The sequence below is a fragment of the Microcaecilia unicolor genome, chromosome 12 (assembly GCF_901765095.1).
Source record: "Microcaecilia unicolor chromosome 12, aMicUni1.1, whole genome shotgun sequence".
In the NCBI taxonomy this organism is placed as follows: Eukaryota; Metazoa; Chordata; class Amphibia; order Gymnophiona; family Siphonopidae; genus Microcaecilia; species Microcaecilia unicolor.
The window spans coordinates 18,520,559-18,591,856 of NC_044042.1; the positions used below are offsets into that span (position 1 = coordinate 18,520,559).

At 48.1% G+C, this 71,298-nt stretch overlaps 1 protein-coding gene and 1 long non-coding RNA gene across 5 annotated transcripts in view; both read right to left on the reverse strand.

Annotated features, from left to right (window-relative positions):
• Positions 1–15,458: 15,458 nt before the first annotated feature.
• Positions 15,459–44,992, reverse strand: ETV7 (ETS variant transcription factor 7). 4 transcript variants are annotated; one of them, XM_030221171.1, is made up of 9 exons: positions 44,909–44,992; positions 40,364–40,463; positions 33,368–33,532; positions 29,753–29,875; positions 25,245–25,391; positions 23,696–23,920; positions 22,243–22,385; positions 17,876–17,976; positions 15,459–16,137 (listed from the first exon to the last, which is right to left on the reverse strand). In XM_030221171.1, exons 2-9 carry the CDS (start codon positions 40,401–40,403, stop codon positions 16,020–16,022), a joined length of 1,062 nt encoding a protein of 353 aa, XP_030077031.1. In that variant the 5' UTR covers positions 40,404–40,463; positions 44,909–44,992; the 3' UTR covers positions 15,459–16,019. The 4 variants fall into 4 exon arrangements, with proteins under 4 accessions (XP_030077031.1, XP_030077028.1, XP_030077030.1 ...); XM_030221168.1 differs by lacking the exon at positions 44,909–44,992 and adding an exon at positions 44,784–44,847; XM_030221170.1 differs by lacking the exon at positions 40,364–40,463.
• Positions 44,993–67,265: 22,273 nt separating this feature from the next.
• LOC115481813 overlaps positions 67,266–71,298 on the reverse strand; it is an 11,009-nt gene continuing 6,976 nt past the window's right edge. Inside the window, exon 3 of the long non-coding RNA XR_003944008.1 lies at positions 67,266–69,272. This is a non-coding gene — a long non-coding RNA (uncharacterized LOC115481813). The remainder of the gene's footprint in view (positions 69,273–71,298) is intronic.

Here is a 71,298-nt window from a genome sequence, read left to right on the forward strand (position 1 = left end):
AAAGAGCTTACAATCTAATAGACAAAAAATAAATAAAGTAAGCAAATCAAATCAATTAATGTGAACGGGAAGGAGGAGAGGAGGGTAGGTGGAGGCGAGTGGTTACGAGTCAAAAGCAATGTTAAAGAGGTGGGCTTTCAGTCTAGATTTAAAGGTGGCCAAGGATGGGGCAAGACGTAGGGGCTCAGGAAGTTTATTCCAGGCGTAGGGTGCAGCGAGACAGAAGGCGCGAAGTCTGGAGTTGGCAGTAGTGGAGAAGGGAACAGATAAGAAGGATTTATCCATGGAGCGGAGTGCACGGGAAGGGGTGTAGGGAAGGACGAGTGTGGAGAGATACTGGGGAGCAGCAGAGTGAGTACATTTATAGGTTAGTAGAAGAAGTTTGAACAGGATGCGAAAACGGATAGGGAGCCAGTGAAGGATCTTGAGGAGAGGGGTAGTATGAGTAAAGCGACCCTGGCGGAAGACGAGACGGGCAGCAGAGTTTTGAACTCATTGCTGAACTGGTTCTTTCCAAAGTCTCTCTCCTCTGCCATCTGTTACTGATGTCAGAAGTGTCTTATAAGCAACTTAGTGCTGCTAATAAACTCAGGTTGGATTATACAAAGCTACAGAGCAGGCTGTGATCACAGAAAAACCCACGGGGGAGGGGAGGAGGCAATTAGTAAAGAGTAGCAGGCTCTGTTTAACAAGGAGTTAAAAATATGGATGATTTTTTGTTATAACAGGTTCATGGCAGTGAGCAAGCACCTTATGTCTACAGGGCAGCATGAGTCAGGATCATTATTTATGTAGGTCATTCACTTGTTTTGCACCTGATGGGCTCGAAGTCAGATCTCGCAAACATCTGTGTCATGCTCAGCGCTCAGTCCATGGTCCAGCCCTGGCATCTTTTGTTGTGTTCAGAAGTATCTGCTCTTCAGTTCCATATCCAATGGCCTAGTGGTTAGGGTGGCAGACTTTGGTCCTGGGGAACTGAGGAACTGAGTTCGATTCCCACTTCAGGCAGCTCCTTGTGACTCTGGGCAAGTCACTTAACCCTCCATTGCCCCATGTAAGCTGCATTCAGCCTGCCATGAGTGGGAAAGTGCGGGGTACAAATGTAACAAAAATAAAATAGATACTATTGGAGATTCTACATGGAATGTTGCTACTATTGGAGATTCTGCATGGAATGTTGCTACTATTGGAGATTCTACATGGAATGTTGCTATTCTGCTGCGCAGGACGTCAGACTCACAGAAGCAGAAGCCTGCGCGGCCACATTGGTGATCTGCAAGGGCCGACTTCTACATGGAATGTTGCTAGTGGAATAGCAACATTCCATGTAGAATCTCAAATAGTAGCAACAGTGGAGGAGTGGCCTAGTGGTTAGGGTGGTGGACTTTGGTCCTGAGGAACTGAGTTTGATTCCCACTTCAGGCACAGGCAGCTCCTTGTGACTCTGGGCAAGTCACTTAACCCTCCATTGCCCCATGTAAGCCGCATTGAGCCTGCCATGAGTGGGAAAGCGCAGGGTACAAATATAAAAATAAATCCACCGTTCAAGCGTGCTGAGACTCGTTCAGGGACTGCTCCTCATTGTGGATTTGATAGTTCAGGAGTTTGATGGTGCAAAGCATCGATCGGAACACCACGCAGTGTGCCAGTGTGTGAGCTGGCATCCATACCTGACATACCTTTGCCTGTGATCAGATTTAAAAGCTGATTGAACTGAGACACCTTAGCAAGAGAGAATGATCTCATAGTCTTGCAATGTGATTACCAAACTCTGCCAAGAAAATCTGGAGTAAATAACAATGCAGACATGGAGGTGACCTCTTGTAGGTTTCAGCACCTCAGAAATTTGCAAGCAGTTGTGATCGTGGTCATATATACACAAGGAACGCACCAGGGATAGTTTTATTTGCAGGAGTCAGAAATGGAACCCATACATCCTGCAGGACACTAACCAATGACTCAAAACCACAGGCCATGAGGACCCATAAATAGTTTGTTTTCTTGAGTAATACACATCAGATGTTGCAAGTATACCCTGCCTACCTGGCATGCACTGTAGAAATGAAAAGCAGTGGCAGTAACAGTAAAAGTAGGCCACGGATAGTTATTGTAGATACCCTGAAACCTGCTGAGGGTCTCAGGAACCAGAATAATGAACCACTGATATGGGGCATGCTATGATGTCATTCATTCGACCCAGGCCTGACCTAGCAAGACGACTGTACCAAGAAGAAGCAGCCTAATGGTTAGCACCAATGGCGTAGCCAAGGGTGGGCCCAGGCCCACCCACTTTGGGCTCAGGCCCACCCAGTAGCAGCACACCTATGATGTGGCTGGCAGGGATCCCCAAGGTCCACCAGCCAAGAACTCCCAACAACTGTCCCTCCTGCATACCTTGTAAATAGCAGCACCTGCAGCAAGCAGCGACTGATACGTACTGTTCACACCGGCCCCACAGCCTTCCCTCTGATGTATTTCTGCCTATGCGGAAACAGGAAGTTGCATCAGAGGGAAGGCTGTGGGGCCAACATGAGCAGTGTGTATTAGTTGCTGCTCGCTGCCGGTGAAAATCTGCTACTTAAAAGGTATGCGGGGGAGGGGGGATGTTTGAGAGACCATATGGCATGCAGGCGAGAGAGGGAGAGACAAAATCATTTGTGAGACAGGGTGGAGTTCTGCCCACTCATGGGCCCAGGCCCATCCAAAATTGGGTGTCTGGCTACGCCCCTGGTTAGCACAATGGGCTGAGAACCGGGGAACCCAGGTTCTATTGCCACTGTGGCTCCTTCTGACCCTGGGCAAGTCGCTTAACCCTCCATTGCCCCCAGGTATAATGACATAGATTTTGAGCCCACCAAGGACAAAGCACTTACCTATATGTCATATGTAAGGCACTCAAGGCCTCTTCCATTTCTAGTGCACCATCACTGCTCTTTGGAGATCCGGAAATAGGTAACACAAAGTCTCCGACTTTCCCCAGGACAACCCATAATTATTTTGCAACCTTTTCTTCTTGACATCAACCAGTTTAGGGGAAGCTGCAGCCTATATATGTTGAAACTCTGAAGCAGTGGCGTAGCCAAGGGTGGGCCCGGGTCAGGCCCACCCACTTTGGGCTCAGGCCCACCTAGTAGCAACACACCTATGATAAGGCTGGCAGGGATTCCCAAGCCCCACCAGCCGAAAACGCTCAACAACTGTCCCTCCTGCATACCTTGTAAATAGCAGATCTTCGCCTGCAGCGAGCAGCAATCGATACATACTGTTCACACTGGCCCCACAGCCTTCCCTTTGACGTATTCCTGCCTATGCGGAAACAGGAAGTTGCATCAGTGGGAAGGCTGTAGGCCCAACATGAGCAGTGTGTATTAGTTGCTGCTCGCTGCCGGTGAAAATCTGCTATTTAAAAGTTACACAGGAGATGGGGGATGTTTGAGAGACCAAATCATCTGTGGGATGGGGCGGGGTTCTTCTGCCCACTCATCTTGGGTACAGGCCCACCCAAAATTGGGCATCTGGCTACGCCCTGATAAGATATCTACTATGACTGCCCCTGGTTCAGGTCAGGGTAAGATCCCAGTGGGCGCTCAAACTGGTCTCAGCCCTGGGGTTCAAGTTGGAGATACTAACCTCCAGACCACCCAAGAACCTGAAGGGAGCTCTGTTTGTGTTTTTTTTTCAGTCATGATGCTTTTCAGGCTCTCGTTCTAACTCTGCTTATGACAAGACTTGATTATTGAAATATCATTTATTCTGTCATTCAACAGGCTTCTGTTCGACGGCTCCAAACTTTGCCGAACTCGGCCATTCGTCTTCTTTGCCATTCGCATAGGTTTGGCCATGTTACCCCCCTACTTAAAAGTCATCACTGGTTACCAGTTGCTCAGCCTGTTCAGTTTAAAATTGTGCTGTTTTCATTCCGTGTTTTTAGAATGGGAGTCCCATCATAGTTGGCCTCCATTACTATACCATACTCTCTAGCACGTGTCCATAGATCTCTTAACGATCACAGGAAGGTCCTGCCAGGGCCAAGGGCTGTGCGATTTGAATCAACGCGTCATAGTGCTTTCTACTTCACTGCCCCAGCACTCTGGAATTCGCGTCCCTTGGATATCCACGGCGAATTAACTTTGAAAACTTTTAAATCTAAGATTTAAAGCTTGGCTTTTTTTTTCACAAGCCTTTGGGCCTTGAGTTAAGCTGGGTTCAGAGGGTCTTTGGTGCACCACTTGAGACTAGCTGTTTGTTAATTGTTTATCTTTTTGTCCTTTGTCTTTTGTCTAACATAGTAAACATAGTAGATGACGGCAGAAAAAGACCTGCATGGTCCATCCAGTCTGCCCAAGAAGATAAATTCATATGTGCTACTTTTTTATTTGTACTGTCCTCTTCAGTGCACAGACTGTATAAGTCTGGCCAGCCCTATCTCCGCCCCCCAACCACCAACCCCGCCTCCCAACCACCAGCTCTGGCACAGACCCTATAAGTCTGTCCAGCACTATCCCCGCCTCCCAACCACCAGTCCCGCCTCCCACCACCAGCTCTGGCACAGACCGTATAAGTCTGCCCAGCACTATCCCCGCCTCCCAACTACCAGTCCCGCCTCCCACCACCAGCTCTGGCACAGAACCTATAAGTCTGCCCAGCACTAGCCCCGCCTCCCAACCACCAGCTCTGCCACCCATTCTAGGCCTTTCCTATGATGAATGAAGTTCTTTTCATTATATGTTTTTACTCTGTAAACTGCTTAGTTCTACTCGTTAGTTTAAGCAGTATGGCAAGTTTTGAATAAATAAATAAAACAGCAGAGAAAAAGACTGCTCACAGCTATGCACCTACTAACATAGTAAATGACAGCAGATAAAGACCTGTATGGTCCATCCCAGTGGCGTTCCTGGCCTGGATGGCACCCGGAGCGGAGCGCCAATGTGCCCCCCCCGGGTGCAGCGCTTCCCCCCCCCCCCCCCCCCCCCGCTAAATGACACCTCCCCCCCTCCGGCAAAATGACACCCCCCCCGGGTGCACGCCACTGGGGGGGAGTGCCGCGGTGCGCGCCTGCTCCGAGTTCGCTAAACTTCGCTTCGCTGCAGCTCCCTCTGCCCCGGAAGTAACCTGTTCCGGGGCAGAGGGAGCTGCAGCAAACGAGCTACAAAGTTTAGCGAACTCAGAGCAGGCGCGTGCCGCGGCACTTCCCAGCGGCGTGCACCCGGGGCGGACCACCCCACCCCCCCCCCCTTGGTACGCCACTGGTCCATCCAGTCTAGGCATCAGGGATTGGCTGGGGCTCAATAAAAAGGTGTTGTGCAGGAATTAGGAAACTGTTCCCGTTCACAGCAGCCTGAAGGTTGACCGACTCGCTTGCTACCAAGCCATCTGCACACAGCAGCTCTGGTTTGCTAGTGTATAGACACCAGTATTCAAAATGATTGCCAATCACAAAACAAATTCAGAGCCGCCAAGTTACCCAGTTCCAGGAGAGAGAGAGAATTTGGCCAGACCTGGTTTTAAAAACTTACATACCAAAGCAGTGTGGGGTTTGTAGTCCCTGATTCCACCCATTAAAACCAGCACTGCAGGTCCCATAATGCACCAGGATGAGGTTGGCAGAAATCCAGAACTGGCCTAAAATATCCCTCCTGACGCTGGGTAACTTGGAAGCTCTGCAAATTACCCAGCGATGCCAGTTCCAGGAGATTCTGTGCTGTCCTGGATTTCCATCTTGATGCATTATGGGATTTCCAGCACTGATTTCAATGGGCAGGATCAGGCACTACAAATCCCACACTGCTTTGGGATGTAAGTTCAAAAGCAGGACCAGCTAAAAAGGACCCAGCGTGGAACTGGGTAACTTGGCAGCTCTCAATTACCCCTCCCTGGACACAGTGAAGGAGCTTGCTCAGATATTGTTCAGTACTCATTCCCTATGTGGCAATAGCTCTTCTGGACACCAGTTTTAGCTTTGCAGGTTAAGTAACATAGTAACATAGTAAATGATGGCAGATAAAGACCTGTACCGTCCATCCAGTCTGCCCAACAAGAGAAACTCATTTTACATGGTATGCGATACTTTTTCTAATCCTTGTTCTAGCCTTGTGATTTGCCTGTTGACTTCAAATCCAGGCCTGTAGCCCTGCTCAGACTTTAGTTCCACTCCAGCTCTTTCTACCTGGAGGAAGTTCCAAATGCAAGTGCATTTTCCAGCCCACATCAGCTCAAGGTCCAGTGGCCAGGGCTTGGTCCATTCCAAATCCCATAGGTATCTCAAGAGCGGTAACTTGACAGATCAATTCAGGAAGAGAAAGAGAAACCAAAGCATCACGAGGCTGGAAGATCAAGAAACACGTGCAGTTCTGGCCAAACCTATCCCCAGAGGACATATGCAAAAGTTCAGCAGTGGTTACTCACGTTTACTTCTCTCCCAGTAACTTCCTTTACTTCAGTCAACACACCAGATACAAAGGGAGAACCCAAAACCAGACTCAAATCATCCCAGCTCACCGATTCACTGCTGTAGCTTTCTTCAGTGGGTGTGGTTGCCAACCTAGGTCACCCAGTCATGGGCTTTTGACCCAGTATCACCTGCACGTTATTCTCAACCCTCTGGGGCTCTGACTAACTTAAACAAGATAGCTGTTAGCATTCCAACATCCACAACGTTACAATCGTGTTCAGTCCTATATTTGACTTATACAAACATCTTAACTGCCTTTCCATTGAAAGCTTAGTGGGTTACAACAGCAGTGCTACACAGGGGCGTAGCCATAAAGCAGATTTTGGGTGGGCCTAGTCAAGAAGTAGGTGGGCACCAAGTGTTCTCCTCCCCCCCCCCCCCCCCAAATGTGATGCGGTCAATATCAACAGCTTAGGAAGCTTAGACTGCTGAAGTGGAAAGCAGTGTTTTCAGCACCATCAGGGGGAGGTCTTTAGCTGGCAAACTTGGGATTCCCACTAGCTAATATGTGCTGCTGTTGGGTGGGCCTGAGTCCTAAGTGGATGGGCCCTGGCCCACCCAGGCCCACCAGTGGCTACGCCACTGGTGCAAAACAACATTTAAACAACTGATACTACAATAGACACCCATAGAACAGATGGGATGGACAGCATTTGCCACCCCCACCCCCCACCAGTCAGGGCTGCCAAGAGGGGGGGGCAGGGGGGGACAAAATTCCCCGGGCCCGGGCCTCCAAGGGGGGGCCCGGCGCCGCAGTCCCACCCGCTCTCAGTCGTCGACCGTCCGCCGCCGGACCGGGCCCCCTGCATTGAAATCACAGCGCCTCTCACCTCAGTGTGAAAGCGCTGCAGGCAGCAGCAAATCGCCTCCCTTCAGGCCTCCTTCCCTCCCTGCCTCCCGCCCTTCTCCGATGTAACTTCCACGAGGGCAGGACACAGGGAGGGAAGGAGGCCCGAAGGGAGGCGATTTGCGGCTGCCTGCAGCGCTTTCACACGGAGGTGAGAGGAGCTGTGATTTCAATGCAGGGGGCCCGGCCCGGTGGCAGACGGAGGGGGCGGGTGGAGGGGGGAGCAGCGGCAACCTCGGGGGGGGGGGGGGCGGCAGCAACCTTGGGAGGGGCACCTTCCCTCCAAGCACTCATGTTCCTCAGAAGTGGTTCCAGCTGCTATCTCAGGCACACGGTGCCTCTTGCCAGCAGAGTGGACGTGCACCTAACACATGCACACACATTCCACCTGAAAGCAACAGACAGATGCCATGTCCAGTCTTCCAAGTGCATTATAATTATTTCCAACCCAAGAGAAGTTGGAGAAAAACGATACAAAAGGGGTTGTCTGGGGACAAAATAACTGTTTGAAAATTAAACAGAATTGGATGAAACTTGCCTTGGGGGAAAACCAGTGAGTTTGAAAATGGAGCAGATCAGACTGGGCGTTTCAGCATAATATCTTCCCCCCCCCCCCCCCAAAGAAAAAAATGGTCCAGTGCACTATGGGAGAAACAGTTCCAAATTCTGCAGCACACAAACTTGCACAGAGCAAAACACGGCAGTTAGGGAGTTCCTTCTCTCAAACTGCCCCAACCCCAAAAAAGCTTGACCCCTGCAACTGTCCCACCACCCCACAAACCACTGTACCCCTCAAAATTACTTCCACAAAACAGCTCCCACCCTTCAGCTAGCCCCCCCCCCCCCCCCCCCCCCCCCCCCCACACACACACACACACACTCACCCTCACCCAGGAGTACAAACAGTTCCGCTTCGTGCTGCATTTGTAATCATTCAGACACATATTCCATTTTCTTTTTGACAGTGAAATGTTCTGACTGAATTGTACTGCTTTCTTATCGGCTCCTATGAGTACTGCTAACTAGTGGCCTAGTGGTTAGGGTGGTGGACTCTGGTCCTGGGGAACTGAGTTCGATTCCCACTTCAGGCACAGGCAGCTCCTTGTGACTCTGGACAAGGGGTACAAATGTAATAAAAATACTTAACCCTCCATTGCCCCATGTAAGCCGCATTGAGCCTGCCATGAGTGGGAAAGCGCAGGGTACAAATGTAACAAAAATAAAATAGATACTATTGGAGATTCTACATGGAATGTTGCTATTCCACTAGCAACATTCCATGTAGAAGGCTGCGCAGGCTTCTGTTTCTGTGAGTCTGACGTCCTGCACGTACGTGCAGGACGTCAGACCCATAGAAGCAGAAGCCTGCGCGGTCACATTGGTGATCTGCAAGGGCCGACTTCTACATGGAATGTTGCTAGTGGAGGAGTGGCCTAGTGGTTAGGGTGGTGGACTCTGGTCCTGGGGAACTGAGTTCAATTCCCACTTCAGGCACAGGTAGCTCCTTGTGACTCTGGGCAAGTCACTTAACCCTCCATTGCCCCAGGTACAAATAAGTACCTGTATACAATATGTAAGCTGCATCGAGCCTGCCATAAGTGGGAAAGCATGGGGTACAAATGTAACAAAAATAAAAAAAATGGCAGATGACTTTTAATGTGAGCAAGTGCAAAGTGATGCATGTGGGAAAGAGGAACCTGAATTATAGCTACGTCATGCAAGGTTCCACGTTAGGAGTTACGGACCAAGAATGGGATCTAGGTGTCGTCGTTGATGATACGTTGAAACCTTCTGCTCAGTGTGCTGCTGCGGCTAGGAAAGCAAATAGAATGTTAGGTATTATTAGGAAAGGAATGGAAAACTCTTTAAAAATGAGGATGTTATAATGCCTTTGTATCACTCCATCGTGCGACCGCACCTCGAATCTTGTGTTCAATTCTGGTCGCTGTATCTAAAAAAAGATATAGTGGAATTAGAAAAGGTGCAGAGAAGGGCGACAAAAATTATAAAGGGGATGGGACAACTTCCCTATGAGGAAAGGCTAAAGCGGCTAGGGCTCTTCAGCTTGGAAAAAAGGCAGCTGAGGGGAGATATGATAGAGGTCTATAAAATAATGAGTGGAGTTGAACGGGTAGATGTGAAGCGTCTGTTCACGCTTTCCAAAAATACCAGGACTAGGGGGCATGCGATGAAGCTACAATGTAGTAAATTTAAAACGAATCGGAGAAATGTTTTTTCACTCAACGTGTAATTAAACTCTAGAATTCATTGCCAGAGAATGTGGTAAAGGTGGTTAGCTTAGCGGAGTTTAAAAAAGGTTTGGACGGCTTCCTAAAGGAAAAATCCATAGACCGTTATTAAATGGACTTGGGGAAAATCCACTATTTCTGGGATAAGCAGTATAAAATGTTTTGTACTTTTTGGGATCTTGCCAGGTATTTGTGATCTGGATTGGCCACTGTTGGAAACAGGATGCTGGGCTCGATGGACCTTTGGTCTTTCTCAGTATGGCAATACTTATGTACTTATGTACACAAAGATATCCTCCTTACAACTTTTATTGCTGTGGTGCAATGTCTACAGGTTTGGCTGCAAGTCTGCAATGAAAACGTGGCGTAAATCCCTGCTCGTATGTTTATGCGCACTGGGCCATATTCTATACACGTGTAAATTTTGGAACACCCACAAAATGCCCATCTCCCCACCTACAGCCACGCCCTTTTTGAACTGTGCACCTTAGAATTTAGGTGCAGTTCATTACAGAATACGCTTAGCGAGTTGTGCTCGTAAATTCTAATTATTACCACTTAGTGTGCTTTTTATTGCTTGTTTGGTGCTGTTATCAATGCTGATTTGCTTGTTAAGCCAATTAAGTTTCGCGCGTTGTTATAGAACATGTCTGGATTTGGGCGCAAATTTCTAGGCGCGCTATATAGAATCTGGGGATATGTGTCCTTAAGAAAATAGCACCTAGGTGCCCTGCTAGCACTTTCGCAGATAAGCGTACACTCACACGTAACGTTCTGTAATTTTGCACGCACAAGAGATACGTAAATGCGAGTGCTCAGTTATAGAATTACCCTTCTTCTGTCTCGGTAAATTACAGGCCGATTGAATTTCGGTTTCAGTCTCAGATTCGGCACCCCCTGAAGCCCACTCATTCCCATCCCTTGCCACTGTTCCAACGCAATGGCTGCCGAGACTTCCCATGGCAGCCTCAGGGTAGCAACGCGGGGCTCGTTCATGCCTCCGAAGAGGCCACTAGACCACCAGTAGCCTACAGGATAGGGCGTGGCAGGTTAGGGAGTGGCAGAGAGTGACAGTGGGGGGAGGGGCAAAGATGAGGCGAATGGTTGCCAGGGGAGGGATCAGGAGGGGGGCTTTTTTGGTCGGGTGTGGGGGAGGAAGTGGTGGGGGCACTTTCAGTTTCTGCTGAACCCAAACAGCCAATTTCGGTTGCAGATTCAGCTTCAGAACTCGATCAGGACCGGCCCGTAATAGAGTCCTGCACCCCAAACCGTCATTCATTACTACCTGGGGAATTTTCTCTCTTTTTATACATCCCTCACAGCTCAGCCCAGCCATCAGTGACACTCCTTGACCAGGGGCTACAAACTCCCTCTCCTAAATCTGGCTAATGTAAGGCCTGAGGCCGGACACCACACACTGCTCTTGATGGTGGCTAAACCTCCCCGTGTGTCTTCATTGCAGCATCCCCAACCCCTGCCAGCCTGGGGACTAGGTTGTCTTTCTCTGGTTATCTGATCCCAATGTATACGCTGACGAGGTATTGTTTTGATCTTGTGGTATAAAAAATACCCACAATGAAAAAACAAAATAGGATCTGGCCTGAGAATCACTTGCCAAGACACAGGGTCAGTCTTCCACTCAGTTGTTAAAAAAGCATGAAATGAAAAGCCTGGGCATTGTTCACTTCATGCACTTCTCACAAAACCCTGCTTACTGTCATTTCAGGAAGACCAGACTGCATGCAGACAGGAAGTAATTGAAGATTATTTCTTCAGCAAAAATAACTGCCATTGCTTTCTACATTTAGGAAAATAGAACATCTTTTATTAGTAAGTATATCTCCTGATGAAGTTGTAGTGGCTTATGAAGACACCAAACATCCGCGGTAGAACCAGCGTTCCCCCTCCCCTAAGATGACCCAGTCACTATCTCCCCCCCCCCCCCCCCCCCCCCCCCCCCCCCCCCCCCCCGCACAACCTTTTCCTTCTTTCCAGGGCTGCTGAGAGACATAGCCAGACCCGGGGTAGAATCGGTCCACCACAAGCTGACCCCCCAACTCATGCCAGCCCCCTCCCCCACACTCGCATCGCCACTCCCGCCTGCCCACCCCTTACCCTTCTGTGTTTGCCTCCAAGGGACGCCGGTGAGCCGCTTCCTGTGTGTCTGCTCCCACGGTCTGTCCTCTCCTGCTACTGTCCGTCAGGGCTGCCGAGAGGGGGGGCAGGGAGGACAAAATTCCCCGGGCCAGGCCCCCCTGAATTCAAATCATAGCACTTCACCTCGACCTCGCTCCGTGTGAAAGAAGCACAGATCGTCTCCCTTCGGGCCTTCCCTCCCTGTGTCCCGCCCTCGTCTGACGTAACATGCGCGAGGACGGGACATAGGGAGGGAAGACCCGAAGTGAGGCGATGTGCAGACTGTTGCTGCTGCGCTTCTTTCACCACAGAGCGAGGTGAGGCGCTATGATTTGAATTCAGGGGGGCCTAGCCCGGTGGTGGATGGAGGGGGGTGGCAACGACAACCTCGGGGGGGGGGGCGGCAGCGGGGCGGGGCCCGGCCCAGTCTCTCAGTGGCCCTGCTCTCCATGCCGGGAGTCAGGACTCGGATGGTTGCATTAACGCAATATCACGATCATCCAGGTCCTTGGCAGTGCACAGGAGCAGGGGAGGACAGACCCAGAAGCAGGCAGCAAGAAGTTTGCCCCCCCCCCCTCGGTGGCCCTGCTTCTTCCTCCTAAGGTAATATCTCTTTCTTCTGTCCCTACAAGCCATTCTGTCTCCCCCCCCCCCCCCCCCCATTAAATCAATCTGTCTCTTCTTCTCTTCCTTCTCCCCAAGGCATTAACTCTTTCCTGCCAACCCTTCCACCTCCCCACTTTACCGTTTCCTCTTTCTAGAGTTGCTTCCTCAGAAGACATTACCTAGCTCCTGCTCTCTTGTGTTCAAGACATTGGTTGATGATTTTTACCCCTGATACCGATGTGCTACCGAAACACCACCTTGCTCAGTTATTTTTAATATGGTTGTTATCCTTATTAAATAAAAATAATTCAAACAAGAACTTTCCTGTCCTTAATACAGAAATCATTGGCAAAATTAATAAAAGCAAGGACTATTTATTGTAGTCAATGATTTCTGAATTAAGGACAGAAGAAATCATCTTATCAAAAATGTAAGTCAAGACTAAAAAACTATGATTTAAAAAAAAACAACACATTTGATGTCACGTCTGTGGCCGTGACCCCTCTCAGACTCACTGTGGTCAGCTTCTGAGCTGGCTTCTGTCTGTTCTTTGTGAGTTAGTTCAGTCTCTGTCTCTGTGTGCTGGCTGCATTAGATTGTCTGTGTGCTGTCACCCGTTCCAGATTTCAGCCCAGTCCGGTCCGGATCTTCCAGACCTGCTTGTTTTGTTTGAACCTGCACAGCACCCTTAGTGGCCTGGTAATTGCTGCAGTGAGTCTCAGCTGCTGCTGGGCTTATTAGCCATTTTGGAACCTTTCTGCTTTGCCTTTGCATCGCCTAAGGCCCTGGTATGTTGGTGTTTGCTGCACTTCTGCCCAGTCCAGTTTATAGTTTGTATTCTTGCCTGATTCTAGCTTAGTCTTTGTGTAGCTTTGTGTCCTGTACTGCTTGTTTTCTGTATTGCTTTTTTCCTGGGTTGTCTGTGTTTTTTCTCCTGTTTCAGTGGCTGCTTGCAGCTTTCAGTTCTGTCTCTTGTCTACCAGTGTTTGTTCCCTGTTTCAGTGGCTGCTTGCAGCTTTCAGATCTGTCCCTTGTCTGTCTGAGAGTCCTAGTCTAGTTTTCTGCCTAGCCTCCCTGTGTGCTCTAGTCCCTGTGTGTATCCTGCTGGTATCCAGTCCTGCCTTGCCCAGTAAGTCCTGCCGGCCACCTGCAGCCAGGAGCTCAACTGCTGGTGAAAAGTGGCCAAGTGCAGGTGAAGTTTAAGGGTACCTGCTCTGCTTAAGTCCTGCTTGTTTGCCTCTGCTGCAACTCCAGTCTGGGGTTCCAGTCCTGTTCTGCCTAGTCTCTGGTGTGGGGCTCACAAACCTAGTTCCAGCTTGGAAAACGTGACATTTGAGACATAATTCTGATTCATAGTTTAATTTATCGCAGTGAATGCCAGATGGATTCCTTGAGATACACTGTAAACTGATGGTCTGTCCTCTGTTCTCAGACTATCTTTTTAAATTGTAATTTGCTTTCTCAGGTTTAATATTTTTATGCTACGATGGTATCTATCGATTGGCAGTATCTGAAGAAATGAAGAACGGGCTTACCATGCAGCAACCTGGAACTACCACTGGCCCAATACGGGTGCTGGCGGTAGTTCCACCCTCTGCGTGTGCCATTAACGGCGCTAGTGTAAATATTACCGCTGGGTTTGCGTGGTAGCCCTTACCGCCATCTCAACGGGTGGTGGTAAGTGCTCCTCCTCTCTAAAACGGCCGCAAGGCACTGGCGAACTTACCACGTGGCCATTTCATTTTTGACTATTTTCACTCGCCCGTGGTAAAAGGGGCCCTGGCGAGTGGTCAAAACAGCCACCGCCACTAGCGCAGGGCCCCTTGGAAAGTTGTTTGAATTACTTTTTTTATTTTTATTTTTTTATGTTTTACACTGAATATTTTTACCCCTGATGCAGGCGTTCTGCCGAAACACAGCCATGTCGGGTTATTCTTAATAATGATTTTTTTTTTTTTTTAATAATTGTGTGTATATTTAAATATTTTTATTGTCTTTGTTCTTCAACTTTTTTGCTCTGTAGTTTTGCAGAACCTTTGCCGCTCCGTTTTTCTTGTCTGGTTAAACGAGGGTTCAAACTTAAAAGAGGACTCATATTCCACCCTGTATAGGGAAAACATTCTCCTGTCTGACTCCTTCTTAGCAATAAGACATTTTCATAAAAGGAAAAAGAAATTATGGTAGAAAGGCAAGGCGAACATATGACTTTCTCTTACTTGCCATGATAGTTCACAGAATTTAATTCAGATTCTGTAAAACAAGAGCACACCAAGGGCTGCAGTTCAGAAAGAAAACCTCTGGCACTAGTCAGTAAGGTGGAAGTGAACAGTAGCAGTTTTTCACTCACGGAAATATCTCCAGTTGGGTTAGTTTTGCTCATGGCAGTCCAACGAAGTAGGGAAGGGACGTAGGTCAACCAAAAACAAAGTAGGACTCCATAAAAAGTCTTTATTGCCAAAAAACAAGTAGGAAGGACTCGACATTGTACTGTGTTTCGGCAACAGTATACCTGCTTCAGGAGTCTAAGTATCTGTAGTAGTGTCTCGAAATCTTTCCACACAAAGGATATAATACAAAATCACTGCAACAGTTAATCCTTATCGTTGGACTGTACTTTCCTCCGTAGGGGATCCTTCCTTGTTCTTCAGGCGTTACTTTTGCACTGAGCATCACTCCTAAGCCACATTTGGATTCAGGCATAGGCAACTGCCTTCACTGCCAAATCTGGATGAGCACCAGAGTCTGTCTTCCTCTGCTCTCCTATTAAGTTACCTGGTCCACAGACAGCAGCAGCAACACTGGTAACAAAAATCAGCATGGAACCTGCAAGCCAGGGGCGTAGCCAGACTTCGGCGGGAGGGGGGTCCAGAGCCCGAGGTGAGGGGGCACATTTTAGCGCCGCCAACCCCCCCTCCCCCAGCGCCGCTGACCCCCCTTCCCCCTGCCACCAACCCTCCCCCGCCGCTGTTAGGTACCTTTGCTGGTGGGGGTCCCCAACCCCCGCCAGCCGAAGTCCTCTTCAGTGCCGGTCTCCAGGCCGGCGCGTTGCTGCAGCTGATCTGGAAGGATTCTGTTCTGAGTGAGTCATCCTGACGTCCTGCACGCGTGCGGGGGAGGGTTGGCGGCAGGGGAAGGGGGGGTTGAAAGGGGCGGTGGCGGGGGGGCCAGGGCCAAATCTGGGGGGGCCATGGCCCCACATAGCTACGCCCCTGCTGCAAGCCCTAGCATGTTGGCCGGCCCTGCAAAGCCCCTTACCTGGTCTGGGTTCCCAACTAGATCCAGATTCGCCTGACAGGGTTGATCCAGTCCTGGGCTTACCCCAGTGCATGCAGGGTGAATCTGGATCCAGTTGGCAAACCTAGTTCTCATAGTAACAAGAGACATGCAAGAGGAAAGAACAGGTACCACAGAACCGGCCAACACAGATGACCTTAGGGACCCAGCACTGAAGTTTAGCAGCATTACTGCTGCTGAGAAGTGGGGAGGGGGGCAGATGGGATCACTTAACAGCGAGATGATTAGGAGGGAGAGTTGAGCAGATGAGGGGAGAAGGCATGGTTTGGGAAGGGGGGAAGAGTGGAGCACCTCCTGCTCCATTTCTCCCCCAACCACCCACCCACCCCCGTCTCAGTTGCCCATGGTCTTCCACAGTTGAAATCAGGTCTTGTTCATAGTCTAGGCTGTCTTATTGTCCTTAAAAAAAAAGAGATTCGGGGCCTCCCATTACCACTTACGGAGACACCTCTAACATGTCTTCGTTATAGTCTGGGACATCTTGTTCCTGATCTTCCAAAAGCTCCAGCTTGGTTGATTTAGCATGGTTGACCTCATCTGGAGTTTTCATGAACCTGTAGTTTAAAAAATAAAACTGCTTGAAATTAAAAGCACCCAACTGCTGGCGCGTGCTTTACATGCATGCCAAGGCCCCCTTTTACTGCACCTCGTAAAAGGGAAGGTCTCGCTTTCCTGCAGGAAATGGCTGGGCAGCAAGTAAAGCACTTGCTGCGTGGCATTTGGGGGGGGGCGCAGCCCTTACCACCACCCATGGAGGTGGCGGTAAGGGCTCCCGTGCTAACCCGGCAGTAACCAGGCAGTGCGCGGCACTGCCTGATTACCGCCGGGTACAGTCTGGCGCTACAAAAATAAATACATTTATTTAGGGATGGGCAGTACCGCTGGGCTGCTGAGTAGCCTTGCGGTACTTCCATTATAGCGAGCAGTAAGCCCAAGATGGGCTTACCGCCGCTTAGGAAAAGGAGCCCATGTATAACATAATAGACCTCCTCTATTTCACAGAGCTGGGAGATAATGGAGGGGACAGAGACCCTCGCTGTAATAAAGGATCAATGCCCTGCTTTTACATCAGGGCAGAGCTGTTGCCAGACACCCAATTTTGGTTGGGCATAAGAGTCCCATCCCTGCATCTCTCCCCCCCCTCCCCCAGGCAACTGGTTGTCTCTCAACTCTCCCCTCCCCCACACCTCTATACCTTTTAAAGCCTTTATTTCTTTGACAGCAGTAAGCAGAGACTCATACCCACTGCACACTCTCTGACGCAACATCTTGGTCCCGCCTATGTGGAAACAGGAAGTTGCATCAGAGGGTAGGTTCATATTGAATTATGATGTGGGATTTTTTTTTAGCTCTGTTGGTTTTGAAAGGAAATGATGTAATCAGAATGTATTTAATCCAACAGCAAGGCGTCTGACGTTTCAGCGCCATTTTGGATTGCGAGGAGTATTGCGATAAGCAGGTGTTCTGCATCTTTATTTTTGTACGAGTTGAAGCAGAAGATTTTAGAGTGATCCAATGCTATCATTTTGTTTTGAAGGTACATCAGAGGGCAACGAGTGAATATTGTGGATAGTGACCTCGCGAGACTTCAACTCTCGGCGGCCATTTTGAATCGGCGCCGAGATCAGCAACAGGAAGGATGCATGCAGGATAGCGCTCCGGGCAGGAAAGAGGGGGCTCTTTCCTGCCTCGGTCCTAGACCACCAGGGCAGTAGTAAGGTAAGGGGAGGGGGGGTGACAGGGTATGTGACAGGGGGAGGGGAAAATGAGACAGGGGCGGGGCGAGGGCATGACAGGGGCAGGTTGGGTGTGTGATGGGGCGGGGCATGTGTCCTCCTTTTTGGGGGACAAAATATGGTAACCTTACCTTTACAGTACTAACCCCTGAGGAAGGCTGATTATCTGAGTGAAACGGGGGCCCAAGATAAGTGCTTTGTTGCTCTTGTTGGCGTTGGTTTGATACCAATTCATGATTGAAACTTTAGTAAAATTTGAGACGATATGAGTTATGGGAGTTTTTTTTTACCGACCAATGAATGAGAAATGACTTGTTTCATATCAAACTTCTGACACGGTCTCTGAGGTCTTTTTCTCCCATAAATATATGAGCATTAGGAGATATACATTAACAAGTTCAACTTTCGAGCACATGGGGTCGGTTTGTTTGTTCTTATTGAACTATTTTATTGCACCAATGTGTCACTGTTGAACTTTATAAAAGCAGGACTGGCCCAGCCTGTCCTGGATGACCTGGTGCCAGCTTCTGACTATGTATGCACTGAGCGATCTTACCGAAATAACAGCTTCTGCCCTGGTTCCTTCTTAATAATGTTTAGTTTGTAGTAATGCCTCAGTGCCCTCGACATCTTTTCGTAGGTCATGTGTGGGCGGTTCTGCAAAAACCAAGACATTTCTTAAAACAGTTCAGCAGCCTAAAACCTGCTCTATGGAAGTGTAGATTCGCTTCTAAAGATATTGTGCTACATGCCTCATTTACTAAGCTGAGGTAAGGTTTTGCAGTTACCGCATGCTAATTCGGCAAATTAATGTATGATAAGTGTAAAACTTCTGTTTAAGAGAGCATTAACAATTAGTTCCACCTCAAGATGGCATTAACAGTTAATACCACAGTTAACACACAGTAATGATCTCTGGGTTAAGTGTAAGGGCCCAGTGCTTCCCATTCCACACCGCCTTCCGCTTCTTATCTTCGCCCTCTTATCTAAACCCTTGTTATTTCCCATCTGGACTACTGTAATTCTCTCTATGCCGGCCTTCCTCAAGTGTCTTCAGTTAGTTCAGTCCACAGCGGTTAAACTTCTCCACAATTCCCACCGTTTCGATCACGTCACCCCCCTTCTCCACTCCGAACACTGGCTACCTGTCTCAGCCTATATCACAGACAAGATTTTACTTCTGGTTTATAAGTCAAGGTCTCCTTCCACCCACAACAACCTCCTCGTCCCCTTTGCACCTCTTCCATGCCTCTGCTACCCTGATAATAATCTCCACAGCTCCGTATTTCCTCCTCCCGTGACTCTGCTTTGGAATAATCTGCCCCTTTTCATTAGGAATCAGCCTTCTCTCTCAACTTGTAAGCAAGCCCTCAAAACCCACCTCTTTCCCAATTGTTTTCCTCCCTCTACTTGACTTTCTCTTCTGTGTGCTATCACTACTGCTGCCTTGTTTTATGTTATGTACATGACCCAGTCTAAGGAGCTCATTTTCTAAAGAGAAAAATGTCTAAAATGTGAAATAAAGCAGCATTTGGACACATTTCTCACCAAAATATTTTCAAAACCCATTTTCCAGACATTTTTCCATGTAGTTCATCGGAGGTTAATCCAAACCTCAAGGGGGAGTGTCGGGGGCATGTTAAAGGCGGATTCTGGACGTTTTGAGCAAAACGTCCAAAGTCGGACTTAGCTGCCATATCGACAATGCTCCCTCCAGGTCTGTCTCTTACCTGTTCTGCTGCTTTGATTTTCTTTTGTTAACCGCCTAGTCTCATTGTAAACTGCTTAGTTGCCTATGTGTAGGCCTTTGGGTGGTATATCAAATGTACACAATAAATAAATAAAAACTCTAGCCCAAGGATGTTACAATAATGCTTCATCCTGCAATATTTTAAAAACAACATTCACTTTTTATCAGTTAAAAATTGTACAGTTGAGTCTTTATTTTTTTAATTCTCTGATTCCTCTTGGCCCTTTTTAATTGATTCCCATCAGCCTCTTTTTCTTTTCTTTTCTTATTTTTTCTCAGTTTTCCTTCAGGCTCTTCTTCTTCAATTCTGTAATTCCCCTCGGTCTCTCTTCTATTTTTTTTTTAAATTCTGTGATTCCCCTTAGCCTCTTTCTTTAAATTCTCTGATTCCTCTTGGCCCTTTTTTTTTTTAATACTTTGATTCCCATCCGCCTCTTTTTTTTTTTTTTTTAATTATCTGATTCCTTTGGCCTCTTTTTTTAAAGTTTCTTAATTCTCTGATTCCGTTCAGGCTCTTCTTTTTCAATTCTGTAATTCCCCTTGGTCTCTCTCTCTTTTTAATTCTCTGATTCCTTTTGGCCTCTTTTTTTTTTTAATTCTCTGATTCCCTTTGGCCTCTTTTTTTTTTAATTCTCTGATTCCCCTTGGCCTCTTTTTTTTTTAATTCTCTGATTCCCTTCGGCCTCTTTTTTTTCATTCTTTGATTCCCTTTGGCCTCTTTTTTTTTTAATTCTCTGATTCCCTTTGGCATCTTTTTTTTAATTCTCTGATTCCCTTTGGCCTCTTTTTTTTTTTTAATTCTCTGATTCCCCTTGGCCTCTTTTTTTTTTAATTCTCTGATTCCTTTTGGCCTCTTTTTTTTTTTAATTCTCTGATTCCCTTTGGCCTCTTTTTTTTTTAATTCTCTGATTCCCTTTGGCCTCTTTTTTTTTTAATTCTCTGATTCCCCTTGGCCTCTTTTTTTTTTTTAAATTCTCTGATTCCCTTTGGCCTTTTTTTTTTTTCTCTGATTCCCTTTGGCCTCTTTTTTTTTTCTCTGATTCCCTTTGGCCTCTTTTTTTTTTTTTTAATTCTCTGATTCCCCTCAGCCTCTCTGGACCTGTATCACACATAGTGAAATCTGGTTCATGCAGCCCAAGTGATGTAATTTGTCAGATCAGAAGCTGAATGGATCAATAAGATCTGGTTAGTGAGAGGAGAATTTGACTAACATGGCTGCGCGAACTCTCCTAAGGAAGCAAAGACCCTTTCTAAGAAATGTTTATATTTATGTTTATTATGAGTACTGATGGACAGGCCAAGGTGGTTCACATAATAAAAACAAAGAATAAAGAAAGGAACACCAGTTTCAAAACTATAGGAGAGAACCCATGAAGGTCTGAGTGCAAATCTGGCTGTGGGATGAGTATGGGTGGGTCAGGAGCATTCAGGGGTCCTTTTACTAAGACGTGCTGAAAAATGGCCTGTGCTAGTGTAGGCGTGTGTTTTGGACACGCGCAGGTCTATTTTTCAGCTCGCCTGCAAAAAAGGCCTTTTTTAATCGCTGAAAATGGACGTGCAGCAAAATAAAACCCGGCGTGTGTCCATTTGGGTCTGAGACCTTACCACCACCCATTGACTTAGTGGTAAGGCCTCATCTGTTAACTTGGCGGTAATCGTCAGCCCACGTACATTGCCGATTACCACTTGGTTAGCACTGTGTACCAGAAAATAAAAATTCTTTTACGGTGCATGTATCGGACGCACATAAAAATTAGAATTACTGGCCAGGGTATGCAGTAGCTGGGTGGTAGTTCTAATTTGACGCGCATTTTACGTGCGTTAGTAAAAGAGCCCCTCAATGAAGATACGCACAGTATTACTGTATACCAGGGGTCTGTGCCTAATTTACATGCCAGCATTTACACCAGATTTCATTTGGTGTAAATCTTCACCCCCAAAGTTTGGCGCAGAAATCGGCTCTAAGCGCAGTTCTATAAACAGCACCCAACTCATAACGCTGCCTTAGTAAAAGAGCCCCTCAATGAAGATGCGCACAGTATTACACATCCTTACTTTAATATTCCCTTATCTCGTTTGTCCTGTTTGTCTGGCCTAATTAGATTGTAAGCTCTGTCTCTTCATGTTCAAGTGTAAAGCCCTGCGTACGTCTAGTAGCGCTATAGAAATGATAAGTAGTAGTAGTAGTATTACTGTATACCAGGGATCCGTGCCTAATTTACATGCCAGGATTTACACCAGATTTCATTTGGTGTAAATCTTCACGGCCAAAGTTTGGCGCAGAAATCGGCTCTAAGTGCAGTTCTATAAACAGCACCGAACTCAGAGCACTGTTTATAGAATAGTACCCCAGGCAGATTGTTTTGGTGCCATTTTTTGAGCTGTAAAACAAAATAGTGAGGAGAAACCAAGGAGGATACCAAAAAACTTTTATTGGGTTTCTAAAAACCAACCCGACAGACTCACAGAAACAGAAGCCTGCCCTTGCAGATCAGCAACGCGGCCGCGCAGGCTTCTGTTTCTGTGAGTCTGACGTCCTGAACGTACAACGTGGAAATGGCGTGTTGTCAGTTAAAAGAAAATTTTTATATTCAGTTTCTTTAACTGACAACACGCCATTTCCAAAGGAGAAGAGACCAAAGAAGTTTTTGATGTTCCTAAAACTGTTCATAAATTCTCATCGGTGTATAATATTACACTGCAACACCTGAGATTGATCAAGACCCCTGAGGCAGGCCTTAGGGCCGAAACACAGTCGTGTCAGGTCGATTTCTAGAAACCCAATAAAAGTATTTTGCTATCCTCCTTGGTTTCTCCTCACTATTTTGTTTTACATCTCACGGCACCGTGAGGTTTTTTTACCTCCAATTTTTCTTGCCACTTTTTGAGCACCATTTACTGAAAAAGAATGCAGTTGTGACACCAATAGTGCTCAAGATATTTTAGTGCCAGTCCAGAAGAGCTTACAGTCTCATATTTGAGCACTAGATCTCATTGTCATACAGTGGGGAACTGGAAACAGGGTGCACAGACTTCAAGGTCTTTTACAGTTATGATAACAAAGCAGTGTCTGAATCCACCATGTATCCTTTTATAACCTGTTTCATCCCGCTTGGAAATCTATAAGCCTGGGTGACGAGGAGCAATGCATTTAATTACGTAAATCTCAGCACCTTCTGGTTGCCCCAGAGTCTGGCGAGCCCGTTAGGATCAACAACTCGAAAAGTTCTGGCCTTCTTCTCTTCCCACTTGATGTAAGGTTCATATCGTCTGTCAGACAGGAGCTGATACACGTAATTCCACAGCAGCTTGCAGTCTGCAAACCAGCAGCAGAAGGAAAGGCTTAGAAAGGTTTCGGGGTGAGGTGAGAAAGGTTAGCACATGTTGGAAGATCTGGTCACCCATTAACCATACTAGGCACATGGGGAAGGGAGGGGGTTCAAATTCTGCATTCAAAAAATGGCAAACTGCACAGAGGTGTCACCCCTCGGAACAACCCTACATCGGAAAATACACTAATCAAACATCTTATTACAACACTACTTGAGATACACAGCACTATACAACAGTGTAACCCCCCCCCCCCCCTTCTCAAAGAGATATGAATTGAAATGGGCACTTGAGGCAACAGGAGGTAAAGGGAAAGGGGATTTGATATACCACCTTTCTGAGGTTTTTTGCAACTACATTCAAAGCGGTTTACATATATTCAGGTACTTATTTTGTACCAGGGGCAATGGAGGGTTAAGTGACTTGCCCAGAGTCACAAAGAACTGCAGTGGAAATTGAACTCAGTTCCCCAGGATCAGAGTCCGCTGCACTAACCACTAGGCTACTCCTGCACTAGCAACATTCCATGTAGAAGCCTGCCCTTGCAGATCAGCAACACGGCCAAGCAGGCTTCTGTGTACGTGCAGGACGTCAGACTCACAGAAACAGAAGCCTGTGCGGCCGCGTTGCTGACCTGCAAGGGCAGGCTTTTGTTTCTGTGAGTCTGACCGCGTTGCTGATCTGCAAGAGCAGGCTTCTGTTTCTATTTCCTGCACGTATGTGCAGAACGTCAGACTCACAGAAACAGAAGCCTGCCCTTGCAGATCAGCAATGCGGCAGCACCAAAGAAGAGGACTTTGGCTGGCGGGGGTTGGGGACCCCCGCCAGCAAAGATACCTGACGGCGGCGGGAGAGGGTTGGTGGCGGGGGGAAGAGGGGGTCGAAAGGGTTGGCACTGGGGGGGGGTCAAAGGTGGTCATGGCAGCGCGGGGAGGTCAAAAATGGTGGTGGGGGGGGGGGGTAAAAATGGCAGGGGGCTAAAATGTGCCCCCTCACCTCTGGCTCTGGACCCCCCTCCCGCCGGTCTGGCTACGCCCCTGCTTCTCACAGTTAAGCTCACAGTTTCTGTGATCATTTGGATCCACCTTAGTAATGAAAGGGGGAGGTTCTGCACGGTTCTCATCTTGTACAGTAGCCATGTGCACTTTGGTTGACTGGGTTGCAAATACATTGGGTATGACCTTGATTCTGGCAGGATCCGCTGCAGTTGCATTTGTTCCCCCAGCCCCACTTAGATTACTAACATTTTGCATAAATTCCTAATTCTATCCCCAGCCACAAAGGCTTCACACTCACCTGCTATTTTACCATCAACTTGGGCTTGTTGTGAGGCAGATCGTGAACTGGTGAGCTCTGACTGGTGTGAGAGATTAAGTGGTTCCACTCTATGATGGGTCCCCTGGAGAGATCTGGAGTTTTCCATTTGATCTGGATTGTCTGCTGACTGCACAACCACTGGGTGTGAAGAGGGGATGCTGCTAGGGGGGGTGTCCACTGCTCTGGCTAATCCAACGCTCACATCTGCAAGAGGAGAGCCAAAATCTATTACTGGAGCTTCCAGGGTAGAACATCAGGTGAAAACACTGAGCTACAACTGAAAAAGGGGTGAGCTGAATCCAAATACTCACTTCCTTCTGCACATTTCCCAGCTACTTCTGGATAGGTGAAATACGAGGGGGGGGGGAGGCAGGTAGAGTGAGAAAAGAAGTACATGGGAGCCCACATACGTGTGTTTGCCAACAGCCCAATATAGTGTTAATCCGACTCTTTCATTGTCTAACTAATAGGCTCGAAAAAGTGTACAAATTTACAAAATCCTATCTATAATTTAAAAAAAAAAAACAACCACAGTGCATCGCAAATAATACATTATTCTATCAAGAAATTCAAAACCATGAAGAATAAAACCATCATTAAATTACAATTTAAACATTTAATTAAAAACTCTGCTAAAATCCCCAAATAAATAACACAAGCCCAGCCTCTTAAATCAACCATAACACGTTACAGAAAATAAAAGATCATTCTAATTTGCCCTCTCTAGCCCCCGTCCTCTCTTCTTTTCCGCTTCCTTTCTTCTTTTTCCCTCATATCCTCCATTTCTTGCTCCCTCACTCTTTCTCCCCGAACTTCAAAGAAACTATAGGGGGTTAAGCAGCGATAGCGTTTTTACCTTGTGGTAGATATCAGCTGGCGCCTACAGGTGTCTCAGCATTTATTTATTTATTTTTGGCGCATTTCTATCCCACATTTTCCCACAAGCGCAGGCACAATGTGGCTTACAACAGTGCATGAAACAGTACAATAGGAAAGGTAAAACACAGGGTGACAGAATAGACAGAGAAAACGTGGAAAGGGTAAACTGTTCAGCAGGAGCCAGCGGATCAGAGTCCCCCGCCAACCAACAGCGGGAGAGTCAAGTGGCCGGACACGGTAGGGAGTAGGCTTTAGAAAATAGGAAGGTCTTTAAAAACTTTTTGAATAGTTGATGGTCGGATATCCCTTTTAGTTGCTTCGGCCAGTGGCGTACCAAGGGGGGGGGCGGTGGGGGCGGTCTGCCTGGGCCCACCCAAAATCTGAGGTCTGGCTACGCCCCTGCCCCTTAGCTTGCACTTAACGCCAAGACACCCATAAGAATATAACGGGCATCTCAGCATTTAGCGCCAGCTGATTTTCAGAGCAAGTTGCCTGCCTGTATGTTACCACAGCAAGAAAGACGAAAACTAATTACTATCTCACCCTCCTTTCCTATAAATCCTTCTCTCCTTCCCATCTTCATTTTTTCCAACATCAAACTTTGGAAAGGAATCAAATCTGCCTTTGGAAGATTAAGGAAAGGTCATACCTGTGCCGCTGTGACCTGCTTTGATTTTGTCCTTTCTTGAAGACTCTTCAGTAGGCCTACTGACTGTCAAGCTACTGATGCAGGCTTTAGCTGGACAACTGAAGGGGTTTCTGTAGAATGGATTCAGTAGCACCTCCTTCCCATTTCCTAGAGCAGAGAAGAAAACCCTGCTAGAGATACCCTCATAACCATAGTTTTGCTCATGGAATCTGACTTCTATTGGGATGAGTTCATTAGGTTTCATGGATAATGGAGATCCATTAAACTGAAACTACTGGGGAGAAGGGGAATCCATTGTTTGAAGTCCTAAGCCCTTTGGGGTAGGAGACTACTTATCACCCGCTGTATCTGTGTAACTTGAACCAACCATTCATTCCTTGGTGCTTCCATGAACTTGGGTGGTCCTTGTCTTCCTATCTGAGGCCTCTTGTAATCCTCTGAGGAACTTGAAATCCCCTCTTTCAGGGTGCATTTCCAGCTCAGGACAGTTCTGCTCCTAAGAACCTGTTGTCCTGAAAAAAACTGATCTTCCTTGACCTCCACTGATGTCACATTTTGAGTTTTCCTGTGCAGTTGTCACCTCCAACCAGGGCTGGTGGTCACAGCACAGTGGGTGGGGCAGGGGCACTAGAGGGCATGCCGCACAGGACACTTTCCAGCTCGGGATATTTCTGCATACAATCCCAAAAGAAACTCAGCAAGCTTTCCTCCTATCATGGCATCAAAGTACAGCATTCAGTTCCTTTACTATGACATTGTAGGGAAGTAGTGAAATATCGAAACCACACGAGAAAAGTAGCAAAACACTTCTACTGTAAGGAAATCTTCCTTTAAGCAACCCGGTGGCTGGCTTTGATCAGCTTTCCAGACCTCATAATTCTGCATTTACCCCCTCATTCTATCACATGGCGCTTAATTTACACACCAACTGCACATGAAATTTCTAGAACTAGCCTTACATACATAAATGTACCATTACGAGTGTAAGTTAGCTGAGTTCTCAATATTATTCTATAAATGATGTGTGCAACTCACTTAGCTCATAACTGGAAGGGGGTGTTCACAGGGGAGGAGCATGTGCAGGGCCTGAGCGGGACTAACATTTGCACATGTAATTTACAGAATACTGTGAGTTATGTAATGAGAGCCAGATTCTATATAAGACGCCTAAAGAAATCTGCGCGGTAAACATTTCTGCCTAAGCGTATTCTCTAAGTGACGCCTAGATTTAGGTGCAGTATATAGAATATGTTTAGTTGATAACCCAGTGCCTAAAACTACACACGCCTGTTTACACCAACAAAAATGTGGCGTAAATCCCTAGGCATAGATTTGCACGCACTGAGCCATATTCTATGACCACACGTGTAAATTTTGGAACTCCCATTTCCCCACCCATAGCCACGCCCCTTTTGAACTATGCGCATTAGAATTTAGGTGCAGTTCATTACAGAATATGCTTAGCGAGTTGTGTGCGTAAATTCTAATTATTGCCAATTAATGCTCATTATTGCTTGTTAAGTCCTGTTATCAACGCTGATTAGCTTGTTAAGCCAATTAAGTTACATGTGTTATTATGGAATACCAGGGGCGTATCTGGACTCCGGCGGTAGGGGGGGGCCAGAGCCAGGGGGAGGGGGCACATTTTAGCCCCCCCCCACCGACCCCCCCACCATTGCCAGACCCCCCCCCCACCACCACCAATGTCTATCTCCACCCCCCCTCCCGCCGTCAACCCTCCCCCGCTGCCGTTGCTTACCTTTGCTGGCGGGGGACCCCAACCCCCGCCAACCGAGGTCCGCTGCCACCTGCCGCTGCCTTTAAAAATATTTCTTCAGCTGGTGGGGGACCCCAACCCCCGCCAGCCGACCCGAGGTCTTTAAAGTTCTTCTTCGTCCTCCGTGGCTGTGCTGCTGTTGAAAGCTGTTGAATCCAGTTTGGAGTCTGACGTCGCAACACGTTGTACTTGCAGGGTCGGCTGGCGGGGGTTGGGGTCCCCCGCCAGCTGAAGAAATATTTTTAAAGGCAGCGGCAGGTGGAAGCGGACCTTGGCTGGTGGGGGTTGGGGTCCCCCGCCAGCAAAGGTAAGTAACGGCAGCGGGGGAGGGTTGACGGCGGTAGGGGGGTCCAGGGCAAATCTGCGGCCCCTGTGGCCCCACGCAGATACACCCCTGTGGAATACGCTTAGATTTTGGCACAGAACGCTAGGCACAATATATAGAATCCAGCAGTGAATTACTGCATTTAATGTAGGCGCATCCACTTACGCCTGCTACTGACATTGGCTAAGTGGGCATGCTTAAATGTAGACACGTTGATATCAGTTTATGCTAGTATTATATAATGGCATCTTTATGTTTTTATGTTTGTTTGACAGTAATTACCCTGACGCAGTCCTTTGTTTTTTTTTTTTGTTACATTTGTATCCCACATTTTCCCACCTATTTGCAGGCTCAATGTGGCTTACATAGTACCGTAAAGGCATTCGCCAATTCCGGTATGAACAAATACAGTGATGTTGTGGTAGAATAAGGTTCGTGTGTACAGACACATTAGGGAATCGTAGCGAGGAAGAGTTATTATATGTCCATTACGAGCTTTGGTTTCGTCGTGTTGCAGGGTACAGGAGAGCAAAACGTGGCCATGTCAGGCAACACTTTTTCTTTATGATTTTAATTGCAGCTAATAAAGATTTTTGAGCTTATTATTATTTCTTTTTGGGTCTGCTCCTTTGTTAACCCCTGTTAGAAAGACAAGAATCAATTCAGATAGACATCAAATCAGATGCACAAAGCAGCCAAGCTGACACTTGTGTGGGTGGGGTTTTTGCAGGACCAGAGCACCCTATCAATGACCTTATGAACAGAATACCAAGAGGAACTTTTAAAACAATCCAGGAACGCAAGATTTTTAAAGTTAAAATGACCACATACTGTGCAACTAATGAGGAAGGATTGTTAGCAAAGATCTGGGTTTCCTATCACAATATAAACCATAAAATTCTACTGCTTTGTCACCATCTGATCGCCCATCAATCTCTCCCCCTGTTCTACCTCCCTCCCGTCCCCTTGACAGTGACGTTCCTAGGTTGGTTGCCACCCGGGACGGATCGGCGCTGCGCACCCCCGCCCGGGTGCAGCGGCGTCCATCCCCCCAGGGTGCAGCATGACACCCCCCCCCCCCGGCGCAATGATACCCCCCTCCCTGAAGCATCAAGCCCCCCCCCCCCCCCGGTGCATTCTTGGCTGCTGGAGGGTGCAGAGAGCAGCCGCGCACCTGTCAGCTCCACTGGCTCCCTGCTCCCTCTGCCCCGGAACAGGAAGTAACCTGTTCCGGGGCAGAGAGAGCAGGGAACCAGCGGAGCCGATAGGCGCGCGGCTGCTCTCTGCACCCTACAGCAGCGTGCACCCGGGGCGGACCGCCTCCACCTACACCACTGCCCCTTGAGACTGTCATTGGTTACTGCAGCGGGCTTTGATCCTGGCAACCTGGGTTCGATTCCCATTGCAACTCCTTGTGACCTTGGGTAAGTCACAACCCTCCATTGCCCAGGTACAAAAAACTTAGGCTGTGAGCCCTCTAGGGACAGAGAAAGTACCTGCATATAATGTGTACAGTGCTGTGTATGTCTAGTAGTGTTATAGAAATGATTAGTAGTACTTGTAGTAATAGTTCTATGTTTCACATGTATATTCTGAGATTGTCATCCTTTGTTCATACTGTCCTGAATGCCAGTCAAAAAAAGTATTTAGTCCAATACTTTTTTTTATTTTATTTATTTTATTGCATTTGTACCCCGCACTTTCCCACTCATGGCAGGCTCAGTGCAGCTTACATATTGTATACAGGTACTTATTTGTACCTGGGGCAATGGAGGGTTAAGTGACTTGCCCAGAGTCATAAGGAGCTGCCTGTGCCTGAAGTGGGAATCGAACTCAGTTCCTCAGGACCAAAGTCCACCACCCTAACCACTAGGCCACTCCTCCACTGTTGCTACTATTTGAGATTCTACATGGAATGTTGCTATTCCACTAGCAACATTGCATCTAGAAGTCGGCCCTTGAAGATCACCAATGTGGCCGCGCAGGCTTCTACATGGAATGTTACTAGTGGAATAGCAACATTCCATATAGAATCTCCAATAGTAGCAACATTCCATGTAGAATTTCCAATAGTATCTTATTTTATTTTTGTTACATTTGTACCCCGCGCCGCTTTCCCACTCATGGCAGGCTCAATGCGGCTTACATGGGGCAATGGAGGGTTAAGTGACTTGCCCAGAGTCACAAGGAGCTGCCTGTGCCTGAAGTGGGAATCAAACTCAGTTCCTCAGTTCCCCAGGACCAAAGTCCACCACCCTAACCACTAGGCCACTTCTCCACTCCACAATACAAAAGTATTATTTTATTTTCCACGTTTTGTTTTTATTTATTGCTCTTTAAGGTGGACTAACGGGGTTAGGACACTACTTTAACTAGAAAAAGAGTTGTTTGGAATAACGCTTTTACCTGTTGGGTTGGGGGTCTTCTGCATGTGCTTTATCTGTACAACAGGTGAGCTAGGGAAAGGTGCCTGGATTCGTTCTCTTCTCTGGACCTTAATGTACTGTAGTAACTCGAACAAAATATCACCTGTAGTGTAAAAAAAGGAAATCGGTAAGATGACGCTTAAAAGCCAACAGCATCCACAAATGGATTGTTACATCAGCTAAGTGACACCTAGAGGCCAGAGGAAGAGCTGCACTGGAGAAGGCTCAGAGCTGAAGACAGCTGCTTCTCTGTATCCTCTCTAGGCTGTGTAAAAATCCTTCCTTTCAAGCTTCTGTTTTCTGCAGGTTTTTTGACCTTGCATCAGGGTCTGCTCAGAGTCAAAGAGTACATTCAATCCAAAAGCCTGGATGGAATCTGCATCAAAGATTTGGTTATAGACAGAAACACATAGAACTTATATATTGCCATATTGGAACAGACCGAAGGTCCATCAAACCCAGCATCCTGTTTCCAACAGTGGCCAATCCAGGTTACAAGTACCTGGCAAGATCCCAAAAATGTACAATACATTTTATGCTGCTTATCCTAGAAATAAGCAGTGGATTTTCCCAAGTCCATCTTAATAATGGCTTAATGGCCTTTTCTTTTAGGAAATTATCCAAACCTTTTATAAACCCTGCTAAGCTAACTGCATATACTTGTTCCACTCAGTATTTACCTCATGGAGAAAGGTGGTACTCCTATTTCAAAATGGCCGCCGAGAATTGAAGTCTCACGAGGTCGCTTCAACTCTTGGCAGCCATTTTGAATCAGCGCCGAGATCAGCAACAGAATGCAGGGCAGCGCTCCGGGCAGGAAAGAGGGGGCTCTTTCCTGCCCCGAAGGCAGAAGAGGTCACTAGACCACCAGGGCAGTAGAGTAGTAAGTAAGGGAAGGGGAGGGCTGGGAGGCTAGCATAGGACGGCTCGCCCGCCAGCCTGCCCGTTTGTCCAGAAATCCAGACAAACGGCCAGATTGGCAAAGCCCGCCCAGTTGCCCAGACATTTCCTCAAAAAGAGGACATGTCCGGGTAAATCTGGACATATGGTAACCCTATCCTCATGGGATAAGGTTTCAGCTAACCTGGAGTTCAGCAGGGCTCTGATGGTCATTTCTGTGTATCAGTAATAGAAGTTCAAATGAAAGGCCCAGGGGTGGGGGGGGGAATCCATCTTAGAAGATAGAGGCTCCTCCTTCTCCTGCAGGGGCTGCTGAGGTGAAATTCAGCCCACTGCTATGTATTCAGATGAGCAACGTCAGCAATCCCAGGACTTTGCTCTATGAGGGAAGTGACTGGCCTGCATTACTTGGGGTCCTTTTACTAAGCCGCGGCGAAAAGTGGCCTGTGGCAGTGGGATCGTGTCTTTTGGGATGCACGCCGGGACAGTTTTTGCCGTGTCCTGGAAAAGGGTCTTTTTTTAAGGGGCTGGAAAATGGACGTGCGGCAAAATAAAAACCAGCACGCGTTCATTTTCTGCCCGAGACCTTGCCCCCACCCATTCACTTAGCGGTAAGGTCTCATGCGCTACCCAGGCAGTAGGCGTAAAGCACACGTACACTGCCATTTACCAGCAGGTAAGCGCCATGCAGCAGAAAACGGAAAATATTTTCTACTGCGTGTGTTTGATGTGCGCCAAATTCAGAATTACCGCCCAGGGCATGCGGTAGCCGGGCGGTAATGCTGATTTGGCCCACGCCTTATGCACCTTTGTAAAATTGCCCCTAAGTCTGTTGCTAGTCGGCTGATTTAAGGAACCTGTATCCAAGGCCGTCGAGAGGGGGGGACGGGGGGGCCTGGCGCTGCCGCCGCAGTCTGGCCCGCCCGCCCTCTGTTGCTCCCTGGCATTGGATTTAAGCGCCTCACCTTCGAAAGCGCAGGTTACGTCAGGCGAGGGCGGGACACGGAAGGAAGGAGTGGTCTGCTGCTGCTTGCTGTGCCTTCGAAGGTGAGGCGCTTAAGGTCTGTGCAGAGGGCCCGGGGGTGGAGAGGGTCCGGTGGTGGCCTTCTCCCGGGCTTGGCCCAGTCTCTCGGCGGCCCTGCCTGTATCCAAGCTGTTACATATTCCTGTGCTAAAGGCAGGATTAACAAATTATAAAAACCAGAATATGGTATAAAGGAGACGAAACAGTGGAAGGATTGACCCAAAAAGAGTTCTAAAAGATATGGAGGTAGTTTTTAAGGAACTTCTCAGAGTATAAACTCACCCAAGCGAGGCTACACCAAAGTGAATGACGTCTCTAAGGGTGAACAAGTTTCTTGATCACGGAACTTCTCTTTGAATATTTTTTCAATTTTTATGAGCAAATGCACACCCCTGCTCTTATTGATTTTAAACGATAAAGATAAAAATTCACCTACCACAAAATCAAAGAACTAATGAGTCAATCCTATCACTTGCTCCAATAAACCTCGTGCACACAAAAGTCAAAATATACTATAATCGAACACTCTTGATCGCTATTGTGTGCTGTTTCTATAAACAGTAAACCTTAACTTTCACTGTTTTCTATGATAATCGAATGTAATAAACCTAGGCACTTAACGTTATATGGTCAGGAATACCGCATCCATACTGGATTCGGTCCGTGTCCACATGTTGTTACCGGTTCAACATTTCTCTCAGTGAGACAAATTCTATTAGTTCTGTTACACGGCTTTTCAAACGGCTCTCCAATTGTCTTGACTCACTGTGGGACGAATCCTGTTGGAACTGTGGCTAGGCTGTCCAACGTTTCCACTCTATTAAATATGACCTTCAAGGTCATATACCAAGTTTTGGAGGGGGCCCCCTCAGGTGTGCAAATTCAGTGGATCCCAAGGCAGATTTTGCCCTAGTGAATCAGTTGCTGATAGAAAGAAGTGTGGAGGAAGGACCAAACCCACCAATGTCCACAGAGGTCTGTCCGTTCTCCCTCCTCCCCCTGTGATTTGCCCACCAGTTGGCAGAAGGCCTGAGCAAGCAGCACTTTCTACATGCCACATTGCTCATCCGCTTTTTCCTCTGCAGTTAAAAATCACACTAGACCTGTTTGTGGGAGTTTCTGATGGGAGGGGGCGATGTGACGGTTGCCTAGGGCCCACCAAAGGGCAGTGGCGATCCTAGGTCGGCTGCCACCCGGGGCGGATCGCCGCTGCGCCCCCCCGGGTGCAGCACGACACCCCCCCCCCCCCCCGGCGCATCAACACCCCCTTGGTGCATCAACACCCACCCCCTCCGGTGCATCAGCACCCCCCCCCCCCCCGGGTGCCTTCTTGGCTGCTGGGAGCAGCAGCGCACCTGTCGGCTCCGCTGGCTCCCTGCTCCCTCTGCCCCAGAACAGGAAGTAACCTGTTCCGGGGCAGAGAGCAGGGAACCAGCGGAGCCGACAGGTATGCGGCACCCCCCCCCCTGCAGCGTGCACCCTGCAGCGTACCAAGGGGGGGGGGGGGTCCGCCACTGCCAAAGGGTATATCCTGCCCTGCCTGTGGTACCCTAACCCAAAGAAGAGGATCAGTGTGCATTGAGTAAACGTTGCCAAACCCGAGCCTAGCTGCAAAAGAGAAGTGAGATTGTTAAAACGTGAGGTCTTTTACACACCAAGCTGTTCCCCGACCTGAACTAGGAGACCGGTGTCTGAAGTCCTCTTTTGTCAGGATGCACAGCCCCTTTCCATTCATTTCAAACTTGCTTTCATCTGTCCTCCGGAGTGAATATTCCTTCTCGGCCCACCTTAGCCAGTCGACCACGTCATCCTTACTCCACAGAGAGGGCTGGAGTCCTAAAACCCAAGAGCAACCCAAGCTGTTATTACTATTATTATTAGGATTTATTTACCGCCTTTTTGAAGGAATTCACTCAAGACAGTGTACAGTAAGAATAGATCAAACATGAGCAGCAGGCAATTAGAGCAGTAAAGATATTCGAACAACATAGTAGATGACGGCAGAGAAAGACCTGCATGGTCCATCCAGTCTGCTCATATGTGCTACTTTTTGTGTATACCTGACCTTGATTAGTATCTGCCATCCTCACGGCACAGACCGTAGAAGTCTGCCCAGCACTAGCCCCGCCTCCCAACCACCAGCCCTGCCCCCTGCCACCGGCACTGCCACCCAATCTGTGCTAAACTTCCACGGATCCCTTCCTTCTGAACAGGATTCCTTTATGTTTATCCCACGCATTTTTGAATTCTGTTACTGTTTTCATCTCCACCACCTCCCGCGGGAGGGCATTCCAAGCATCCACCAGTAGTATGGCATGGTATACTGCTTGCAATGACAACACAATACGTACTAGAACATTATAATTGGTAGTGAGGGCTAAGGCAAAGTTGTAACATATAGATGAGTAAGAAAGTAGGAAGAATTAGAAAGTAAAGTGATTGATTTGAAGAAAGTTGCACGTGAGGTCAGAGAGATGGTTAAATATTATCTCACGTGCAGGATGTCAGACTCAGAAACAGAACGAAGCCTTGCGCCGGAAGAAGAGGACCTCGGCTGGCGGGGATTGGGGGGCCTCGGCTGGAGGGGATTGGGGTCCCCTGCCAGCAAAGGTAGGCGGCGGTGGGGGAGGGTTGGCGGCAGGAGGGGGGGTCGAGAGAGTCGTTGGTAGGGGGGTCAAAGTTGTTGTTGGTGGTGGTGGTGGTGGCAGCAGCGGGGGGGGGTCGGCAATGGCGGGGGGGGGGGGGGTCGGTGGCGCTGGGGGGGCTAAAATGTGCCCCCTCACCTCGGGCTCTGGACCCCCCCTCCCGCCGAAGTCTGGCTGCGCCCCTGGCACAGAAACGTTTTGGCAGGGGGTCAGGGGTATAACAAAAAGAAATAGGGATGTACAAAAAAAAAAAGAAAAAAAACAATTAGAAGAATTTGTGAATGCCAGAAAAGAAGTGCATGTTAAAATGTATTTCCCAATGTTCACTGTTAGTAGGTGGCTGAAGTAAACAGGTGGGAGGGACGTATCTCCTATAAGTATTTAATTTTTTTCTTTTTCTTTGTTTCCTTTATCTTGGATATGAAAATTTGTTCTTTAATTATTAAATTCCTGTATTTTTCTGAGTTTCTTTTGTATCCTGGTACTGTGATATTATTTGGCTATTTTATATCATTTTGAAAATTATAAAAATAAAATAAAAAGAATTATTTTCTTCCTTAATTATATTATCTTTAAAAAATGGATGAAAATGGCGTGGTTAATATGACCTTAATTCGCAGTTTTGCATATATATTTTCGTGTATGCTTTGAAGCATACGGTATTACTGCGGCTTGCATGCAGGAGGTACTTTTTGGAGCATGTGGCATTGGTGTAACTTGCATCGCAGCAGAAATGAGCATCCTGTGGAAATGGGTTGTCTGCTCTTCCTCCTCTCTCCACTGAGCTGGCTTCCTGCTCACCAACTCCCAAAACCTTTGTCCTCTAACCTTAGATCTCTTACTGATATAAAACAAGAATTATGAACACACACAAGAAACTCTGGGGATTTCCATGCAGGCTGGGTAAATGTTGACACTTAAACGACTTTCTCAAGTTATGGGTGGGAAATAGAAACAGAGAAACATGGAAAATGACAGCCGATAAAGACCATGGGCTCATTATTCCAAACAATTTAAACAGCCAGGACAGACTTCTGGCCTTTAAGTTGTTTGTCCAGGGCTAACCGGCAGTGACGTACCAAGGGGGGGGGGCAGTGGGGGTGGTCCGCCCCGGGTGCACGCTGCTGGGGGGGTGCCGCGCGCCTGTCAGCTCTTCGTTTTCATGCTCCCTCTGTCCCGGAACAGGTTACTTCCTGTTCTGGGGCAGAGGGAGGATGGAAACGAAGAGCCAGGTGCGCGGCACCCCCCCCCCACCCAGTGGCGTGCACCCGGGGGGGGGTTCTTTCGCTGGGGGGTCACGCTGCACCTGGGGGGTTATTTCGGTGGGGGAGGTCGCGCTGTTCCGGGGGGGGGGCGCTGCACCCGGGGGGGCGGGGCGCATCGGCGATCCGCCCCGGGTGTCAGCGCCCCTAGGAACGCCACTGCTAACCGGGTATATTCAGGGGCACTAAACCAGAGAGTGACACCGAATACACCCAGTTAACACCTAATCTACAACTGGCTATTTTGTGGACGGTCTGAAGCAGAGTCCGCATTTCTGTGCCGATATTCAGCACTTAACCAGATAACTTAGCTGGATAAATAGAACCACATAAAACACAGTTCAATCTTTATCTGGTTAAGTTCTGAATATTTCATTTAACTGGATAAGTTATCCAGCCACGTATAACTGGGCATTCAATGCCGGTGCCCAGATATGGCCTGCATTGGATATCCAGGGATACTGCTAGCGGCAGCCAGAAAAACACTTTCCGCCACAGGTGGAATATTGACCTTGATATGACCTATCCAGTCTGCCCACCCTTAACAGCTGCTAATCTGTACGATCCTTTCTTCTCCCTTCGAGATTCTACGGTGCTTGTCCTAAGCATTCTTGAATTCAGATACAGCCTTCGTCTCCACCACCTCCCCCGAGAAGTCATTCCACGTATCCCTTTCCATTAAGAATTATTTCTTTAGATTATTCCTCCTGAGTCTGTCCCCTTTCACCTTCATCCTATACCCCCTCATTCCAGTGCTTCTTCTCAATTGAAAGAGTCTCAACTCCTGTTCATTTATGCCACAGAGGTATTTAAACACCTCTATCGTATCTCCTCTCGCCCACCTTTCTTCCACGGTATATATTTTGAGATCTTTAAGTCTGTTCCTGTACACTTTATGATGAAGACCACTGACCATCATAGCCGCCAAGGGGGGGGGGCAGGGGGGACAAATTTCCCCGGGCCCAGGCCTCCAAGCGGGGCCCAGCGCCGCAGTCCCACCCGCCCTCCGTCGTCGACCGTCTGCCCCCTGCATTGAAATCGCAGTTTCACCTCCGTGAAAGCAGTGCTGCAGGCAGCAGAACGCCTCCCTTCGGCCCTCCTTCCCTCCCTGTGGCCCGCCCTTGTTTGACGTAACTTCCGCGAGGGCGGGACACAAGGAGGGAAGGAGGGCCGAAGGGAGGCGTTCTGCTGCCTGCAGCACTGCTTTCACGGAGGTGAAACTGCGATTTCAGTACAGGGGGCCCGGCCCGGTGGCGGACGGAGGGGGGAGCGGTGGTGGCGACCTTGGGGGGGTGGAGGGGGGAGCAGTGGCTGAGGGGGAAGCAGTGGCTGCGGCGACCTCAGGGGGGAGGAGGAGCGGTGGCTACCTTGGGGGGAGGAGGGGGGAGCGGCAGCAGCGACCTTGGGGGTGGAGCGGCGAAGGCGGCAGAAGCGGGGCACCGGGAGCGGCCTTGCCCCGGGCCCAGCCCAGTCTCTCAGCGGCCCTGATGACCATTTTAATAACCACCTCTGGACTCACTCCATCCTGTTTATGTCTTTTTGAAGGTGAGGTCTCCAGAATTGTACACAGTAGTCTAAATGAGGTCTCACCAGAGACTTATATAGTCACTATCACCTACTTTTTCCTCTCCCTATGCACCCAAGCATCATTCTGGCTTTTTGTCATCACTTTTTCTATCTGTTTCACCTTAAGATTTTCAGACACAATTCTTTTCTTCTTTCATTTACAGAAGTACTTCACCCCTTGTACTGTACTGTTCCCTCGGGGTTTTGCAGCCCAAATACATGACCCTGAATTATTTAATGATAAATCTTAGCTGCCAAGTTCTAGACCATTCTTCGAGCTTTGCTGGGTCGTTCCTCATGCTATCCACACCATCAGCGGCATCTGCCCTGCTGCAGGTTTTAGTATCATCCACAAAGAGGTAAACCCTAGCAGACAACCCTTCATCACCAAGGACTGATCATTGTGGCACACCACTGATAACACCTTTTTCCTCAGTAGACGTGAAGCGTCTGTTCACGCTTTCCAAAAATACTAGGACTAGGGGGCATGCGATGAAGCTACAATGTAGTAAATTTAAAACGAATCGGAGAAACATTTTCGTCGCTCAATGTGTAACGAAACTCTGGAATTTGTTGCCAGAGAATGTGGTAAAGTCAGTTAGCTTAGCAGAGTTTAAAAAAGGTTTGGACGGCTTCCTAAAGGAAAAGTCCATAGACCGTTATTAAATGGACTTGGGGAAAATCCACTATTTCTGGGATAAGCAGTATACAATGTTTTGTACATTTTGGGGATCTTGCCAGGTATTTGTGACCTGAATTGGCCACTGTTGGAAACAGGATGCTGGGCTCGATGGACCTTTGGTCTGTCCCAGTATGGCAACACTTATGTACTTAGGATTCTGAATGGAATCTTGCTATACACTTTGAAATTCTGCATGGAATCTTGTTATTCTTTAGAATTCTAGAATCTTGCTACTCTTTGGGGTTCTACATGGAATGTTGCTATTGTTTGGGTTTCTGCCAGGTACTTGTGACCTGGATTGGCCACTGTTGGAAACAGGATGCTGGGCTCGATGGACCTTTGGTCTTTCCCAGTATGGCAACACTTATGTACCTTTTCTTGCTTTCCACTCAACCCATAGATGATGCTCTCTCTCAGCTTTCTGTGGTGTTCTTTTTGGGTTCCTCATGTTGTGAATTCATTTCTTTTGTGCGAATGGTACCTTTTTTTTCCCCCCCTTTATTTCTACTGCCACTTCTTTGGAGAACCATCTAGGTTTCCTTTTCCTCTTACTTTTACTTACTTTCCTTATATAAAGAACTGTTGCCCTTGTTATAGCCTATTTCACTTTAGTCTTCTGTTCTTCCACCTCTTTTATCTCTTCCCATCCTGCCACCTGCTCCTCCAAGAACATCTCTGTTTTGCTGGAGTCTGCACGTTTAAAATCCAAGACTTTAAGGTTGGCGTGACCAGACTCCACCCCCACCTGGGTGGCTGCCCAGCAGGACATTTAGACAAGTTCTCCCCATTCATGAGTATTAAATCCAGCAGCGACCCTTCTCTGGTGGGTTCCCTCATCATTTGCCCTTGCAGGGCATCCACTGTCTACTGCTTTCCAGATTTGCAGGTGGTATACACCAATCCACATCTGGTAGATCGAAGTCAACCGGTATCATTACCTCCCCTTTCATCCCCATCTTTGCAATATCAATGTTCATGTCTCTGTCCTGTACTTCCATTTGAGTTGGAGGTCTGTAGACTACACCAGTGTGAATGAGAGTCGTCATTTCTTCCCAACATAACTATAAGCTCTTTTGGGCAGGAATTCATTCTACCCAATTTCAGCGCTATTTAACCAGCCAGGACCGGCTGTTTCCAGTTATCGTTGGTCGATGTCCTTTTCGTCCACTGCGAGTTCCCTCTCCCTCTCATATTTTAAAAGCCTGCCCTGTAACAGACAATATTTCTGGTCCTCCCCCTAATACTACTCAACTTTTCATAGGTCTTCTCAACTGCCATTCCATACGTTCAAAAACTCTTCTGCTCCATGACCCCATTTCTAGCATTCACTTGGATCTCACGGAGACATGGCTCCAGGAGGGTGAGGAAGCCTACCTTTACCAAAGTTTGCCCCCTGGCTTCTCTGCCCTACACATTGCTAGGACTTTTAACAGGGATGGAAGGATGGCAGTATGCTTCCCCCAGCAAATTCCAGTTGACAGTTTCTATTACTCAGACCTCCTAGGAGTTTAAATTTCTGCACCTATAAAGCTCACCCTATTGATTTACTACTCACCACCATCCCTTCCAAAATGCAGCTGGGACGGCTCTTCTACAGTCACTTGCAGATGCTTTCACTGAACGTACTGATCTCATCATAGTCAGGGACTTCAACGTTCATGTTGATGGCCCCTCTTCTCTCAGGGTATCCCAGTTCCAGATGGTGCTCAATGACATCGGTCTGGTCCAGAAGATTAACTTTCCTACCCACATTGCTGGTCATGCCCTTGATTTGGTACCTGTTACAACAATCCTCAAGACATCACTTTCTGGCTTCTTCTCTTTACCGGTCCCCTGTTCTGACCACTTTCTTATCTCTTTCTGCCTAACCCCCCCTCTGAGTCAGCCTTTATTTTCCACAGACCCTCCCCAGTGTCCCCGTGATCCTAAATCCTTCCCTCCCTTGTTCACCTCTTTCCCCACTTTGTTCCTTGGGCTATCCGCAAATATTCTGCGGGAGACGGCCAGTTATCTCCCGCTGAATATTTGTGGTCAGTGATTAGTGTCTAACTGGGTACGTCGCAGGATATAACCAGCTATCCGCAAATAGTCAGCACTTCATCAATCAAGTTTGGCAGCCAAATAGCAGGTCTGATTACGGCTGGTTTAAACTTAACCAGCCAGCACTCAATATTGACCAGGCCAGTTAAGTTGAAACCAGCCAAAAATAAACCAGACACTAAATGCCGGTCGCTGGACATGGCCCATCAGTGAAATATCCGGGCTCAATGCTAACCGTGGGAGGCAGCCTGGCTAACTCCTGTGGTCTGAATATCGGCCCCATTGTATTTTATATAATAGCAATTTATATAATACAGTGCTCAGGTTAACAGAAATGTATGCATGGATTTGGCGAGTTACATATTCAGCTACATAAGTCATTTCCGCGTTCAAACTGGCTTTCAATCTAGTAAGAAAACCACCTCAGTGTGCTTGATTTTGATGTGCGGTAGGTGAGGGGATATCTACTCACTGAGTCTCCCTGGCACACTGCAGACCTCTGCATCCTCCATACCAAGCTGAGGATTCACACAACCCAGCTGCAAGGAAGAGGGGTCAAGGGCCAGTCTGTCCTGCAGAGAGCAGAAAAGGTGGTTAGAAACAGGCAGAACAGCCAGATCGTCTTCTGGGGTTCAACATAATGGTGAAAAAATGTATCTAGCCAGGTTCACCTTTTCCACCAGTCATCCATGAAAGGGGAAAGGGAAATGGGACTTGATATACTGCCTTTCTGAGGTTTTTGCAACTACATTCAAAGCGGTTTACATATATTCAGGTACTTATTTTGTACCAGGAGCAATGGAGGGTTAAGTGACTTGCCCAGAGTCACAAGGAGCTGCAGTGGGGAACCGAACTCAGTTCCCCAGGATCAAAGTCCACTGCACTAATATGAAGCATATTGCAGTCTCATGGCATCATCGCTGTTTCTTTGGGGTCTGATGTTCAGGGCTGGTTGATCGTGAAGCTGACCAGGTCGTACTTGGATTTTCAGTGGCACATAACCTGATAGTTGCCTCTGAAAATCCAGGCAGACTGCTGCAGCACTATCCAGTTAATGCAAGGGCAGCCCAGGGCGGAGCCTCTTCATTGGGTCAGTAACTTGCTTTGGTTTACTTTTATAAATAGATTTTATAACCATTACTTTATTTTTTAAAAATCAGCAAAGAAAAACCCTGTAATATATTAAACACCCAGTGAATCTGAATGTAACTCACCTTCAGCTACTACTGAAAAAGGTGTCAGCAAAATCCAAATAAATATAGTAGCACTTACCTCTGACCACAGATCGTCCAAAATTAGCCATGTTTCGTTACTGCATCAGGGATGGTCATAACAAATATTCCCGCACCACCTGGAATCTTCATAGAAATATGGCTAATGCCGGACGGTCTGTGATCACAGATGTGCGCTTTCCTACTATATTCATATATTAACATTTTTGCTGATTTTTTTTCCAATTAAAGTCATGGTTATAAAATCTATTTATAAGAGTAAACCATAATATGTTTCTGACCCAATGAGAAGGCTAAGGTGAGTCATGAGTGGCCACTGAAGTGTCAGTGCTATGGGTTAATTCTGTTTGGCGTTGGGTGATTTTTTTTTTTGGGGGGGGGTGATTTTTATTGTACGATTATACATAAGCATTTACACCAGCAATGATCTTATGCCAAAAGTTAGGCACACCACTGTGAGCTTACACTAGTATTGTGTAACAGCAATTGTGCATGTGTTCACACTTAGGGTCCCTTTTACTAAGCTGCAGCAAAGAACAACTCATAAAGAAACTTCAGACCGCTCAAAACACGGCAGCCAGGCTTATATTTGGAAAACCCCGATTCGAAAGCGCCAAACCCCTCCGAGAAAAATTGCACTGGCTCCTAATCAAAGAACGTGTAGCTTTCAAAATCTGCACCCTGGTTCACAAAATTATCTACGGAGAGGCCCCGGGATACATGACAGACCTCATCGACCTACCAGTCAGAAATACAACCGGATCAACACGAACATATCTAAACCTCCACTACCCAAGCTGCAAAGGACTCAAATACAAATCAACTCATGCATCCAGCTTTTCCTACATAAGCACGCAACTATGGAACGCATTACCAAAAGCCATGAAAACAATGTATAACCACCTAAACCTCCGGAAATCACTAAAATCTTACCTGTTCAAAAAGGCATACCCTACCGACCCAACTTAAATACCTGAACCCTGCAACACTACGAAACCAAAGCACATAATGGTCATAACGAAACTCTTCCCCTATACGATTCCTTATATGTTTGTTCCACATGAACCTTATTCTACCACAATATCACTGTGTAACTGTCTATACCGGAATTGGTGAACGCCGTTATGGTACTATGTGAGCCACATTGAGCCTGCAAATAGGTGGGAAAATGTGGGATACAAATGCAATAAATAAAATGGCCTGCATTAGTATGGATGCGTGAAATTGGGACGTGCTGGGCCAATTTTTTTTTTTACTGCAGCTGGGAAATAAAGGCTTTTTTAATAGGGCAGTAAACGGCTGTGTGGTAAAATGAAAAGGAGCTCATGGCTATTTCTTGCCTTTCCGCCACCCATTCACCTAGCGGTAAGGGCTCATGCACTACTTGCGTGGTAATTATGCAGCTTGTGTCGATGTGGCTGCACCGCCAATTGCCACTGGGAACCCCCCCCCCCCCCCCCCCCCCATGGTAGAAAATAGAAAATTATTTTTTTTCCACTGGAAACAGCGCACACCTTCGTAATTAAAACCGGGTGCCTGCGCTACCCCAGCGGTAGTACCGATTTGACGCATGCTGCCTTAGCAAACCGTGGCAGAACGGAGACGTGGATACAACCTGCGTTTGCTGCTCATAATGTCATGGGATTGATGATGCCTCACGTTTGAGTCAATCAGTATCTGTGCACTGAGGTGCTTTCAGGATTCTGAATTGTGATTGCATTTGCTTGATTTTTTTGAGGAGTATCATTCGATATCTGTGTGTGTATCTTTCAAGAGATGTCGTCATAATTGACAAAGGCGTACAAACTCTTGGGTCTATTTTATTTATTTATTTTATTTATTTATTTGTTACATTTGTATCCCACGTTTTCCCACCTATTTGCAGGCTCAATGTGGCTTACATTGTACCGTAGAGATGTTCGCCATCTCCGGTAGAGTGACAAACACAAAGAGTTGTTGTGGTCGAATAAGTTTCATGTGTTTGTAGACACATTGGGGAATCGTAGAGAGGAAGCGTTGGGAAGAGTCTATAACAAGCTTTGGTTTCGTTGTGTTGCAGGGTTTAGGTACTTAAGTTGGGTCGATAGGGTATGCCTTTTTGAACAGGTTGGTTTTTAGTGATTTCCAGAAGTTTAGGTGGTGGTACGTTGTTTTCACAGCTTTTGGTAGTGCGTTCCACAGTTGTGTGCTTACGTAGGAGAAGCTGGATGCATAAGTTGATTTGTATTTGAGTCCTTTGCAGCTTGGGTAGTGGCGATTTAGGTATGGTCGTGTAGTTCCGATTGCGTTTCTTGTTGGTAGGTCTATGAAGTCTGTCATGTATCCCGGGGCTTCGCGGTAGACAATTTTATGGACCAGGGGGCAGATTTTGAAAGCAATACGTTCTTTGATTGGTAGCCAGTGTAGTTTTTCTCTGAGGGGTTTGGCACCTTCGAATCACGTTTTTCCAATTATAAGCCTGGCTGCTGTGTTTTGAGCGGTCTGAAGTTTCTTTATGATTTGTTCTTTGCATCCCGAGTAAATTCCATTGCAGCAGTCTGCATGGCTTAGTACCATTGATTGTATCAGGCTGCGAAATGTTTCCCTCAGGAAGAACTCATTAAAGAACTCTTTGATTGTTCCAGTCTTGGAGGTCTCATTGCAGGTTTTTTTCTACATGTATTTCATCAAACGCGTGGTCATCACAACTCTGTTCCTGCTCCACTCAGCAATGCCCCCCCCCCCAGAACACCTACACCTGTCACCACAGGGTGAGCATAAGAAGGCAATGCCCCCCCCCACCACCTAAAGTTGAGGTGCTAATGACAAAATGGTCCCCCTCACTGCCAATATCACCACCTTATTCGTTGCCCCTCCCCCAAAGTAGGTAAACCTTTAAAGTCTGCAAATCGTTCCGCTAATCACACTTTCCTATACAAATGAAAGTAGCCACAGTCACATTCAGGCCTTAAAACTGCCTATCTTTCCAGCATTGCACAGTAAAGTTCAAGCGCGGGGGGGGGGGGGGGGGGGGAATCCTGTGATTAAAGTCTGAAGAAAAAGAATCAGATTGTGCAAGGCAGAGATAAAGTTGCAGAAAAGTAAAAGCGAAACCTCTGATTTCCACTTTTTTTGAAACGGTGAAACCAGCTGCTTTTGAATGAATGTTTTATTCTGTATAGCTCAGCATGGAAAGCTGAGGAATTTGTGCAATGATACAAAAAAATAAAAATTCTCTAATTTGCACAAAACATTTTTTCCTGGACGTTTACACCATTAGGAAGAGTCTTCCCTTAAAACCTCATATTAAAAAATAATTCTCTCATTTCACTTTGTTTTATGCTGCCTTTGAATGGGACTCCCAACACTTTCAATCTTGCAAACATTTGCCTAAATACGTTTGTTTATATCCACTAATTCAGAATTGTACGTTTAAATTAACCGATCGCAATGAATTCGATCATCAGTCGTGTGTGAAGGTCTTTGAAATGCAACGCTCAGCACTAATCAGGGACTTTCCAGCCCTCCGAATTCAAGATCTATGTACGCGCGTATTTCCCACGGCAAACGTTTATTTCGGGCATCGGAAGAAAGTCTGCAAAGGCGACCGGGCACTGTATCTCGGCCCATGTTGACAGGAAACTGCTGCAGGACCTGGAGGCAGCAGTAGCTGCCACTTACCTGGCTGCCAGGTGCGGCAGGAGGCGAGGTGGCATTGCCCTGCTCCGCCATGGGTCCCTCCCTCCCTCGCCCACCCTGCTGCTCCCACCGGGTCAGATCGGATCTCTCCAGGGGCTCCGACCCACCTCCCGCGGCAACGGGAACAAAGCCCACAACTGCTCCCCCCGGAGCAAGGATCGGCAGGGATCGGCTTGAGGAGCTTTTGGCCTCGCAACGTCCTTCCGGGAAGCGAAAATGAAAGAAACCGGATTTGAGAGGCAGGGAAAGGATTTGGCAACAGTGACCCATCGGCTTGATTTATGCCGCCTGGTTAACTGCCAGGTAGACCTGGAGGAGGTGGGGTCAGGAAAGTGAGATTTCCTAACCGTGACCCTGTGCACAGGTTAAAAGATAGGGATTGTTCTGGACCACCTCCCCATAAGCTTTGCTGCTCTTGCAGGGACTGGGGTTTGTCTCCTGTGAACTGCAGTTATAACCGGAGAATTGCAGGGAGGGGGCTTCTCCATACACCTACCATCTGCCAATTCAATTAAAAAAAAAACCCTCCACCTTCCCCAGCCTCTACATTGTACTACAGTTTATGTTAGATTTCTCACCAGTAGCTGTAGTTTAGTGATTAGAGCAGATTAGGCTAAGAATTACAGAAATCAGCACAGAAATCAGCACAAAAATACTAGGACTAGAGGGCATGAGTTGAAGCTACAGTGTGGTAAATTTAAAACGAATCGGAGAAAATTTTTCTTCACCCAACGTGTAATTAGACTCTGGAATTCATTGCCGGAGAACGTGGTACGGGCGGTTAGCTTGACGGAGTTTAAAAAGGGGTTAGATAGATTCCTAAAGGACAAGTCCATAGACCGCTATTAAATGGACTGGAAAAATTCCTCATTTTTAGGTATAACTTGTCTGGAATGTTTTTACGTTTGGGGAGCGTGCCAGGTGCCCTTGACCTGGATTGGCCACTGTCGGTGACAGGATGCTGGGCTAGATGGACCTTTGGTCTTTCCCAGTATGGCACTACTTATGTACTTATGTACTTAGCAGCAGCTCTTTGAGCAGGGACTGTCTTTTGTGTATGGTATACAGCGCTGCGTATGCCTTGTAGCGCTATAGAAGTGATAAGTAGTAGTAGTAATGTAGAAGCCTGCCCTTGCAGATCAGCAACGCGGCAGCGCAGGCTTCTGTTTCTGTTAGACTCACAGAAACAGAAGCCTGCGCGGCCGCGTTGCTGATCTGCAAGGGCAGGCTTCTACACGGAATGTTGGTAGTGGAGGAGTAGCCTAGTGGTTAGTGTAGTGGAACATGGAATGTTGTTACTATTTGAGATTCTGGAATGTTGCTATTACTTGAGATTCTACATGGAATGTTGCTACTATTTGAGATTCTACATGGAATGTTGCTATTCCACTAGCCTGTGTACACAAACCAGGACTCTTAGCCACCAACTTCAAGAAAGTGCTAGAAACAGTTCACACCAGTATAATATAGCAGATATATAATTTATGTGTATAGAGTACCCTCAGATATGAACCACTATAACTGCAGTCAATGAATGCTGCTAAAAAGTGGCATAGCACTTCTTTCATTAGGTAACTCTAACAATTTTTTGGGAGAGCAAATTATGCTCGTTTTTTTTATATGCGTCCCAATCACCACAGTGCTATAAAATCACTGGTTACTTTTAAAATAGTATATACTAGGTGAAAACTGTGCACTTATCTTTTAAGTTCTTGCCTCCCAGGCAGAACTGTCTTGCCTTGCTGAAACATTTGTCAGTTGCCTTCCCCTGGAACTGCCCGACACCGCGGGGTTTCAATTGCTTTCCTCAGGGACAAGGGTTAAGGCTGCATAGATCTTATCTTCCTCCTTCTTTGTTGCTTCTTTTCTTTGTTTCTCTTGTTCAAGGCCTTGTTTTGTGGATTGCTTAAACAAAGAAAAGAAGCAACAAAGAAGGAGGAAGATAAGATCTATGCAGCCTTAACCCTTGTCCCTGAGGAAAGCAATTGAAACCCCGCGGTGTCGGGCAATTCCAGGGGAAGGCAACTGACAAATGTTTCAGCAAGGCAAGACAGTTCTGCCTGGGAGGCAAGAACTTAAAAGATAAGTGCACAGTTTTCACCTAGTATATACTATTTTAAAAGTAACCAGTGATTTTATAGCACTGTGGTGATTGGGACGCATATAAAAAAAACGAGCATAATTTGCTCTCCCAAAAAATTGTTAGAGTTACCTAATGAAAGAAGTGCTATGCCACTTTTTAGCAGCATTCATTGACTGCAGTTATAGTGGTTCATATCTGAGGGTACTCTATACACATAAATTATATATCTGCTATATTATACTGGTGTGAACTGTTTCTAGCACTTTCTTGAAGTTGGTGGCTAAGAGTCCTGGTTTGTGTACACAGGTTGTTGAATGTTACCAGAGACATTGATATTGTAAATTCGCTATTCCACTAGCAACATTCCATATTTAGATTGTGAGCTCTTTGAGCAGGGACTGTCTTTTGTGTATGGTGTACAGCGCTGCGTATGCCTTGTAGCGCTAGAGAAGTGATAAGTAGTAGTAGTAGCAGCAGTTTTGTTTAAAGTACTTAAATAAAAAGAAATGTATATTTTAATACTTCAGGAGGACCTTGCGAGACTGGGAGAATGGGCGTGCAAGTGGCAGATGAAGTTCAATGTTGACAAGTGCAAAGTGATGCATGTGGGTAAGAGGAACCCGAATTATAGCTACGTCTTGCAAGGTTCCGCGTTAGGAGTTACGGATCAAGAAAGGGATCTGGGTGTCGTCGTCGATGATACGCTGAAACCTTCTGCTCAGTGTGCTGCTGCGGCTAGGAAAGCGAATAGAATGTTGGGTGTTATTAGGAAGGGTATGGAGTCCAGGTGTGCGGATGTTATAATGCCGTTGTATCGCTCCATGGTGCGACCGCACCTGGAGTATTGTGTTCAGTACTGGTCTCCGTATCTCAAAAAAGATATAGTAGAATTGGAAAAGGTACAGCGAAGGGCGACGAAAATGATAGTGGGGATGGGACGACTTTCCTACGAAGAGAGGCTGAGAAGGCTAGGGCTTTTCAGCTTGGAGAAGAGACGGCTGAGGGGAGATATGATAGAAGTGTATAAAATAATGAGTGGAATGGATCGGGTGGATGTGAAGCGACTGTTCACGCTATCCAAAAATACTAGGACTAGAGGGCATGAGTTGAAGCTACAGTGTGGTAAATTTAAAACGAATCGGAGAAAATTTTTCTTCACCCAACGTGTAATTAGACTCTGGAATTCGTTGCCGGAGAACGTGGTACGGGCGGTTAGCTTGACGGAGTTTAAAAAGGGGTTAGATAGATTCCTAAAGGACAAGTCCATAGACCGCTATTAAATGGACTTGGAAAAATTCCGCATTTTTAGGTATAACTTGTCTGGAATGCTTTTACGTTTGGGGAGCGTGCCAGGTGCCCTTGACCTGGATTGGCCACTGTCGGTGACAGGATGCTGGGCTAGATGGACCTTTGGTCTTTCCCAGTATGGCACTACTTATGTACTTATGTACTAAAATTAAAAGTACAGTGAAAAACAAATTTTAAAAACTTAAGTGAACGTAAACAAAAATTTCTTACTTGAGGGGTCCTTTAATAAGTTACGTGTCAAATTAGAACTACCGCCGGGCTGCCGTGTGCCCCGGGTGGTAAATCTAATTCCTGTGCGCATCCAAAACGCGGCAGAAAATAAGTTCTATTTTCTACCACATGGCGCTAACCGGGCGCTAATTGACAGTGTGCAGGCACTGACGATTACCACCCAATTAACACCGCCAAGTCTCAGGCCCAAAATGGATGTGCATTGATTTTTTTATTTTGCCGCACGTCCATTTTCAGCAAAACAAAAAGGCCTTTTTTGCAAGCGTGCTGAAAAATAGACCTGCACATGTCCAATACATGCGTCTACACCGGTGCAGGCCATTTTTCAACACACCTTAGTATAAGGGCCCCAAAATATTTTTTGAGTATAAAGTAAAAGCAGAATGCAACTGTTGCTAACATTTGTATCCTATACCTCTACAGTTGAATCCACTTTGCTTTTAAGTAAAGCTGCATTTTGAAAATGACTATCCTTCATGCCACTGCACGTGTGAGTCGTTTAATCCAAAAGGTGTTCAACAACTGTACTGGCAGGAAGTGGATTGTTCAGTCTGATAAAATGTTCGTTGAAATCAGGCCAGGTTGCAATTTTACTGATGTCTTCTGACTGGGTCTGCAGGTTATTATCAAGGGAATCTCTGAAATACTTGGCTTTCTTACAGCAAAGAATACTTTATCATCATTATTGTCATTATCATCTGCATTAGAAGCAGGTGCTGCCTAAATTCATAATTTGCATCTTCATTATCAGCATCCTGCTGTCCAATTACTACTACTATTACTTATCATTTCTATAGCGCTACTAGACGTAAGCAGCGCTGTACACTTGAACATGAAGAGACAGTCCCTGCTCGACAGAGCTTACAATCTAATTAGGACAGACAAAAGGACCAGTAAGGGATAAGGACAAAGAGTAGCAAGATTCCGTGCAGAATCCTAAAGAGTAGCAAGATTCCGGAATCCCATAATAGCAAGATTCTGTGCAGAATCCTAAAGAGTAGCAAGATTCCGGAATCCCAAGACTACTACTACTACTTATCCTTTCTATAGCGCTACTAGACGTACGCAGCGCTGTACACTTGAACATGAAGAGACAGTCCCTGCTCGACAGAGCTTACAATCTAATTAGGACAGACAAACAGGACAAACAAGAGATAAGGGAATATTAAAGTGAGGGTGATAAAATAAGGGTTCTGAACAAGTGAACAAGGGTTAGGAGTTAAAAGCAGCATCAAAAAGGTGGGCTTTTAGCTAAGATTTGAAGACGGCCAGAGATGGAGCTTGACGTACCGGCTCAGGAAGTCTATTCCAGGCATATGGTGCAGCAAGATAAAAGGAACGGAGTCTAGAGTTAGCAGTGGAGGAGAAGGGTGCAGATAAGAGAGATTTACCCAGTGAACGGAGTTCCCGGGGAGGAATGTAGGGAGAGATGAGAGTGGAGAGGTACTGAGGAGCTGCAGAGTGAATGCACTTATAGGTCAATAAGAGGAGTTTGAACTGTATGCGGAAATGGATAGGAAGCCAGTGAAGTGACTTGAGGTGAGGGCTAATATGAACATAACGACACTGGCGGAATATTAGTCGTGCAGCAGAATTTTGAACAGATTGAAGAGGAGAGAGATTTACAAATTACAAAGAAGGCTTCCACAAAGTTGGAATTGTTCTCCGTTGTTGTTATAACAATTTTTCATCTGATGGTAATAAATAGAAATAAAACAAAGCCTAGAAAATAAAATAAGATATCTTTTTTATTGGACTAACTTAATACATTTTTTTGGAGATAACCCTTCTTCTTCAGATCAGAAATGAGCAAACGTTGACAAAGTGGTTATCTTTCAAAGCCAATCAAAAAACATATTAAGTTAGTCCGATATAAAAGGTATCATCTTATTTTCTTTTCTCTGTTTTGTTTTATTTCTACTTATTTCCTTTAAAAGTGAACAAATACGGCTACCACATCACTTTACTCATCTAATAGCAAACTCTGTTTGAATAACATAACATACATAGTAACATAGTAGATGACGGCAGAAAAAGACCTGCACGGTCCATCCAGTCTGCTGAGGAGGAAGGAGGTGTTTTAGAGAGCTCTGCTGACTTCCAGTGGAAAGGGAGTGAGACCTAGCTCCCTCCCCAAAGATGAGGAGGGTCCCTGGGGAGAAGGCCTCAGGAAAGTCCCAGGCTATGGGGCCTCCTGGGGCCTGGGACCAGAAGGCCGAAAGGAGTGGCTCTCTCCCTGGTTTGACTACCGGGAGAAGGGAAAGGAGTCCAGTGGACCGAAGGGAGAAGCAGCCCAGTGGAGGCCACCAGAGCATTTCCCCCTCCATGGCCCAGCTTGCGGAAGGTAAGCGAGAAGACAGTGGAGGGGGGAGGAAGATAGTACAGGCCCCAGAAGGGCGCTTCCAAGGAAGGGAGAAGGAAGAGGCGATGGAAGTTTGCCAGAAGCCTTTGCTGGAGGCAGCTGAGAGTGAGAGTGAGGAGAGTGGATCGTCAGATGAGGAGTTCCTTGAAGTGAGCTATGACCCTGATGATCCAGCAAGTAGTGTGGTAAATATTGTAAGACGAATTAAGCTGGTGGAAAAAGAAGTAGTGGAGCTAGGAAAACGTCTGAAAATGGCAAGAACTATGTGTAAATTTGCCCCAGCGGAGCACAGACAAATGTATGTTAAAGAGGAAGCCCGGATATCAAAGTTGTTGGGGAAAAAAGAACACTTGTTGAACTGTTTAAAAAAGGGCTCTGTGAATCCTTTGAGGGAGCTCTATGTTAACCGAGAAAGGATGGCTTCAATACCACAGTCTGGGGGTTCAGGAACACTACAGTTGCAGCAAGCTTCAGTGTCTTCAGCAGCATTAGACTCAAAAGAGTTGTCTGGGTTCAGAGGTGACCCCACTTTAAAATACATGAGACAGTTGGCAACACAGTCTAGAGCACTTACCCAGCAGCCAGAGGATAAGGAGGCAGCGGCAGGACATGGCTCTGAGGTGGGGGCTGGAGTAGAGATCCTACCTGTGGAGGGGAGGACAGAACTCAGTAACTTTTCAAAACTCCAGATAATGGAGGCAGCAGAGGGAGACGCAGGTAGCAGCCTGTTTTCTACAGAGGTGGTGGTCGAAGTCTCAGAGGGCTTACCTGCAGTTGTGCAAACAGCAGAGACAGTTGCCGTGAAGGAGGCCCTGTTGGAAAAGGGTCAGCAGAGGCAGACTCCGGTATTTTTGGCCGGGTCTGCAATGACTGAAGTGGAAACCGAAGCAGCATGGCATCTGGAGAAGCCCCGCCCACGAAGTCCGGGAGCAGGGGATGTCTTCCCTGAGCATGGAGTAGCTGGCGGTTTACAGGAGAGGGGTCGGAGAGAGAGGAATAGGAGCGGGCAGCAGCTGGGAGCTCATTTGACCAGCTGTCCATTACAAGAGGTGAAATCGGGGGGTGCTAACAGCCAGCCTGTGGCGGAATCAGGAACAGACAAGCCATGCCCCCGGGAAGCGCCAGCCATTGGGAGAACGCAGGAGGGACTGCACCAGAAGCAAGGGGGAAGTAACCCGATTGTTGAGAGACTTTCGTTGACTACAGAAGTGGACATGGCAAGTCTAACAGATGTGCAGCGGGTGGTGGAGCAGACCTGCCAGCAGGACGGCTGGGAGCGAGGAGCCAAGGGGAGCGGCGGAGTTCCGGAGGCTTCGCCCCTGGTGCCGGAGGTTGGAGGGAGTTCGGGGGCAGAGCGAGCAGGGAGTCTGGTATCGCCAGCTGCAGACCTGACTGGGCAGGTGCCAGAGTATCGCCAGGAGACAGAGGAGAGGAGGCGATTAGCCCAGAGGCTGGAGCCTGCAGTGGCAGGGACGAGCAGGGACGTTCCAGGAAGTGGTGATGGGCAGGACAATCAGTTGGAGGCAGCCCAAGCCGCAGAACTGACTATGGACGTTGCTGGATGTTTGTCTGAGAGGGAAGGGGAGGGGGGACAACGGGAGGGGGAGGGGGCGGTGGATATTGAGGAAGGGAGAGGGATGAGGGGAGGGGCAGAGGGACAGAAGGGGGGGGAGGCAGAGGGAAGGGCTGGAACAAGTGTGGAGGGGGGGCGGTGGGGGCTGGGGTCCAAGGCCTTTGCGGCAGTAGTCCAGGGAGGGGGAAGGAGGGAGGGGGGGAGATCGGGTGGTTTTGAGGGCCCAGGGAGGGGTTGGGGGGGAGCGGGGACAGGGGGTGGACAGCTGCCTAAGCGGCGAAATGTGGTACAGCTCAAATGGATAGGGGAGGGGGCAATGCCCTCCATGGATCGGGTCTTGAGGCTGGTGATGGGGATGGGGTTTATACCCGAGGACTTTTACGCGTGTATACACCCCATCAACATCCCAGAATATGACTTGAGCTTCATGACCCAGAGGGGGATGGAAATATTCTGGGAAAGGTACGAGGGGGTGAGGGGAAAGGGGGAGTGGCGGGACCTCAGGGCCATTCCAGTCAGCAAGCCGGACCTGGTGCAGATCACCCTGCTCGTGAGAAATGAGTCTATCTCTGGGGCAGATTTAGCCTACTGGCTACAGAGGTACGCGGAGCTGAGATCCCCACTTACAAAGTTACCGGATCCAAGCAGGGTTTGGGCAGGAGGTTGGGGAGCCCTGGTCAAATTGAGACAGGAGAGCCATGTGGTCCAGCACATTCCTTCGGCTGCCTTTATCGGTCGTGACAGGATACTGTGCTTTTACAAGGGGCAGCCGCGGCAGTGCTTCAGATGTGGTTCGTTTAGGCACTTCAGCATGTCATGCCCAGTGATAAAGTGTGGAAGATGCGGGGATCAGCATGCCACAGAGGACTGCACCGCGATCAGGTGCAACCTCTGCGGCGGGTTAGGCCATGCATATCGGAACTGCCCTAGGGCGGCCCATAACGAGTGGGATATGTGGGGGAAGGGACGGGGAGGGGGGGGTAATGGAGGAGGGGATAGGGCAGGGGGTGATAGGCAGGGAGGGGCAAGGGGGGGAGAAGGAGGGGATGCAGGAGGGGGGGCGGCAGGGGGCTGGGTCAGGAGTGGAGCAGGGGGGAGAGGGGGAGTGGGTACAAGTGCCACAGAGGAAAGGGAAGTTTCGGAGGGGGGGGAAAGTAGGGGTGGGCAGGGAGGGGTCGCTGCAGGGGAAGATGGGGAGGAACAGATTTCAGGTGGAGGAGGAGGAGGAGGATAGGGAGGTTGGGAGGGAGGAGGAAGAACAGGGGGAAGGAGAAGAGGTGGAGTTAATGGAGGAAGAGGGGGCGGCAGGGGGGATTGGAGAGGGCAAACGGAAATATGAGGAAGCACTGGAGGAGGGTACTGGTGGTAGGAAGAAGGGCGGGAAGGCTCTGGGGGGAGGGGGAGGGGTGAGGGAGGAGGAAGAGGGAAGGGAGGGAGGGAGGGGAAAGGGGAGTAAGAGGAAAGCTGAGGGGCCGGGCAGGTGGTGAAGGCCCAAGTGCAGGCTTGGGGGGACAGAGTGGAGCTAGAGGAGGATCTGGAGGACTTGGAGGACTTGGGGGAGGTGGAGGACTCGGAGGAGGAGGTAGGGGGCGGGGGTGAAGAGGGGAGAGGGAGGGATCAGGGGGTGGGTCCGGATAGAGCAAAGAAGAAAGGAAGGAAGAAAGGGGGAGGGGGGGTAAGGTGCAGACAGGCGGCTGCGGGGGGGGGGGGGGGGATCTGGCAGGGGATGATGTAGACCGCATAGCAGAGGACCTGCTTCAGGGTAAGAAGGGGGTATCCCAGGAGATAAGGAAAGAAGTTGGGAGTGAGCAGACCCGTGACTCGCAATGAGGATGGCAGGCTTAGTGTTGACATTTGCCACGCTGAATGTGGCCAGCATCGCCTCTCCGAAGAAGCAGGGTTTAGCGTATGACTGGTTCGCGAGGGTCCAAGCAGATTGCTTCCTGCTCCAGGAGACTCGGCTGCGGTCCATTGAGGTGATCAGGCGGGCAAGGCGGGCCTGGAAGTGGGGTCCCTCGGTGTGGGGGTTGGCGGGGGAGAGGTATGGTGGGGTGGGGATCTTATTTAAGTCCCACCGGGTGAATATTCAGCGAGTGGTGGAGCTGGGGGTGGGGAGATGTCTTGTTGTGGATGCGATTTGGGAGGATAGAGCACTGAGGGTGGTAAATGTGTACGGGCCCCAAAGCAAGAAGGAAAGGGTGCTCCTCTTTGGGAAGATCAAGCCCTACCTATACACTTCGCGCCAAGTAGTCTGGGGGGGAGATTTTAACACCATATTGCGGAAAAAGGATAGTGGGGGACGATCGGTACAGGTGGGCTATGACGGGGTGAGGCTGGCAGGGATCATGCGGGAGGCGGAGCTGGTAGACGCGCATGTGGCCTTCTGTGAGGAACAGGAGGGGTTCACGTTCTTTCGAGGGCAGTGTAAAGTAGAATCGATAGATTCCTGGTAAAGAAGGGGGTTTGTCTGGGGGGTCCACGAACCGTGGACGTGGACTTTTCAGACCACCACATGGTCCTCCTTCAGGTGGGGGGGGGCGGCAGCGCAGAGGCCAGGGAGGGGGTTATGGCGACTAAATTTAAAGTGGTTAGGTAGCGAGCAGGTGCGGGAGGAGTACCGCCGGTTTTTGGAAGATCAGGTGTCAGTGCAGGGGGCATTTCAGTCATTGGGGGAGTGGTGGGATACAGTGAAAAGACGAACGCGGGGATTCTTCTCAGACAGGCGAGAAGGGAGGGGAGGGAAAGGACAAAGTTGGGCATGGCAATAAAGAAAAAGAGGGACACATTGATTTCACAAGGGGGGAGGGAGGAAGAAATACATGATCTCCAAGCACTCCTGGAGCAGGTACAGTACAACCGCTACACCTCCTTGGTGTATGAGCGGGACTTCGGGAAAATGTGTAGCCCGGACCCCTTCGCATGCTGCCGGGAGCGGAGGGCGCGTAGGGTGATGGAGGGGGTGCGGGATGCACAGGGGGTCCTGCAGGACACCAGGGAGGGGATTCTGGGGGCAGTGAGGGACCACTTTGCGGCGTTCCTTTCAGCCCAGCAGATTGATATGGAGCAGATGGAGTGTTATGTGGAAGGAACCCCGGGGATAGGTCACGGGGGACCCCAGCTTCAGGCCCTCTTGAACCCGTGGACAGAACAGGAGGTGGAGGAAGCCATCGGGGCGCTCCACAGGAAGACCTCGCCGGGGCCGGATGGGCTAACAACTGAGTTCTACCAGGCCTTTAAGGAGCAGCTGGTGCCGATCCTGGTGAGGGTATGGGGGGCAGCCCAGTTGGAGGGTTCCTTGCCTAGTTCCTTGACAGAGGCGGCTCTTATCCTACTAAGTAAGGGGAAGGACCCGGCGATGCTGGCCAACTGGCGGCCTATAGCACTGCTTAATACGGATCGAAAAATCTTTGCGCGAATGCTATTCCAGAGAATGAGGCAGGTGTCTGGGGATTTGCTAGCAGCCTCGCAAGCATGTGGGGTTAAAGGGAGAGGGGTCTTGGAAGCTGCAGCGTGGGTGCGGGAGGGGGTAGAACGCAGTAGAGTGGGAGGGCATGGTAGGCTGTTGGTAACACTCGACCAGGAAAAAGCGTTTGATAGAGTGCAGTGGGTGTCCTATGGAGCATTCTGGAGCGCTATGGGTTTCCGAAGGGTTGGATAGAGCAATTACAGCTACTCTATCGGCATGCGGGGTGTTTTCCCCTGGTTAACGGGTGGAGAGGGCAGGGGTTTGAGATAGGGGCAGGGGTCCGACAGGGGTGCCCACTCAGCCCGCTGTTGTATGCATACGCCATCGACCCTTTTATAAGACGGCTGGAGAAGGGGGGGGCGGAGGGGCTGGAAGGGGTGGAGGTGGGGGACAATAACCAGTTAAGGGTCGTGGCGTATGCAGATGACGTTACAGTGTGGGTAGCGGACCAGAGGGAGGGAGGTAGATTGCAGAACCTGATCCAGGAATACTCGCAGGCAACAGCGTCGCAGGTCAATTTTCAAAAGTCCAATAGCCTGTGGGTTGGGGATCAGGGGCTGCAATTTGAGTTGGGAGGTAGGTTTCCTACAGCTGTGGAACGTATACGGGTCTTGGGAATATACTTCGAGAAGGGGGATTATAGGCTCTACAACTGGGATAGGTGTCTCCAAGAAGTGAAGGGGAGGGTGGATAGATGGAAGGGGTGGAAAATGACCATGGGGGAGCGGGTACAGCTCATCAAGGCAACACTTAGTTCCTTTGTTTCTGTTCGTCAGTTACATCTGCCTGCTGCCGGAGAGCCGGTACACGGCCTTGTATGGGGTGTTCTTCCGGCTGCTCTGGGGCAACAGGACGAATCCGGTAAAACGGAATGTTACCTATCTGCCTAGGAGGGAGGGGGGGGTGGGCATGATAAACCCAGTCCTGTTTTTCAGCGCTTTGTTCCTGCAGTTCAATCTGGGGAGGGCGGTAGGGCGGGAGCCACCGGGGTGGGCTAGGAGTGTCCTGCAGTGGTGGCCGAGATATTGGGACCTATGGCGGGAGGGGGGGAGGGTAGTGGCACTGCGAAGGGGGGCTCCGGGGGGTGTGAGTTATTGCAAGACCCTAGTGAAATTGGTGAGGGTGTGGGGGCTGACGGTGGGGGAGGTGAAGGCAGGACAACGGGGGGTCTGGATGGACAGAGTACGGGCGCAGGTGTTCTCAGCTCCTCTGGCGCTGAGGGACGCGCCGGCCCCACGGATGCAGCAGGGGTTACGGTTGATTGCTTCGAACCGCATCCCGGTGAAGTATAAAGACCTGGCGTGGCTGTCCTTTCACGGTAGACTGTACGTCCGAGGAAATTTGAAATATCGCAATGTGCGGGATAGAGGGTGCCCACGGGAGGAATGTGCTGGAACTGAAGAGACGATGGAGCATTTCCTGGTGAGGTGCCCATTTACAGTCCAGGTCTCTGACCGGGTTTCCTCGTTGCTGCAGATCCCCAGTTTCCGCAACTACAGCTATGCGGACTGGGTGTATGGCCCAGAGGGTGGAGAGGGACGCGGGGATCCGGTAACACGCTTTCTGATTTCGGTGATATTGCGGTACTGCCTCTGGATGGCGCGCTGCAGGGTGTCCCTGTACCAGGAGGTCCGGCCGGCGGAGGTAGTCAGCTGGGATGTGGTAAGGGCGGTGCAGGAAGCGGCGAAGTGGGAAAGGGTGGAAAAAGGGGTGGGGGTGGCTTCGAGGTGGTGGAGACACGTGAGGCTTAAGCCGCCATGAGGGGACATGCTTCCCAGGGGATTGTGTGCCAGTTGTCTGAAGGGGTTGTGGGGGGTCGGGGGGGGGGGTTGATCCATTGTATTATTGAGGAGGGGGTGTACATAGATAGGCAGACCATGTCTAGCTAGGAGCCTGGGGTTTGATTTGCATGTCCGGTTTTTTTTCTTTGGTCTTTCTAATAAACAGTTTCCACTGTTCTATTGAGGAGGGGGAGGGGGTGTACATAGATAGGAGGACCGTGTATAGCTAGGGGCTTGTTTTTGATTTGTATGTTATTTGTTTTTAGTTTTTTCCAATAAAAAGAGTTTTCCAGTCTGCCCAACAAGATAAACTCACATGTGCTACTTTTTGTGTATACCCTACCTTGATTTGTACCTGTCCTTTTCAGGGCACAGACCGTATAAGTCTGCCCAGCATTATCCCCGCCTTCCAACCACCAGCCCCGCCTCCCACCACCGGTTCTGGCATAGACCGTATAAGTCTGCCCAGCACAATCCCCGCCTTCCAACCACCAGCCCCGCCTCCCACCACTGGTTCTGGCACAGACCGTATAAGTTTGCCCAGCACTATCCCCGCCTCCCAACCACCAGCCCCGCCTCCCACCACCGGTTCTGGCACAGACCGTATAAGTCTGCCCAGCACCATCCCCGCCTCCCAACCACCAGCCCCGCCTCCCACCACCGGTTCTGGCACAGACCGTATAAGTCTGCCCAGCACTATCCTCGCCTTCCAACCACCAGCCCCGCCTCCCACCACCGGTTCTGGCATAGACCGTATAAGTCTGCCCAGCACAATCCCCGCCTTCTAACCACCAGCCCCGCCTCCCACCACCGGCTCTGGCACAGACCATATAAGTTTGCCCAGCACTATCCCCGCCTCCCAACCACCAACCCCGCCTCCCACCACCGGTTCCGGCACAGACCGTATAAGTCTGCCCAGCACTATCCCCGCCTCCCAACCACCAGTCCCGCCTCCCACCACCAGCTCTGGCACAGACCGTATAAGTCTGCCCAGCACCATCCCCGCCTCCCAACCACCAGCCCCGCCTCCCACCACCGGTTCTGGCACAGACCATATAAGTCTGCCCAGCACTATCCCCGCCTCCCAACCACCAGTCCCGCCTCCCACCACCGGCTCTGGCACAGACCGTATAAGTCTGCCCAGCACCATCCCCGCCTCCCTCCACCGGCTCTGCCACCCAATCTCGGCTATCTTTGAGAACTGATTCAAGAATGTCAAAGGTGTGGAAACCCTTCAGACAAGCAGACTTCCTCTATAAAGAGTCTATCAATCCAGTGGACGGTCACCCCATTGTAAAAGTTTCCAGGGGTAACCAGCGGTCTGGTATAGTAGAGACATATTTCTATTCACCAAGAATTGCAACAGGTTCCTGTTTCAAGTGACCCAACTCATCACTGTTCTCATAAGGCTATATTCACTGAACAGCAAAATTTAAGATGAGATGATCCACTGTTTGGGATAGCAAAATCCTGTTCCCGGTTTTGCCGCTTCGTTTGGTTTGCTGAGGAATCATCATTTGCATCTCGCTTTCACTTTTACTTTTTAACTGCAAGCAGCAGATGTAACCGAATAAAAGTGGCTATATTCCCCACCCGAATTTTAGACGTTATATTGAAAATGCCCCTCAGCCTCTATTGTGGTTTGGAATACGCAAGATAAATTGAATTTGAGGCCAATATTTTGAGGGGGTCCTCGGGAATTATCAGCAGATGTTGTCTATCTATATTCACATCCCTTTTGTGATGTGTTGCGTTCTGTGTTTGGAGTTTATTATTATTACTAGGAAAAAATGCCCGTTTCAGAACGCAATGAAACGGGCGCTAGCAAGGGGCCCCCTCCCTCTGTCCCTCCGAGGTACTTGCCTTGTTCGCCACAGTTTCCGTTTCGGCCCTCGAGTGTCATAGCTCCGCCCTCGACGTCATGACGTTTTGACGCGAGGGCGGTGCAGACACTCCAGGGCACACCGGATATCTCGGGCGCCTCAACTTCCGTGGAGGCTTCAGAACGTTGTGGTTGCCTTTTATATAGAGAGATTATTATTACATTTGTACCCTGCGCTTTCCCACCTAATGCAGGCTCAATGCGGCTTACATAGTAATTTGAAATACAAAGTTAATAGAATTTTAATAAAACAGTAGTAAAACAATGTAAAGTTGGGCTTAGTAGTGTATGATAAGTTGAGCTAGATAATATATGACTAGGATAAAAGAGGGTAGACAGGATAGGATAGTGTAATTTGGGAGAAAGGGTAAGGAGGGATGAAATTAAGGAGAGATGGAAAGAGGTTGGTATTTAAGTCGGAACAGAATTGGGGGTGGAAGTTGGCGAGATTAGGTTGGGGCATTTGGGTAGGCTCGCTTGAAGAGATGAGATTTCAGCATTTTTCTAAAGGGCAAGAAGTCGTTTATTAATCGGATTGGTCTGGGTATAGCATTCCAAAGCTGGCTGCCCAAAAAGGAGAAACTGGATGCGTAGTAAGTCTTCTACTTAATTCCTCTACAATTGGGAAGGTGTAGAATTGTATGATGACATTATGGTCTATGTGCACCAGTGGCAATCTTTGGTCGGCTGCCACCTGGGGCGGATCGCCGCTACACCCCCCCCCCCCCCCCCGTACCACCGGGTGCAGTATGACACCCCCTCAGTGCATCACCCAACCCCCCTCCCCCTCCCCGGGTGCATTCTTACCTGCTGGGAGCAGCCACGCGGCTGTCAGTTCTGCTGGTTCTCTGCTCCCTCTGCCCCGGAACAGGAAGTAACCTGTTTTACAGAGGGAGCAGGAAACCAGTGGAGCTGACAGCCGCGTGGCTGCTCTCTGCACCCCTCCAGCGGCATGCACCCGGGGCGGACCACCCCGCCCTCGGTACGCCACTGATGTGCACTATCATCTGACCTTACATAAACTTTGGAGTACGGGGCTGGATTCAGCAAATGGCACTGAAAATTAGGCATTGGGAAAAATCCAAGCTTAGCCCCATTCTATAGATAAGGAATTTTAGATGAATTAAATATACTACATATGAATGAGCATTGTAACTGTTACTCACCTTTCTAGTATGAATGATTATATGTTTGCTGTGCTTTACTATTGAATAATGGATTTCTAATATATGTTAGTGTGGATATCAGGGACATAGCCAGACTTCGGCGGGAGGGGGGTCCAGAGCCCGAGGTGAGGGGGCACATTTTAGCCCCCCCAACGCCATTGCCAAACCTCCAACATTGCCGACACCCCCTCCGCCCCACCACCACCAACAACTTTGCCCCCCCCCCCCCCCCCCGCCGCCGACCCTCTCGACTCCCCCTCCCGCCGCCAACCCTCCCCCGCCATCGCCTACCTTTGCTGGTGGGGGACCCCAACCCCCACCAGCCGAGGTCCTCGTCTTCCTTCGTTCTGTTTCTGAGTCTGACATCCTGCATGTTGTTCAGGTCCATTATTTAGGTATACTGGAATCAAACTTGTCAATGAGGGCACAAGAGAAGCTGGTTGGTCTATTGCATCGCCAATGACCATATTTAGGGACCCCCTTTTACCAAGCTGATGCAAAAGGGGGCCTGGTGTGTGTTTTGCATGCACGCCAAGGCCCCCTTTTACCCCAGCTGGTAAAAGGGAAGTCTTACCTTCCTGCAGGAAATGGCCATGCGGCAAGTAAAGCACTTGCCGTGCGGACATTGAGGTGGCGGTAAGGGCTCCCGAATTAATCTGGCGGTAACCTTTTACCGCCGGGAACACTCCAGCGCTACAAAAATCAATACATTTTTGTAGCACCGGAAATGATGGTGCGCTAGGAGTGGGAAGTACCACCGGACTGCTGCGGTAGCCCGGCGGTACTTCCTATATAGCGAGCGGTAAGCCCGTGTTGGGCTTACCGCCACTTAGTACAAGGAGCCAGGGGCGTAGCTACAGGGGGGACCATGGAGGCCTAGGCCCCTGCAAATTTCGTCCGGGCCTCTGGTTTGGCTGGCATGGGCCCCAACCCCTGCCAGCCGAAGCCTTCTTCAGTGCCCATCTCTGGTGCAGCCACATTCCTGCCCTGCGTTTCTTTCTTCTTGCTCCTCCTGTCCTGTGCATGCTGACACTCCTTTATGTGAAACTGAGGAGCGTCAGCATGCACAGGACAGGAGGAGCAAGAAGAGCAGGGCAGGAACGCGGCTGCACCAGAGACTGGCGCTGAAGAAGGCTTCGGCTGGCAGAGGTTGGGGACCCCCACCAGCAAAGGTATTTGCGAGGCGAGGGGGAGTGTGAGGTGAGGGGGGTGTGAGGAGGCGAGGGGGAGTGCGAGGAGGTGGTGGCGGGGGGAAGTGAGGCGAAGCAAGGCATGACAGTGGGAGGCAGCGGGGCGACACTCAAAATGTGCCCCCAACCTCAGGCTCTGGCCCCCTCCCACAGTAAGGTCTGGCTACGCCCCTAAAAGAAGCCCTTAGCTTTTGATTTCACAAGGGTGGTCTATCAAATGGTACTCCCTACTTTGGATTATTGTAATGGTTTATATCGTGGCATGAATAAAATGGATGTCTACGCAGCTAGGTTGATTTTTAATATTCATTGGGAGTATATTTCTCCAACCTTGATCTCTTTACACTGGCCTGCTTATTCCAGCAAAAATTAAGTTTAAGATTTTGAAACTATTATTTAAAGCTATCAAATTACAATGTCATCACATATGACAGTCTCATTAAGGAAATCCCATGGTACGAGTGCTCTGTGCTCACAATCACAAGAAACTCTTGAAGTCCCTCCTTTACATTTTGCAAGAAAGACTTTACTAGCATAGTAACATAGTAGATGGCGGCAGATAAAGACCTGTACAGTCCACCCAGTCTGCCCAACAAGATAAACTTGTTACACATGGTATATGATACTTCATATGTACACCTGACCCTGATTTGTCCTTGCCATTTTCAGGGCACAGATCGTAGAAATCTGCCCAGCACTGTTCTTGTTCTAAAATTTCTGAAGTCAACGTCGAAGCCCCTGAAAAGCTACACTCCAGCATATCCAAATCCACTCAGTCCAGACCAGAGCACAGACCGTAGAAGTCCGCCAATGGCTTTGTTTCCTAATTACCGGTGTTGCCACCTAATCTCTGCTAAGCTTCTGTGGATCCATTCCTTCTAAACAGGATTCCTTTGTGTTTATCCCATGCATTTTTGAATTCCGTTTCCGTTTTCATCTCCACCACCTCCCACGGGAAGTCATTACAAGTATCTACCACCCTCTCTGTGAAAAAATACTTCCTGACATTATTCCTGAGTCTGCCCCCCTTCAACCTCAATTCATGTCCTCTAGTTCTACTGCCTTCCCATCGCTGGAAAAGATTTGTTTGTGGATTAATACCTTTCAAATATTTGAACGCCTGTATCATGTCTCCCCTGTTTCTCCTGTCCTCCAGGCTATACACGTTCAGGTCAGCAAGTCTCTCCTCGTACGGTTTGCAATGCAAATCCCATACCATTTTTGTAGCTTTTCTTTGCCCTGCTTCAAGTCTTTTTACATCCTTAGCAAGATGTGGCCTCCAAAACTGAGCTCACTGTGTTTGGGCAAAGTGTTTGGAAAGCCAAGTTAGTCATCAGTAGCAGGTGTTCTCCGAGGATGGCAGACCAAGTATTCTCACAGTTAGGTGACGTCGTCTGACAGAGCCCAGTGCAGACATTGACTAGTGAGGTTATTATAGAACTTTCTAGTGGTGTCCCACCGCGCATGTGCTGGTGCCTTCCCACCCGACGAATGAGCGTGAGTCCCTCAGTAATAGAGGACAACTAAAGAATTCAACTCCAAGGGGAGGTGGGAGGGTATGTGAGAACACTTGGCCTACTGTCCTTGGAGAACACCTACTACAGGTGAGTAACTTTGCTTTCTCCGAGGACAAGTAGGCCAGTTGTATTCTCACAGCTGGAAATCCCAAGGTACCAGACTCACTGAAAGCAACAATGATAGGATAATAGGGACTAGAAATGTCAAGGCCTGAAAGTCAATTAACCTGAAAATATTTATCGTTTATTGAGTTTAGTGTACTGCTTCTCTTGAAGACAAATCGAAACATTTTATGTTAAAATAAAAACTAAACTAAAATTAGAAAAGGGAACGCCATAAAATAGATAGGAAAGCATACTCACTCAAGAGCAATCAAGCAATTCACAAACATTTCGCTCAAAGTACAATTTGCATAACGCAATCTATTATAGATTACATTTGCGTTTCTTCCCCCTGCTACAGAAATCCAATCAAAATGAACCTTAAAGTCCAAAAGCCAATTTGAAAAAAAATAGGTTGTCAAGAAAGCTCGAAAAGAGGTATAGGAATCATCTAATCTTAGATATTGGGGAAGCAAGTTCCAGAGGGTGGGTGCGAGAAAGAAAAAAGCAGATGACCAAGTAGACTCCCACCATGCCTTAGAGGGGTGAGGTATAACAAGCTCATTATCAGTAAGTGAATGAAGGGTACGAGAGGGTGTACAGGGATCAAAGAAGCCAAATAGGAAGAAATGGAAGTGTGCAAAACTTTAAATGTTATTTGCAAGAATTTCGTATTTTATTCGAAACTCACTAAGTAGCCAGCAATGACATTGCAACAGCACAGAAACATGATTGTAACATTTGGCATGATAGATTATATGTGCCGCAGTATTTTGAAGAGTCTGAAGACATTTTAAGTTAGCCTTGGTAATACCTGCATACATGGAATTGCAATAATCATACTGAAATGTGGGTATAGGTATCCTTTTAAGTCCAGAGAGCATATTCAATTTTTTCTGAATTATGGGAAGAAAAGTGCCCAGCGAAGTCATCTTGAACTTTTCTTTGAACAGGAATTTGTTCATGGCCCTTAGATCTGGGGTGGGACGAAATCCCCCCATCTTTTTGGGCACAAGGAAGTACCATGAATAGAATCCCTTCCCTTCTTCCTCGAACGGGTTTGACTTCATTGACCTGTAGGAGGGTGGAGATTTCCTCTACAAGTACCTACTTGTGCCGAGAGCTGATGACCTATGATGTTGGTGGTCTTTGATGCCAATGCACGGCATAACCATTTGAAGAACCCACCGGTCGGAGGTTACAAGGGGCCACCTGTGTTGGAAAAAATTTGGCCTAACCCCTACCGGTAGCCCGTCCAGGATGGTTACTTCGAGTAAGGCTATGCTCTCCTGGAGCCAGAAGTTTTGACTAGGGAGCCGGCTGGGACTTCTGAGGTCGGGACTGACAAGGCCGAGAATGCTGGGTCTGGGGGTTTTGGGCAAAGCGAGAAGGTGGTGGAAACCTACGCCTTTGAGATTGTCACCTAGGCCCACTCAAAAACCTCCAAAATGAGGTTGCAGCTGGAGGATGCTAAGATAGGGTTTGGACAGTATCAGGATGTTTCTTTATGAGGTTAGTGATCTCCTCCACCTTGTTCCCAAAAAGACTGTCACCTCGGCAAGGCACGTCCGCCAACCTCACCTGAACCGCTGGTTCTAGGTTAAAGACATGCAGCCAGGAGAGTCTGCGCATTCCCACACCCATGGCGGAGCGTCTGGACGCAATGTCAAAAGAATCATATGTGCTACTGGCCAGATACTTCCTACACTCCAGCTGCTTACTGGCCAACTGGCAAAGCTCTGCAGCCTGCTCCTGTGGAAGAGAATCTGCGAGACTGAGAGTATTGCATAGCAAAGACAGTAAATAAAGGCTCATGGATGCAGGCAATGAGCAACAAGGCCTGAAAAGCTTTTCTCCCAAACAAGTCTAGTGTCTGAGCCTCTCTACCCGAGGAAGCCAAGGCATGAGTAGTGGAGCTCCTAGCTCGTTTGAGGGTGGATTTTAACAACCAAAGAGGGGCGAGACAGTTCAGCCCTCTCGAATCAGGGAGCCTTCTGGATACGATACTGCGTATCCACCTTCTTAGGTGCAACTTGCACTGAGAGGGGAGATTCCCAGTTCTCCATCAGTGCATCTTTAAGGATAGGGTGCAATGGTACTGTGACCCTTTCCATAGGAGGTGACTCATAGTACAGAACAGATAACATCCCTGCCCTGGGCTCTTCCTCTGTCTACAACTTAAATGGAAGGCAGAAGCCATCTCCTTGACAAAACCAGTACAAGAGAGACCCTCAGGTGGAGATTTACGTCTCTCTTGAGGTGGGAAGGGATCAGAAGATACTCCTTCACCAAGAAGTAATGAGGGTCTTCTTCTGAATCCCATTCAGACTCCTCACAGTACTCTGATTGGACTGAGTCTGTGCCTGCCTTGGCTCAGTGGATCTATGTCCAAGCCCCGATGAGCGCCGAGGTACTCTGGGGGAAGCTTCCTCCCCTGACATAGAGAGTGGTACTGCATGTGTTGATGTCAACACCCTTCGAAGCACTGGCATTGATCTCTCCACAGGCATGGATGGATCCTTGGGGCTAATCCGCAGTTGGCAAACGCACCCTCAATGCCAGAGTAGATTGCAACTACAGCATCTGCACCAGCTCCTCCCTAAGAACGGCTCAGAACCACTCATCGAAGATAGGCATCAGCAAAGGTGGGGGAGACGCGACCAGAGGCAGCCTGAGAAGGTGTCGGTATTGAACCGGAATGGGGGACCTGGTTGCCCACAGACTTTCACACCGACATCTCTTCCAAAGAGGGACAGCACTCCTTCCAATGCCCTGGCTGTGTCAATGAGGACTGATGCTTATGCTTCTTGGGCTTGCTCTCGATGCCGATAATGTTGAACCCATATGTGCCCTCGGTGTTGGGTCCAAAGCTGACCGGGGCCTGCTTTCAGCACCTGATGTCGAGAAAGGTGGAGACCTTCTCGATGCCAGTGCACTCCAGTGGTAGCTGAAGTCTTAGCAACCATCAAGGTTGATGTTTCCGGTGCCAACATCAATGTATCGGCCTTCGAGGAACCAAAAAATTTCTACTGTTGAACCTGCTGTGCCCTCTGTGTCCTCAACTAGATTTGCAAACAGAGAGAACAAGAGTTAGGGTTATGGTCGGCCCCAAGGAACCTGATGCACCAATTGTGCGGGTCCGTCACGGAAATCACCCAATTACATTGGGTGCACATCTTGAAGCCGCTGGGGGTCTTCTTAGATATCAAGAAAAGAAATGTGGTCAAATTAAACTCCTCAACTGTGAACAGTAAAAAGGGGCAGCATTCAAACTGAGGTCAGTGATCTCCGGCCTAAATGGGCCTAGCAACTCCCAAAAATAGAAAGAAAACTTTTAAGAGCCGAAAACACTACAAAAAATAAAAAAGAATAAAATTAGGAGTAAGGAAAAAAAATAACCGAAAGGGACAAAAATACCTGCACGGGAAAGCACTGAGGATTAGAGAAAATTTCACACTGAGAGAACACAATGACGCATCCTCCCTGTTCCGTGGAAAAACGATGATTGAGGGACCCGCACTCGCGTATCAGGCAGGAAGATACCAGTGCATGCGCAGTGGGATGCTGCTAGAAAATTCTATAATAATCTTGGCCAATCAGAATCCGCACCGGGCTCCGTCGGATGACGTCACCCAGCTGTGAGAGCACTGACCTGCTTGTCCTTGAAGAATGCACTGCCACTTACCTCCTCATCTAGAAATGGACTGAAAGGATTTTAGAAAATCATGTAAAAGCTTTGCTGTTTAAGGACAGTAATGATATTTTGATTTTATTATGTTTACATGTTTGATTTGATTACTTGATATACCTCTAAAGACTAAAAGTGTTATAGTGGTTTACAATAGTATAAACAAAGCAAAAACATTTTAAATCTGCTATGTTTTTTTATAAACTGTCAAGTAGAAGTAAAATTGTAAGATCACAAAACAAGGACAATGCCAATGAAATGATCCATTTCTTTTCTAGGGACTATCGAATATTACACAGGGAATCAGTCAAATAATCATATTCAGTTTTAGAACCATAAGTCCCTGTTTCCGATCCATTCCAATCGATATTTAGCGCTACTTAACCAGTCAGAACAGGTGCTGACTGGTTAAATAGTGCTTAAACGCCTACCCGCCGATATTCAGTGAGGATATTCAGCAGCGCACCAACTATCCGACGATTTTTAAAACCTGGTTTGGCAGTCATATTTGGCTGCGTCAAACTCTGGCATATCTTTGCCTGATTTAAAGATATCCGGCCGAAAAAAAACCCCCACATATTCAATGCCAGTCACCATTTTGCAAAGGTGCCACAAGGGGCAGTAGCGAGGGGGCTCTGTTCCTACCTCCAACAACCACCACTGGATTAACATAGGCCGGGAGAGGTCTACATAAACTACGGAGGGGTTGGGATGGGGACCGGTGGAATTTGCAGTGGGGGGAGGGGGGGCAGTGGCTTGTGGCCACAGGTTGGAAGGGGAAGAGGGAGGGGATACGACGTGTCGGGGAAGCTTTAATTTTAAAAAAGCTTATGGTGGTCCAGGACCAGCCCGATAATCAGTCAGGGCCCGCATAAGCTTAAGCGAGTGAATTTAGGACAGTCTTTGAGCCTAAGCTTATGTAGGCATCAGATGAAAATCGTCGGCACCTGCATAAGCCCCGGCTCCTCCCCAACATGCCCCCTGGCCTGCCCCTGACCGGCTCACTTTTTCAGGGGCTGATCAGAGGAGATATTTAAAAGCACGTCCCAGTTTACTGCCGCTAAATATCAGCGGTTAGGTGGGGACAGGCAATTTCAGCGGGACACAGCCTCTCCAGCCCGCTTAAATCGCTATGACTATCGGTGGGGACAGGCAATTTCAGCGGGACACAGCCTCTCCGGCCCGCTTAAATCGCTATGACTATCGGTGGGGACAGGCAATTTCAGCGGGACACAGCCTCTCCGGCCCGCTTAAATCGCTATGACTATCGGTGGGGACAGGCAATTTCACCGGGACACAGCCTCTCCGGCCCGCTTAAATCGCTATGACTATCGGTGGGGACAGGCAATTTCACCGGGACACAGCCTCTCCGGCCCGCTTAAATCGCTATGACTATCGGTGGGGACAGGCAATTTCACCGGGACACAGCCTCTCCGGCCCGCTTAAATCTCTTTGACTATCGGCCTCCCATAGTTTTACAACTGACTGCATTTAGTTGCGAGTGTGATATTTAACTTGGCCTTCTCGGTTATTTGCAAAGAACAGACATAAAACTCTCATACAACGAGCCTCAAAAAAATGCTTTACACAGGAGCTCTAAACAAGTAACATTTGTACACTACTGGATCCAAAGGCTGAAATTTTACAACAGAAAAAAAAATACTTTTAATGCCAAATGTAAGTATAGGTTATTTTTCTTGGAATAAATCCATCTTCACGGGATCTTTGGTCTTCTATACACAGGATTCACGGGAATGTTTGGCAAGGCTGGCCTGGGCAGCTTAGCTTCCTATACATTTCCGCAGTGAAAGGCCAGGCTACAAAGAATGACTGAGGACACTAGCACGAGTGATGCTATAATAAAGGAATTACATTTTAAAGGTGAACTGTCTAGTAGGGATAATCACCTCCAGGGTCAGGTGTTTCCTGATGTTAGAACCTTAGTGACTTAGTCCCTCAACGCTAGGACACTTAGAAGGAAATTCTCTTGTCTCTCAGCCAACATGGCTTAAATACGACTAGCCAGAAAATACTGCAAAACCTCACAAATCTTTCTAAGTGAAAATAAAATGAAGTGCTGTCTTCCAGCTTGGTCATTTCTCTGTTGCTCTAACCATTGATCCTGTAATAAAGCACAGACACTGATATTACTGTTAAGTTAAGCAGAAGGCCTATCATCTTACAGAACATAAGCATTTAGGGGTAAAATTCTATACAAGGAGCCAAACAAGAACAATTCTACAAAACACGCTTAAAGTTAGTGCGGTTTGTAGAATAGCGCTTACGCCCGGGAATCGTACCTAACTTGCACCAACTAAAATGTGCTGCAAATATCCACGTGTAAATTTTGGAGTGGATGCCTTGATTCTCTAACTATGCGTGTAATGTAAAGGAACGCCCCCGATCTGCCCATGACCCTCCCATTTCTACACCCCCTTTTTCAACTCGCGCCTAAATTTACGTGCATACATTTCAATTAAATCTAATTAATGCCAATAATTGCTTGTTAAAAAGCCAATTATTGGCAATAATTAGCTCGTTATTAAATTAAATTGTGTGTACAAATTTGCCATGCAATCTTTAGCGACTTTTATAGAATTAGGTTAGGGGGCAATCCTATAAAAGGCGCTATAACTTAGGTGCCCAAAATCTAGACACTAAGCTAGTATTTTATAACAGCAAATTTGGGCATCTAATGCTAGCATTAAGTCAGCAATTAGGCAATGCCACTTATGCTTGCTCTGTGGCAAGTGTAAATGGATGCACTTTAAATGCATCTGACAGTATTCAATAACGCGTATGCTTAAATAGTCAGAACGCCCATGACCCACACATGTCAACACCTCCCTTGCAGCTACACGCTAGAAAACATAAGCACCAAGTTATAGAATAGCACCTAACTGCACTTAGCTTCTGTTTCAGCACCTAAGAGGTTAACCGTTAAAACCTAGTTGTTCACTGGAGTGACACAAGTACATGGAACGCTTCTCCTCTGAGTGCTGCACCTATCCTAGAACACAGGCCAGAGAGGCCAAAGACTAAATACACAGTAATATAGTAGATGACGGCAGATAAAGACCTGTACGGTCCATCCAGTCTGCCCAACAAGATAAACTCATTACATAAGGTATGATGAGATACTTCATATGCACACCTGATCTTGATTTGTCCTTGCCCTTTTCAGGGCACAGACCATAGAAATCTACCTGGCGCTGTCCTTGTTCTAAATATCTGAAGTTGTCAAAGCCCCTGAAAAGCTCCACCGCGGCCCATCCAAATCTATTCAGCCATGATCAGGGCACAGACTGTAAACGTCTTGCCCAGCACTGGAATTGCTTCTCAATTAGCAGTGTTGCTACTTATCTGCACTAAGCTTCTTTGGATTCATGCCTTCCGAACAGGGTTCCTTTGTGTTTATCCCACATATTTTTGAATTCCATTACCATTTGCATCTCCACCACCTCCCGCGGAAGGGCATTCCAGGTACCTACCACTCTCTCAGTGAAAAAATACTTCCAGACATTATTCCTGAGTTGGCCATCCTTTCAACCTCAATTCATGTCCTCTAGTTCTACCACTTTCCCGTCTCTGGAAAATGTATGTCTGAGGATTTATATCTTTCAAATATCATATCACCACAGTTTCTCTTTTCCTCCAGGGTATACGTGTTCAGGCCAGCAAGTCTCTCCTCGTAAGGGAAACTGGCAACATGTATGACCTCTGGTTTCTACCTGTTAAAAGGTTTTGGAGCACCTTCTAATGGTATTCAGATAAACCTAATTTACAGGAAGCATGTGGACCTTCTAAAATAGGTTGGCAGGAAATTGTTGGGGTAGGGTGTAGGAAAGCTTCCAGGTTTGGACGGCTTCCTAAAGGAAAAGCCCATAGACCATTATTAAAATGGACTTGGGGAAATTCCACTGCTTATTTCTGGCATAAGCAGCATAAAATGTTTTGTGCTTTTTTTTTGTGATCTTGCCAGGTATTTGTGACCTGGATTGGCCACTGTTGGAAACAGGATGCTGGGCTTGATGGACCTTTGGTCTGTCCCAGTATGGCAACACTTATGTACTTAGGATTCTGAATGGAATCTTGCTACTCTTTAGGGTTCCAAGTGGAATGTTGCTACACTTTGAAATTCTGCATGG

Excerpts from the sequence above, each read along its gene's own strand:
- ETV7 (XM_030221168.1), bottom strand. The coding sequence starts at position 44,834 with ATGGCGGAGCAGGGCAATGCCACCTCGCCTCCTGCCGCACCTGGCAGC. Across the intron at positions 29,876-33,367 it reads ACACCGGTCTCCTAGTTCAG|GTGATATTTTGTTCGAGTTA; the intron begins GTCGGGGAACAG and ends TTTACACTACAG. Across the intron at positions 23,921-25,244 it reads AGCAGGTCACAGCGGCACAG|ATGTGAGCGTTGGATTAGCC; the intron begins GTATGACCTTTC and ends CTCCTCTTGCAG.